This window comes from Monodelphis domestica, chromosome 7 (assembly GCF_027887165.1).
Source record: "Monodelphis domestica isolate mMonDom1 chromosome 7, mMonDom1.pri, whole genome shotgun sequence".
Taxonomy (NCBI): Eukaryota; Metazoa; Chordata; class Mammalia; order Didelphimorphia; family Didelphidae; genus Monodelphis; species Monodelphis domestica.
Window position 1 is genome coordinate 274,717,179 of NC_077233.1, and position 72,089 is coordinate 274,789,267.

The 72,089-nt window shown below is 40.6% G+C and overlaps 3 protein-coding genes across 3 annotated transcripts; all 3 read right to left on the bottom strand.

Moving 5' to 3' along the window:
* Nucleotides 1-910: 910 nt before the first annotated feature.
* On the bottom strand, nt 911-8,981 carry LOC100013113 (procathepsin L-like). The gene is made up of 8 exons (XM_001367465.5): nt 8,595-8,981; nt 4,842-4,976; nt 4,158-4,280; nt 3,919-4,074; nt 3,498-3,722; nt 2,237-2,402; nt 2,031-2,136; nt 911-1,242 (listed from the first exon to the last, which is right to left on the bottom strand). The coding sequence occupies exons 2-8, from the start codon at nt 4,965-4,967 to the stop codon at nt 1,143-1,145; spliced, it is 1,002 nt and encodes a 333-aa protein (XP_001367502.2). The 5' UTR covers nt 4,968-4,976; nt 8,595-8,981; the 3' UTR covers nt 911-1,142.
* Nucleotides 8,982-25,502: 16,521 nt separating this feature from the next.
* Nucleotides 25,503-50,294, bottom strand: LOC100013020 (death-associated protein kinase 1-like). The gene is given in 6 exon segments (XM_016423652.2): nt 25,503-26,943; nt 31,228-31,416; nt 33,991-34,111; nt 35,342-35,480; nt 39,521-39,718; nt 50,201-50,294. Coding segments are annotated over 6 exon segments (1,968 nt in total). The 3' UTR covers nt 25,503-25,716.
* A 1,368-nt stretch (nt 50,295-51,662) lies between these two features.
* On the bottom strand, nt 51,663-60,618 carry LOC100012978 (procathepsin L-like). Its single transcript, XM_001367328.4, has 8 exons — nt 60,486-60,618; nt 56,843-56,977; nt 56,293-56,415; nt 56,049-56,204; nt 55,623-55,847; nt 54,372-54,537; nt 54,161-54,272; nt 51,663-53,381 (listed from the first exon to the last, which is right to left on the bottom strand). Exons 2-8 carry the CDS (start codon nt 56,966-56,968, stop codon nt 53,282-53,284), a joined length of 1,008 nt encoding a protein of 335 aa, XP_001367365.2. The 5' UTR covers nt 56,969-56,977; nt 60,486-60,618; the 3' UTR covers nt 51,663-53,281.
* Between the last annotated feature and the right edge of the window lie 11,471 nt (nt 60,619-72,089).

Here is a 72,089-nt window from a genome sequence, read left to right on the forward strand (position 1 = left end):
GTACTTTCAGACTGACAGTTCAAGTCCTACCACAGATACTTATTAGTGAGGGATCTTAAGTCATGTGATTTATTTAACCTCTCTTGGCCTCAACTTCCCTCTGTAAAATGGGAACAATTATAGCACCTACCTCATAGAGACTATAAGGATTAGTTTCAGAGTTTTCTACTTTCTGCTACAGGTCCTCCCATCCCTTTATCAACTTATTTTTGTGTTGCCTTCATCAATTAGATTGTAAGCTCCTGGAATGCAGGGACTGCCTTTCTGCATCCCCAGCACTTTAAACACAGTTCCTGGCACATGGTAGATAATGAATGTTTCTTGATTGGCCATATATGAAGAGATTTGAAAACTTCTAAAAGGACTACATAAGTAAGCTATTATTGGGATTAGATTAAACTAGACAATGAAAGTTTGTCCCAATGCTAAAATAAAATATATCATTTTATTCAAAGACTTTAAGCTGGTGATAGAAAAAGATGCAAAGATAATAATTCTGTTTAACAGTAGCCCTTAGGCTATAGCAGCTCTCATTGTAGTATTATGGCTAGGTTGTCTAGAATAACCTATTAGAACTTAAAAAGATGGGATTGTCCTTGCTCCATGTAACTTTAGTAGGCCTATCTATATATTTCTAGTCACATAATTAACAGGAAAGGAGCCTATACATTAATAATGGCTCCTGAAAATTGGACGTGCAACTTCCTGTGTTGCTTTTCAAGGGATTCAAGTAATGCTAAAGCCAGTTGGAGTCATTGATCTGCCTTTTAATGGTGTAATGAGATTGGATTCAATTCCCAAAACTATTTGTAGTCACGGACTGATTCCCCATTCTAGGACAAAAAAAACCCCAGAAACCCAATTCTCTTCTCAATCCACTCTCCCAAAGTGCATATAAAACAAATTGAGGTTTATTTAAAAAGGTAAAGCTTTATATATACAATTTTAAAGTGAAAACTTATAAGTCTTTGAATTAAGCAATATTACAAGCATTGTAAAGTAGTATTTACATTTCACAAATGTAAAAATGTCACAAGGAACTCAAATTATAACTTGGATACTGGACGACATTCAAGTATTTTATTCCCAACGATACAGATCTTGGATCCTGTTTTCAAATATTTCTGAAGCCTTCGATCAAATCACACTTTAGGGTAGCTGGCTTCTGTTGCTATTCCACAGTGGTTATCCTTATCCTTGGCCATTAAAATGTACCCATTGTCGCCCCACGCCTCACCCCAGCTGCAGAGAAGATAAATTTCAAGCATCAGAGAAAGGATTGTCCAAAAGTAGACTTTTACTTTACGTACACAAAAGCAAGCGTTTTTACACCCGCTGTGACTTAAACTGGAAGTGAGCAGGACTTTCCAGGCAGCAATGAAAATGCCTGCTGGTGGCATGAATGACAGCTGCTCACACTCTAGGAGCCCTTTTAAGATTTTCTAAGTCCCAACAATAACAGTATTAGAACAGTCCAACACGCTGATCATTACCAACCAGAAATCTTTTGCACTATTTAGTCATCAGTGGTTAATGGAACCAATGAAGAACCATTGGAGAACTCTAAAATTACTCTGGATGCTAAAAATAAGTAAGGCAGCCCCTTGCAACCATAAGCATCCATCCTTTCCCCATTTCACAGAACTTTGCTGTTCAGTCATATCTGATTCTCTGTGATGCTATACTGGAATTTTCTTGGTAAAGACACTGCAATGGTCTGCCATTTCCTTTCCATATGAGAAAGGGAGGCAAAATGGGGTTAAAGTGATTTGACCAGGATCAAAAGACTAATTAAGTTCCATGTCTGAGATGGGATTTGAACTCATGAGGATTGAGTCTTCCACAGTTGAAGTTCAGTGCTCTATCCCTATCCACTGGTCCACCTAGCTGCCAGAAATTTTAGAGAATAAAAAGGGGACCACTATTTTTCCTCCTCCTCCCTCTTCCTTCAAAATGAAATAACCAACAATCTGGCAACAAGCAGATTAATGACCTTTCAGGTAAAAAAGTATTTTTAGGAGCTGATTTACCTGTTCTTGACAATCCAGTATTCATCTTTTCCTATTGAACCATAGCCCACAACCAGCACACCATGATCCAGTTGGGAACTGCTGCAGTCTGGTTCATAATAAACACCTAGGAGATTTAAGTGAAATGTTAACTTGAGAAATACTAAGGAATGGCAGTAATAGAGTGAAGTGTATGGTTATAGAAAGAATGAAGAACAAATGCTTACCGGACTGATAGAACTTGAAGGATGGATTTGCCGAATCAATACCAACAGAGATGGGACCCACAGTTGCTACAGCCTCCATGAGTGCTCTTTCATCCATAGATGGAATGTCTACAAATCCAGTTATGTTTGCACCAGAGCATTCTGGTTTGTATTTGCATTCTGTATCCTTTTTAAATGAAATAGAGAAATGGTCTTTAAATTTAAAATTTAAATTTAGTAGCTTTTATTGAAGTGGTTTAAATTTAATGAATTTAAAATTGATGATCACAAAATTAACAAATCTATGGGCAATGTTCTCCCAGTCAATTTATTAACAGCTCAAGAAAATAGCTGGATGTAGGTGGTTGAAGAGTGGTAAAGGGCCAGATACTGAGGGTTAAGTGACTTGATCAGGGTCACAAAGCTAGAAGTATCTGAGGTCATAATCTGAGATTTCCAGACTTCAGTTTTCCCACCTGTAAAATGAAGATGTTTGACTAGATAATATATAAAATGCTTTCTGACTCTTAACTATAGAGATAATCCAGTATACAAATTTTCCTCATGTGCCTTACATATAAATGTTTGCTGTTATTGATTAGTCATCTCAGTCCTGTGTCTGACCTTTTTGTAATTATCTTGGTAATATACTGACTTTCTCAAGCTCATTTTACAGATGAAGAAACTAAGGCAAACAGGGTTATATGACTTGCCTAGGGTCACACAAGGTTAGCAGGGTCTGAGGCCTGATTTAAACTCAGGAAGATGAGTCTTCATGATGCCAAGTCTAATGGTCTATCAATTGGTCTACCTGGCTACACATAACTGCTTATAATATTATTTTAACATATTTTAAAATTTAAATATTAAATTACAATTTTAACTTCATTTTAATTAAATGAAATATTTCATATTTTAAAATAATTTAATTTATCTAGCTAAATATATAGTGAAAGGCACTATTTTAATTACTGATATACTTTGAATTCAACTACTGATTCTGAGGTTTGATTAGGGAGGGAGGTATATAATTCTGCTGTCTTTAGAAGCCTCCTCGGTTCTCATTCCCTCAAACTGAGTCTCTCCATTCAAACTTAGCTAAACCAAAATGATGGTGTATCCAAGAACTCTGTTTACCCTTCCAATGAAGAAATGATTCCTCTTGGGTCAAAGCCTCCATTTTTCTTCACATTACTTGTTATAGGTCTCCCCAATTCCCATTTCCCCAAAATGAGGCTCTCCATTCAAATATAGCCTAAATGAAAATGATGGGGATGTTTACCTGGGCTACATAAGGATAGCACTCCTCTGTATCAATGCCACCATTGTCCTGCACATATTGGAAGGCGTTGTCCATGAAACCACCATCGCAGCCATTGTTGCCTTCAGGAATAGTGCAGTCAATCAAGTTCTGTATACTAAGTGAAACAAGTTTGCCTGTTTTGCGGAACCACTGACCTTCAATGGCGCCAACGGCACTAAATGACCAACAAGCTCCACAATCACCCTGAAAGTCAAAATGAGAGTTAGTTTATATGAAAATCTTTAAAAGCTTTTTAACACAGATCTGAACACTCTCAAAATAATGCAAGAGAACTCAAACACAGAACTTATCTGAAGTCCCATTATTTAATCGTTTCATCATAATCCTCAATGAGTTTTATCTGAGGTACCTATGGACAGAACTTGAACAAGTTTAATACCTGTTCCTTAACAGGAGTTACATAGCCTTTCTCTCTCCAATCTACAGATTCAGGGAGCTGTGCAAGGAGAGATTCACGATACAGAGATCCTTTGGTCCTCCTCTGTGATCCATTAGACTTATAGCCATTCATCACTTGTTTAAATTCTTCAGTGCTCTAAAATGAAAGAAAAGTGTCTTATAGTAAGTGTATCAAGTACAAAAAATAATCGACCACTCAGAATTAGCAGATACGCCCACCATGTCACCAAACTTGTTCATTCTCAGCTGGAAACTATGTTTGCCAGCACTGTACTCCTGATTGTGCCTTTCAATCATTTTCAAATTCTTCTCCCATGTTGCTCTCCTCAAACTATCTTCATTCTGAAAGAAAGTACAAAAAAAAAGTAAGGTTCAAAAAATCTTTTTTTTTTTTTTTAATTCTTACTTACCTTCTGTCTTAGAATCAAGACTATATATTGGTTCCAAGGCAAAAGAGCAGTAAGGGCAAGGCAATGAGGATTAAGTGACTTGCCCAAGGTTCCATAGTTAGGAAGTATCTGAGGCCAGATTTGAACCCATCAATAAAGTTTTGTATCATGCATGCAAGTGTGATAAAGGATGGAAAGGAAAATCTTTCCATCCTTTATCACAATTGTCAAACTTTCTTCAGACCAAATCCACCATCAATAAGCTGGTTAGCACAGTTGGGATGGTGACCACATCTAAATATGGTGTCACGTCCCACAAAATTCATTTCTCAGAAGGGGTTCCAAGCTGTGATGTTATAAGACATTCCTACCCCGACCTTATATGTGGGAAAAGCAGCAATCTTGAGCACATTCAGCTCTTGTGTGAATCATTGGCTTCTGGGGAAAGGTCATTTATTAGCCCTCCCGGGACATGGATGCACACAGCTGGGGTAAAAAGAAGATAAAAGATTACCGCTTCATAGGACTTCCCATGTTGTGCCTTCCATTGGTGCCACTGAGAATCTAAAGCCCTGTCAAATGGTGGAATGGCGGCCGCTAATCCCAAGCACAGGGAAGCTAAACACAGGTAGAAATTCATGTTTCCAACCTTAAAGGAAAACAACAAAGGAAGAGCAGAAATAAAATGGGTACAATTAAAATCAAACCAAACCAAAAGTTCAGGCTCTTTGGTTCTTTGGGAAACACACAATCCTCCCAGGGGAAGGACACCAAATATTCCTACAACATAAGAGTGTTAGTGTGCAGTGGGATGGAAGTGAGGGGAAACACAAGAGACATAATACTGATTTAGAGTTTTCAGGAATTTAGACATACAAAAAACATTAAAACCAAAGACAATGCATGACTTACTGTCAATATTGATAGTAGAGATAATGTTTTAAATCTTAAAATAATTTCAAGTAATTTTGAAAAATTTTAAATAACCACAAAGTGAAAAATTATTTCACTAATAATCTCTTCATTAGAACTTCTCCCATGTTCCCAACCTTCCCAAAACTAAAGGTGGCTAATAAAATTATATCAAGCAGAAGCCACTGGGAAAATGGGGGAAAGGTATGTGTGGGGGGGTTGTAGCTAGAGGAATGACCAATAAACATCTCTAATCTCTCCTCTTTTTATGTATGATGGGTCAAGTGAGTCCCCCGGATGCAGGTCTTGTGACATTATCTTGCTCCTTGAAGTCACCTTTTTCAAAATGTGATGACTATTGTATGAGAGGATACGGCTTAAAGAAATAGAGACCATGTAAGTGAACAGAAGCAAGGTTCAACCTTTCTCATGAGAAGGGGTCACACCCCAATCGTGATGTCCAACAAATGGGTGCAGATACCAGCATTTTATAGATTCCTGGCCCAAACTCCCACTCTCTCTGTTTCATACCTGTGGTCTGGGACAGAACTTACAATCTAGGCACCAAAGACTACCCAATCAGAAACCAAAGTTACATAGCATGAGCACCCCCCTCCCCAGCCACCCCTGACAGCATGAGTCCTATCATGAGTTCCACCAGGTGAGGGGAAAGTTATGAAGAGGTAGCTGTGAATTCTGGAGGGACTCTTCTGACTTCTAAAGATCAGAGGAGAGGAGGTAGGCAAGCCTAATAGTTTGCTTTCTCTGAGATAAGAGATGTCTCAACCTACTGGGACTATGGCAATATCAGAATGTCCTTGAGATGCTATTCTGAACTCCTAAAAAGGTTTCCCTTCTCTAATGGAATCTCACACTGAAAGGAACAAATTAAGTCTTTTCTTTTCACACAGCTATTATTGTCAAGGGTACCTTCATCCTTCCAGTCACCCCACATTCTCAATTTTCCTCTCCCTTCACCCTATATAGCTAATCAGTTGCCAAAGCATCTCTCATTTGTCTTCACAACACCTTATCACTTCACCACTGGACTATTGCAACCTCTTTTTTTTTTTTTAATTTAAACCTTTGCCTTCTGTTTTAGTATCAATTCTAAGACAGAAGAGTGACAAGGGCAAGGCAATAAGGCTTAAATGTCTAGCCCAGGGTCACACAGCATCTGAGGTCACATTTGAGCATAGACCTCTAGACTCTATGCCTGGAGTTCTATGCATTGTGCTACCTACCTGCTTCTTGCAATAGCTTTCTTATTGGTCTCTCCTTTGCCTCAAGACTTCCTCTACTCCATTCTATCCTCACACAGCAAAGTGATTTAAAAGCTCACATGACTATTTTGCTCTTACTCTTTCCAGGAATATTTCAGTGGCTCTATTGCCCACAGGATTTTATGTCATTTTAATCAGATACTTTCTTTTTAAAAAATCTTACCTTGCCTTTGAATCAATACTCTGTACTGCTTCCAAGGCAGAAGAGCAGTAAGGGCTAGGCAATGGGGTTTAAGGGTCCCACAGCTAGGAAGTATCTTTGAGGTCAAATTTGAACCCAGGACCTCCAGTCTCTAAACTTGGCTCTTAATCCACTGAGCCACCTAGCTGCTCCATTTGCTGAATACAATTATTAGCACAGTAGTACATGTAAAATGTATACAAGTAAATGTATGTAAATATTGATAAAAAAATTTTAAGCACTCTTGTCCTATATATATGTATATATTTTTGAGCACTCCTATATAGAACAAGAGTGTTAACATTTTCTTTTGTAATGGGGATGTGTTCTAGCAAGTATGCAAGACGACTGACTGCTTTACTAAGGGCAAAGACTGTCATTTGCCTCTTTATATCCCCCAGTGCTTAGCACAGTGCCTAGCACATAGTAGGTGCTAAATAAATGTTGATTGAATAAATGAAATTCTTCACTTCTAAGCCTAAAGCTAATCACCAAACGCACCTTTTTCTAGAACTCAAAACGACTCATTAAGCATGGCCAAGTGCCATAGAGTAGCGTGCAGGAGAGAAAGGGCTAGATTTGGGGACAAGATGCCTGGTTTCCATCATCACTTCTGCCACTTACTACCTTAGGTGCATATCACTTCACCTCAGGGCAGTTTCCCAAGGGTCCCTTCTAGCTACAAGTCTATGATCCCATAAAGCATAAAGGGTGGGTGCTGATGGAGGGAACGGGAGAGGCAATAGCCATCTCCAGACTCTTTAGATCTATAGAAAGACCCTGGAAGCCAAAAGCTGTCCCATTTAGAAACATGGAAAAGGAAGCGGCTGGCCCTGGTAGGGGCCGCCCAAGTTGCCAAAGGCTCCCAACCTCTGGGCATCTGAACCTCCTGCACCCAGAAACAAATTCTTCCCCACCCTCCCTCCTAGCATGCCCCTCCTCTCCAGGGAGAGAAAGGAGGTCACGTGGAGGCGCCCATTTCAGCCAGAACCCCCAACAACACCAACCAAGCAGAGGGGACTTGGTTCTGGCCACGCGCCACACCTCCTAGCGGGATAGGATCGCGACTGGGGGATGTGTAGGGGTGCGCTTTACGGGGCATCCTCCGGAGCCTTTCCAGCAGGCCAGGAAGGAGATCTTTCCCTCTTCTGGAGCGACAGAACCGGGTACACAAATTCGAGTCCCCCACCCCCAGCCTAGGGATGCCCGGCGAGGTTCGCGCCGTGAATAAATCTGAGAAAGTTAGTTTCCTCCCGTGGAGGCCACGCCCCATCCCGACATTCATCCAAACAGATAACCTTCCTCCATCTCTCCCTCCTCCAATCATCTCCTCCCCCATTAAGTAAGTGCTGGCCAAAAACACAAAAACATTGGGTCCGGGGTCCGAGAGCTTTGGTAATCATTGATAATGGAATTAAAACGAGGGCAAACATTCTTATAGCGCCTTTAAGGCTTGCGGAACGTTTTACAGCGTTTTACTCTTGCGTTTGGTAACAACCTTCCTGGAAAGTGTAGATGCTATTTATTTGTCCTATTTCGGGGAGGACACCGTCCTAAACTTAATCCTCCATCCCCCACTCCAGCCGAACCCACCACAGACACACGCCCTACAAACACACACACACACACACACACACACACACACACACACACACACACACACACAATCACCGCACACATGTGGACTTTTGCGCTCCGAAGAGCCAAGCTCACAGCGGCGGCATTAACAACCACAAACTCTTCCTAAGTCCAGGCTCGGCTGTGCCCTTTTGCTCTCTCCGGAGCTGTGCCGGGGTGCCACCAAGGAGTCAACGGACTTCGCTTCTTTCAGAGCCCCCAAATCCTCCCCCTCTGCCCGGGAACCGGCAACCACGACTCGCCCAGTCCTTACCTGAGTGTCAGCAGCAACCTGGGAAAAGCGGGACCTCTAAGGAAACTTAAGGGTCCCGATGGCAGAACACTGCACCTGGGATCCTGCTGCTCCTGCTTTATAGCAAAATCTCGGGCCGAGCCTGCGGGTCCCGCATCCCGGCATGGCCATTGCGTCAGTTGGGGGTTGCTGACTCTGTAGTGCGGGTCTCAACTTGTGTAGAGTTTTGCTATTGCCTTAGGGGTAGAGACGCAATAGAGGTCGGGGAGGGCAGTGGAGGGTAGGATCATCCCCGAGGCTGGTTTATTGTAGTTTGTTTGTGGAAAGGTGTGAGGGGTCAGGGCTTCCCCTTAACACCTCCCTGCAGCTGGGGATCGAAGTTGGGGAGTGAGAGGAGGAAGGAATAGCCCAGTCACCCAGCACTACTGAGAGAAGTGACTTGGCCGAGGTGGCCTGAAGAAGCCACTTGTATATTCACGATTTCAGTTTATCCTTTAGAGAATCATAGAGCTGAAAGTCCAGCCCCTGCATTTTATATGTGAAGAAACTGATGCTCAGGGTCAGTGTTAATAGAAAACAGCAATATAGTGATTCAAACCCAGATTTTTTCATTCCAAATCTTGAGATTTTCTGAGTCAGGAGATTGATAAAATATGGATCAGGGTCCCCAGGAAACGTGCTGTGGCAGTTGAGAGGATTTGTATTTTAGTAGACTGAATTATTTCCGGATCAGAGTTTTCATTTAGAAACTCTGATCAATTTCTTCTCCTCTGCACTCATTCCTTCAAATTAGTCAGTTTATTCGGTAAGACTACAATTAGAAGTGAACAGCTTTATAGAAACCAATCAGCGAATTTGTGTTTTATCACGTTTCAATTGTATAATGCATTTATTCCTAGGAGCTTCAAGGAATCCCCCACCCAACATATTTCTTCCATTGCAGAAGAGAGAGGAAAATGAAATTATGGGGGAGATTATGAGCTCTGTTGTGCTCAGTAAATAAGAACCACTTTAGCCCAGATGCACTTTGACAAGCAAAATTGAGTCCTTCAATTTCCCTTTAAGAAACATAAAGTAGGGAGGGGATAGCTTGGTGATTCAGTGGTAGGTCAGAGCTAGAAATTGGAGGTCCTGGGTTCAAATGTGACCTCAGACACTCCCTAATTGTGTGATCCTGGGCAAGTCACTTAGCCCCTACTGCTCTCCTACCTTGGAACCAATACACAGTATTGATTTGTCGACCCCTGCCCCTTGAGAACACACCCTGAAGATAGTACCAGGCACACCTGTTTTGAACTGAACAATAGCCTTGAAGTGTTTGATGACCCCAGTTTGGATGGGACTGGTAGATATAGTCAAATGTTGAGTACACTTTTTTTGTCTTGGTTTCACCCATCTATTAAAGTCTTCTCTGAGGAAGCCCAGATCTTGGTTTGACCCTTTCCTTTTGCATTCATTGTTCTTGACCTGACACCCCAGCTGTTGGCTGCAACCTCTTTGCAGCCTATCTATGCATGTTTGCTGTACCAAGTTCTCCAGACGGTATAAAAGACTCCCAGGTTCTGCTTCTCTTTGGAGAATGTTCTTGGGTGGTGATTCTCACAGCAATACTGTTCCCAGAGGCCCAGAGATCTTGGCTGTGTGTGGTTTTGCAAGAATGTAAGACCCCAAAGTTTAGCTTAAAAATAAAGAGAAATTTATTAATTTAGAAAGTAATGTTGAATCTGGCCAGGAGGATAGGATAGGTGGAACAGCAAGATGAAAGGCTGCTCCCAGAATCCATCAATTCTGGTGATTATATACTTTTTACAACAGTGGGGTCATGATGTCGTATCATGGGGAGAATAGCATTCTAGAGTGGTAAACACATAGGCATTCGTCTGGGGTGAGGTTTGGTCTGGGGTCTGTCTGAAGACCCTCATAGTTTAGGGGACAAATGGATGCCTGCGATACAACCAGATGGTATTGAGGTATATATACCTGGAGGTGCATCTATATGTCTATCTCAAATCTAAAGGATGGTCTAAGGATGATAATAATCTCAGGATCTTATAGAAGTTATCAGATGTTATTGGGTTAGGAGTCACAAGGAAAGAAGGGAGCAAAGGAATTTCCCTGCTTACAGTTTGCCTGAGTTTTGAGGTTACAATGCCCATGCCAACTTGATCTCTGCTAGCCATCATTCTCTATATCTCCTCTGCAACTGATGCCTCCACTTCCTTTCCTCTCAAATCATCTCTTTACAGCCTGGCCTCAAACCTCAGTATTTGACTGGAATTGTTCTTGCCAAAGTTACAATCATCTCTTCTTAATCTTGCCATATGTGATGTTCTTTTCTCAGTAATAACCCCGTGACCTCTCTTTGTAGCCTCAGTCACCCTCTTCTCCATATTTTCTAGGTTTTCAGGAGCCTGTTCTCTCCTGGATGTCTGCCTTCAGACTGCTCCTTGTCAGTCTCCGTTTCTTGTTCCCCTAGTACCATGTTATAAGACTGTTCTGATTCCTTTGTTTCCCTTAATACTCTTTCATTTGGTGATCTCATCAGCTGCCATGGTTTCAATATTTATTTTTATGCAGATGACTCTTCAATCCAATTGTCCAGCCCTAATCTTTCTCTTAACTTTCAGCCTTTCACTTCCAAGTGTCTTTTAGACATCTTGAACTGAATCCCATAAATATACTAAATTCGACAGGTCCAAAACTGAACATATTGCCTTGTTTCCAAACTTTCTTCTTACCCTCTTGCTAACTCCTCTATTACTGTCCAGGGTACCATTCTCCCATTCACCCAAGCTGGAAACCTCAATTCTGCCCTTTGACATAGCATATCCAATCAGTTGTCAAATCCTATCAATTCTGCCTTAATAACATCTCTTACATATGACCCCTTCTCTCTTCTGACACTGCCACTGTTCTGGTGTATATATAATATGCGATGGGTTCCCTACCCAACTCTCTCCCCACTCAAGTCCATCCTCAATTCAAGCTGTCAAATTGATTTTACTGAAATGTAGGTCTGATCATATTGCCTCACTATTTGATAAATCCTAGTGACTCCCTATGACCCACAGGATCAAATATAAAATCCTCTGTCTTTTAAAACTGATGTGGTGCTGTGTAACCCTGGGCAAGTCACTTGACCCCCATTGTCTAGCCCTTACCACTCTTCTGCCTTGGAGCCAATACATAGTATTGACTCCAAGACGGAAGGTAAGGGTTAAAAAAAAACTGATGTGGTGGGCTAGAGATTAACCCTCAGTCTGCCCTTTCAAGTATGACATACTCCAGTGGAAACACATTAAAGATAGAAATATTTATTTAGGTTGAATGATTGGGAGGCATCATGGAGGATCAACTGCCTCCCTGAACAGAGAAAAGTTCATCATTTTTATATCCTAAAGGGATGGGGTCTAAGTGACTTGGAAAGGAAGGATGGGGAGTAGGATGAGCAATGAGAACAAACAAGAGGGGCAATCAGGGGAGAATAGGAAACAGAATAGGTGCCTTTGGGTCTGGGGGCTTAAACAAGCACACATCGTTTATGACATCCTGATCCTAGAGGTGGGTCTGGGGGCATAGTACAAGTACATATCCTTTATGGCATGCTGATCGTGTCGCCCATCTTGAGAAACTTGGGGATGTTTGAGAAATACAAGGTACCCCTCATGCTTATCTTAATCCATCCAAAGCTGAGAGGTAGATGATCCTATGTTTGTTCAATTGCCAGCCTTGCAAGGTGAATTCCTCACATAATTTTTGACCTGTGGTGTCTGTAGGAATTTGGGGTGTACCAAGGGACCCCGGTACCCACCACAAAACCTTTCATGACCAGACCCTTTCCTACCCTTCCAGGCTTCTCACATCTGACTTTCTCCATGTATTTTGTGAACCAGTCAGTAACAGTAGCTTCCTTTATGTTCCTTAAGTTCAACACTCCATCTCCCAACTCCTTGCGTTTTCACTAGCTATCTTCCATGCCTATAACTCTCTTCCTCCTCATCTCTGATTCTTGACTTCTTTCAAGTTTCAGCTCGAGTCCCACCTTCTGCAAGGAGACTTCCTCTGTCTTCCTTAAACTCAATTCCTTCTCTTTGTGCTTATTTTCAGTTTATCCTGTATCCATCTTGTTTGTAGGACAACTAGGTGGAGCAGTGGATGGAGTGCCAGGCCTGGAGTCAGTGAGATTCATCTTTTTGAGTTCAAGTCTGACTTCAGATACTTACCAGCTGTGTGATCCTAGACTAATCACTTAATCCTCTTTGCCTCAGTTTCCTCATCTGTCAAACCATCTAGGGAAGGAAATGGCAAAACATACTAATATCTTTGCCAAGAAAATCCCAAATAGGGTCAAGAAGAATTGGACACAACTAAAAAAGACTTAACAACATTTTGTTTGTACATTGTTGTTGACATGCTATTATAATCTCTCCACACTCTTCTAAGACAGTGAGCGCCTTCAAAGTATAGATTTTTTTTCCCTTTTCTTTTAATCACTAGTACTTAGCACAGCACCTGACTTATGGTAGGTACTTATTAAATGCTGGTTGACTGAGTGGAACTATATTAGTTCCAATGAAGTTTAGAACATATGGATAGATGGACAAGATGAGAGAACCAGAACAGCAAGTGATAGTTGCTGATCCAATTCTGGAACTAGTTTATTCCCCTTCTATGAATGTATGAGTCCAGTCAAATTTCTATTGTGTGAGAAAACGATTCAATTGTGGAAATTGTCAGAACATTTGATGACATTCTAGAACCCAGTCCTTCATGGCTGGGAAGCTGAACCACTTCTACATATTGCTTGGAGATCCTTAACTAAGGCCCCTAAATTATGTTGGCCAGAAACCCAGTCAGATCTGAAGACAGATAAAGGAATTTTCCCACAAATGTACATCTTCAACAACCCAAGTTACTGTCCTGATCAATTAGTGATTCTTTCCATGTAGTTTTGATTGAATTTAGAAACCTTCGGGAAGTGGGACACCCCTTTTTTGATTTGAGGGATTTATGCCCATTCATTCTCCCCTCTCAACTTGGAAAGTCTCTAGTCTTTCCTCTAGTTAGAAATCAGATGACCCAACTTTGTATTCTGAATAATTGTTTTCTTTTAATTCATTGTTCTTGTTTAATTGTTTTATTGTACAAAATGCATAAAAATTTGTAAAAGTCTGTCCTCCCCTTTATTTGGGGTCCAGTGCCAAAACGGAGAGGCCAGAAACCAGTTGGCATACATTGCTTAATAAATCTTTCTGTCCAAAAGCTCAGATTAAAAAATTGGAGTGCCCATCAGATTATGGAGGGTCTTGAATGCCAGATGAAATGGGATCCAATTGAAAAAACAATGACTCAAGAATCAAGAAACCCAGCTAACTTGGCTCATGTAATGATAATATGACTTTAAAAGCAAAACACTTGCTCCTTCTAGAGAAGATAAGTTTAAAGGAGCAAGAATAGATAATCTTTAAGGTCTCTTTTAGGTTAAAAAAATTCTATTAGGAATTATATTTGGTATGTATTTGGGGATCACCAAAATTTAAGCCGAGAATGACATGACTCGAACATCAGGGAAATTATGTTATGACAATGGAACTATCAAGGAAGGAATGATGAAAGAAATATTGCAACGGTGCAGTTAACAGGATTAAGCCAACAAGATGTGGAAAGTAAGGGAGAGAGAAAAGTCAAAGATTGCATCTTTCATAGAGATTTTGAATATGAAATACTGAGTCAATGACAATGACAGAAATAACAGAAAGAAGAGGAAGAGAATTTTGAGGAAAAGACTTAAATGTGGGTTTGAAGTGGTTTTAAGTTCAATTAGAGATGTGGGTTCAGAGCTGAACTCTAACTGCCTCCTAATTTTACCTGCTTCCAATTTCTCTCATCTATTATTTTTTAATATCTGTTTTTATCTATTACTCTTTATCTTTACATATCTTCCACATAGCTGCCAATTTAATATTCCTAAAGCGTATATCCTAGCCCTTTCTCTCCCCTGAAGCTTCCATGCCTCCCTATTGCCAGTAAGATAAAATACTGGCATTTAAAGCCCTCCAACAATCTGGCCTCCTATTTTTCCAAACTGCTTGCTTGTCATTTATGTAAGCTATGTTCAGACCAAACTGACCATCTTGCTGTTCCCTGCATGAAAAATTATATCTTCTATCTCTATCTTCTATACCTTTGTACTGTGAAGATGGGATGAACTCTCTCCCCTGCTCATTTTTAGATTTAATCTCCAGAAGCATATACACCCCATTTATCCTAAGTATGGGGAGGTCTGTGACCCACGTGTGTGATAGTAGGCGACGAATCAGAATTGACTGACTGCCTCCTGCGCAGTCCTAAGCAAAGCTAAAAGCTGTAATTGATCCACATAAAGTAGAAAGTAGACACAGGAAGTGATGAAAGGAAGGGTCTTTAAAAGTGGCAAGAACTTCCTGTGACCAGGTCTTTCACCTTAAAACTTGACCCTGGAGGAGCTCTTGCTTGGGACCTTGGACTGCTCTTCAATATTCCTTAAGGACTACCATGTGGGTGAGTGAAAAGGGCTGACTCCCTTTCCTGGTTTTTCTGGAGTTATTAGCCTCCAGAGAGGCCCCTCATCTTGGAGGAGGCCTTGTGGCTAAAACCCTTTTATTTTTACCCCTTACAGTAAAGACTGCCCTTCATGCCTGGAATGTCTCCTCACCTCTGCTCTTTAGAAAACTTACTTCCTTTCAGTTCTGAGCTCACTTGCCGTCCTGCCCTGATCTCCCCAGGTGTTAGAATTCTCCATACGCCCAGATTATTTCAAAATTGCTTTGTATGCATTTACTTTGTAAGTGTTTTGAACATATCTTCATGCCCGTCCATGTCTCTACCTCAGACCCCATTCCATTCAATGTCACATCCTTGAGGAAAGGGACCACCTCATTTATCTTTCAATCTCCAACACCTGATACAGGGACGTTAGTCATAGGTTTCCCAATCTTTCTTAATGCTAGTGCCTGCCCTTTAGTGATTATCTCTAATCTCTCCAGCATGTTGAACTAGGTATATGCTCCTGGGTAGCTAAGTGGCACAGTGAATAGAGCACTAGGTTAAACTCCTACCTGAGTTCAAATCCAGCCCCAGACACTTAATGGCTATGTGATCCTCTGCAAGTCACTTAACCCTGTTAATCTCAGTTTCCTCATCTGTAAAATGAGTTACAGAAGGAAATGGGCAAACAACTCCAGTATCTTTGCCAAGGAAAACCCAAATGGTCTCACAAAGAGTTGGACATGACTGAAAAATGACTGAACAACAATAGTTGAACATAGTTGTTTGGATGTCCTATCCCCCGTTTAGAGAATAAACTCCTTGAAAGCACAGACTGTTTTTCAACTGTCTTTCTATCCTTGGCCCTTGGTTGTCTCCAAATTAACTAATTAACTCTTACTTACTAAATTTAACAGTTTTTCTCAGTTCTCCTCCTTCTCCTTGATCTCTCTGCAGCCTTGACATTCTGTTGGTCACTGGGCTCCCTCTATCATGGTCTATGGGTCTATGGGTCACGGTGGTAGTGGTGGTGGTGGTGGTGGTGGTGGTATTTTAATTTACCTAGCACCGTTGGCCCCATATCTTTCCTCCAGGGCACTTTATTGCCTCTTCCAGGCTGGCTTGCCTGCTCTGTGTGTAGCAATTATTTGGCATCTGGTGGGGATAGCTCCCCTTCTCTTCAGGAATTGCTTACCCAGATGATGACTAGAGGGTTCAGCTAAAAACAGGACCAATGATCTGAGAAGTGCTGCCACTCAAAGAATTGGAAACTGAGTTGTAGTCCATCTCTTGGGGAACAGAGGAACAAGTTGTAGTATATGGTTGTAATGGAATACTATTGCACCATAAGGAACATTAACAGGATGAGTTAAAGAACCTGGAAAGACTCATATGAACTGATACAAAGTGAAATGAGCAGAACCAGGGGAACAATGTATATATAGTAACAAATATTATATAATGGTCAACTGTGAAGGACTAAACCATTATCAATAAAAAAGTCTGCAAGATATAATTTTGGGACTCATGATGAAAATGTTATCCACACTCAAAGGAGGAATTCTTGGAGTCTGAGTGAAAGTCAATACATGCCGTTTTCCACTATATTTCCTTCCCTTTTCTCCAAGAAGGCAAGTATTATGATATATGTATATATATATACATATATTATCATATAATATAACAAATATTTCCCTGTTCTTCATGTTGTGAAACAAGACACATATTGCTTACACCAAATAAAAATTCATGGAAGAAATAAAATGAATAACTATGTTTCAAGCTGCATTCAGACATCCTTAGCTCCCTTTATTGTGAGTGGATATCTTTTTTCATCACGAGTCCCTTGGAATAGCTCTGGATCCTTTCCTTATTGATAATTGTTAAGTTATTCACAGTTGGTCATCATATTATTTTTGTTGTTATTGTGTACAATGTTCTCCTAGTTCTTCTTACTTCACTTAACAACATTTCACATAAGTCTTTCCAGGTTTTTTTTTTGTGATCATCTTGTTTGTTATTTCTTATGGCACAAGAGAATCCCATTACAACCATGTACCACAACTTATTCAGTCATTGTCTAATTGATGGACATCCCTTCTATTTCCAGTTCTGTGGCACCACAAAAAGAGTTGCTATAAATATCTGAGAACATATAATTTATTTTCCTTTTTCCTTGATCACCTTAGGAAATAAACCTAATAGTGGTAATACTGGGTCAAAAGGTATACACAGAGGGGGCAGCTGGGTAGCTCAGTGGATTGAGAGCCAGGCCTAGAGATGGGAGGTCCTAGGTTCAAATCTGGCCTCAGACACTTCCCAGCTGGATGACCTTGGGCAAGTCACTTGACCCCCATTGCCTAGCCCTTACCATTCTTCTGCCTTGGAACCAATACACAGTATTAATTCCAAGATGGAAGGTAAGGGTTTTTAAAAAAAGGTATACACAGCTTTATAACTCTTTAAGTATAATTCCAGATTACTCTCCAACATGGTTGAATCAGTTCACAATTCCACTAACAAAGTATTAGTGTCCCCATTTTCCCACATTCCTTCCAAAATTTGTCATTTTGCCCTTTTATTATCTTAGCCAATCTGATGGATATAAGATGATATCTCAGAGTTTTTTATTTGTATTTCTCTAATCAATAATTATTCAGAGCATTGATTTTCAAATTTCTCCTAGAGAGCAGTCTCATTTTTGCCTTTCTTTATATCCCAAGTGCTTATAACAGGGTTTGGCATAAAGTAAGTGTGAAAGAAATGATTATTGAGGATTCCTTTACTCAGCTTCAAGAGCTAAATCAACAGATGGATTATGCATGTGAGGGAGCTCCCCATACATGAGAAATCACAGATCAAGCAAACCCCAGTGCTCAGTGTAGGACTTTGTATAAATAGTGCTTTCCTACATATGCCACAGAAATAATATCTGCAGATACCCCATTCAGCCTAGGTTAGTTTTTCTTAAAAGGTTTCGAAATGGACACCTACATAGTGAGGGCTTATAATCCTGTTCTATCAATAGCAAGGTGGCACAATGCATAAAGCTCTGCACTTTAGGAAATCAGGAAGACCTGAGTTCATAATCTGCCTGAAGATGCTTAATATATAGTATGGCTATGGGCAATTAACTAACCTATGTCTACCTCAGTTTCCTCACCTACAAAATGGAGTATTATAATAGCACCTACCTCCCAGAGTAATTTTAAGGATCAAATGAGATATTTGCCAGTGCCTGGCACATGTTATTGTTGAGTTTTTTCCATTGTGTCCTCATTTGGGGTTGTTGATTCATTTTTCAATCATGACCCCATTTAGGGTTTTCTTGGCAAAGGTAATTTGCCACCAAAAAGTAGTTTGACATCATACATACACGTAGGGAGTACTTTAAACTGCTAACACTTCAGAGCTATCCTTATGTTCTGGTGAGAACCACATGCTGGTATTGCTTCCAATGGGCCCTTGGCTCTGCCCCTGACTTTCCCTCTGCCTATTCCTTATGTCTTTTTATTCTTCCTGTCCTTCTCTTCTTCTTCTTTTTCACTCTTTGCTCCTTCTTCCTCTCTCCTTCCCTCTTCTCTCCTCATTTCTTACTACTTCCCCATCTCCCCATGCTATTGTTGCTTTTGCCACCCAATGGCCTTCAGCTGTAGCGATTAGTTGAGTGAAACCTATCTTTTACCTATGAGAGGAGAAAGAACTGGTTCTCCCAATTTTCTTCTCTCTGCTTACAGGTCTTTTAGTGAAATGGGGTTCATGCCTGATTATGCCCACCATACAGAAAATTCCAAGATGATGTTGTTTCTATTACTTCTATCATTAGTCACAATTAAGTCTAAAGTCATTCTCTTCATTGTTTGCTCTATCTTTTGAGAAATGAAATGATTAGTAAGGCACATTAAGGATTTATTAGTTACATTTTTCTCAACAAAATTAGGCTTCCGGCAGATCTCTGGCTATTAGCACTCTCCCATGGTTATAGGCCAGTTCTATTAACTGCATTTCAAAAATATTTTCTGTCTTCTCTTTGACCTGTGTGAAGATTGGCTTTAGCTCTCCCCTGATTGTAACAATGAAGGTATGGAAGATTGAATTGTAATCTCCAATCTATTTTTAGATTTTAATCCCCCAAAAGTGTTAACTCAGTATTTAAAGTCGATCTACGAATTTTAACTACAAAAGGTATGAGCTAACCAAAAAAGTTGTGAACACCCATTTCATGCATTGAGTGGGAGGTCTGTGACCCACTTGTGAAAGAGTTGGCAGTCCTGGAGAGGAGTGTCTTCTGTGATTGGTAGATGTGAAATTTAGGGGAGGTGACACAAGAGAAAAGATCTTTAAATACAGGACCACAGAGGCCAGAAGATTAAATCGAGAGATCCTCTGACTGAGTTGGACTGGAAAAAGAGTCACTTGGAGGAGAGACTGGAAGACAGACACTCAGACTTGGCTGTGGAACTCAACCCTAGAGGAGCTCAAACTGCTTTCTTTGGTGAGTGAAAGACTGACTTAGTTTCCTTGCCTTTCTGAAGGTGTGTCCCTCTGTAAAAGGTCCATCATCTTGAGATTCCTTTCCCTGATTAGGGCCTTAAAATTTCTATCTGGTTCAGAGGAAGCTAGGGTTTTCTCTTTCTCTCTCAGTCTTTAATATCTCCCCTCTATTGTAAATAAACTAGTATAAATTCCATTCCACTTTAGTAATTCATTTTGGGATTTAGAAATTAAACCCCTAGTGATCACCAATTAAATATTGAGTCCAACCATAATAAATTTTAACACCTGGTAGACTATAAACCAATTTCATGCCTCTTCCATTTCTTCATTTGAGAACAGTTTTTCTAGGAGATGGCACTAGTTGACTCTGATATGTGGAAAAAAGTTCTCTGAACAGTGTCTCAACTGCTTTATAAGAGTTATTGTTTGTCCTTCATTTACAAACAGGACAATGACATCACTGTCTTGACTTGTGCATGAATTGGATTTAAGTGAGGCAGAGTTGAACAAAGTTGTCAGCCTCACTCTCTCCTCCAGTCACTGAAGTCCAGTAGCAAGACAAAAGTCAGGACCAATGATCACCCTCTGGATGACCTTAGTAGCTTCCACATCTGACCAAGCTCTAAACTTTCCACAGCATCTGCTTCATCTGCCTTCATGACCTTTGTAACAAATTGTTCTCATCTGTCCATTGTACCAAGGGAAGTCTTCCCATACTTGGGGTAGACAGCCCCTACTAGGTACCCTCCACCTAGTTTAGCCAGTCTGCCAAGATGGTTTACTGAGGAGTGGCTGCTATATGCTCTTGTTTTTTGGAGCTACAGGTGAGAGTTGGGTGAAAGATGATCACCAAAGGTAGATAAGCAGTCCTGAAAAGGGCTCATCAAGCCCTCACATCAGATCACATCAGAAACATGTCATATATTGCACTTATAGGAGTAATCTAATACTGGATCAAGTTCTGGGAGCTACATTTTAAGGATGTGCTCAGACTTCAGCATGCTTCGAAAAGGAAGGTGATGAACTCCAGAAACCATGACATACCAGGTTGTGTTGAAAGAAGTAAGAATGTTTATTAACCTTAGGAAGGTAGGTCTTAGTGGAGAACATGCCATCCATGTTCAAATTTTAAATATTGAAATGTTTCAAAAGTCATCATGTGGACAAGAATTGGGCTTCTGTGTAGCTCTATGAGGCAGAAGACAAATTTACATGGGAAGATTATTGGGAAACATAGAAATAAAATGGGGGCAGTTGGGTAGCTCAGTGGATTGAGAGCCAGGCCTGGAGAGGGGAGGTCCTAGGTTCAGATCTGACCTCAGACACTTCCCAGCTGTGTGACCCTGGGCAAGTCACTTGACCCCCATTGCCGAGCCATTACCACTCTTCTGCTTTAGAGCCAATACACAGTATTGATTCCAAGATGGAAGGTAAGGGCTTAAAATTTTTTTTTTTAATTTAAAAAATAAACTGATTCAAAAATAAAATGGACTGTCTTTGTTAAGGGAAATGTCTGAGAACAGTGTAGGTGATCAGATACCAGAATCCAGTACCTGGCTCATTGTAATAAACTAACTAACTAACATTACCAAATGTTAGCTAACTGAATGACTGCTATTGTCGAGGAGATGTCCATACTAAGTGAGTGACTGAACTTGATGGGCTCTATGGATCCAGTCAATTCTAATTCAGTAGGGGAGGGAGTGGGGAGAGGTGAATAAGGACACCCCCTTATCTGCTTTGACTAGAGCATAGAACATGGAATGCTAGGCCTTTGCCTTGGCTACTTCTAAGCTGGCTCCACACTGGCAGACTTGCCATTTTGAGATGATGCAACAAACCCTAGGTGGTTCCTTGGTCTTCTCCCTTCTCCCTTACCTCCTCCCCTGTTACATGAGGGGACTTCATTAAAGAGGATTTTCCACTGAGTCAGAAGGAGTGGCCCTGAAAGAAAGGACCACTATATTCTCTTTTTACACCTGGTCTGGGCTTATGGGTAGGAGTGGGGGCCCCATTCCTCCTCACACCATTGTGGCTCCATGATCTTCCTGGTTCATTGGCCAAGCCACTCTGAATTGAGCTGAATCCTTGGCCCCTCTTCACCTCCATACTGCCACGTTAGCTAAGGTATATTCCCAACCCTGGCTTTTGCTTTTGCTTCTTCTGTGTTTGTTGTTTCAAGTTCAGAGGCAAGCAAATATCCTGAAGTGCACATATCCAAATGGAAGCAGCCTTATGATCCCCAGGTATTTGGCGGTTCTGGGGTCAATGAGAGCAATGGTTGGTTAACCAAATTAAAACTAATTATATGAAACAATAGCTAGAAACAAATCTAAAGACCTGAGTTTAGCATCTAAAGCTCCCAAGAATGGTCTCTTCTTAAGTTTCCCAAACTGTCATGCTTTCCTTTCCACTGCAAAATTCTACAATCCAGCTATACGTCGGTCAATTTGTCTTCCTGCAACACAAAACTCCTATTTCCCACCACTGTATCTTTGCACTAGCAGTGCCCTGGGCTTGGAATGCTTTTCTTCCTCATCTCTGGTTTCCTTCAATACTCAGTCAAACCTTTTGCAGGAAGCCCTTCCCAGTTCTCTCTGGGATCTATCTTGTACCTACCCTGCCTGTAGTGTAAACAATGAATCCTGTGAAGTGGTCTGGTTAAATTGATTAAAATGATCAGTACTTGAAATAATTGGGTAATACATAGTAATTGGTTCTGGCCAGATGGAGACAAGGGAAATATGGCGTGTGAATTTGAATATTGCATTAGGGAAACAAATCTGGACATCGTTATATTTACGTGTGGTCTCCCCCACTGGCATTTGAGTTCCTTGAAAGAATTGTCCTTGTGTTTACATCCTTGAGCTTATTACAGAGCCTGGCACATGTTGTTCAGTTGTCTTCAGTTTGTCCAATTTGGAGTTTTCTTAGCAAAGATAGTGGAGAGGTTTGCCATTTCCTTCTCCAGCTCGTTTTACAGATGAGAAAATAAAGACAAATAGGATTAAATGACTTGTCCAGAGTCACACGGCTAATACATGTCTGATGCTAGATTTGAACTCAAGCAGAGGAATCTTCCTGACTCTAGACCAGGAACTCTATATACTAGCCGCCAAGCTTGGCACAAAGCAAACACTTAATAAATGTTTATTTAAATGATACATGTATGACTCAGTGGAATTGCTGGTCAGCTCTGGGAGCAGGGAGGGAAGAGGGGTAGAAAACAATCACAAATCATGAAACAATGGAAAAATATTCTAAGTAAAATTTAAAAATACGTGTTTGTTGACTGCCAGATGATGAAATAATTTTTCCTTCATCTTTTTTTTTGGGGGGGGGGTAATACTTCATAGATCGTCAGGATTGGAAGGGATCTTGGAGCATCTCAATTTTACAAATAAGGAAACCAGAGCTGGAGAACTTCATATCAATGAGTAGGTAGAGAAGACCACAGATTTAAAGCTGAAAGACACCTTAGTGACCTTTTAGTGCAGTTCCTTCATTTTGTAGAGAAGAAAACTAAGGCTGAGAAAGGTAGGATAATTTCCTCCTGACACACAAGAAGGAGATCCTGGAATTAAATAATGCAACTTTCCATTGCACTGGGATTTTGAAAGGCTGCAAATTGGGACAGCTAGGTAGCAGAGGAGATAGAATGCCAGGCATAGAGTTGGGAGGTCCTGGGTTCAAATGTGACCTCAGATACTTTCTAGCTATGTGACTCTGGGAAAGTCACTTAGCCTCAATTGCTTAGTCCTTATCACTAAGAATAAATATGGGCACACTTCCCAGCTGTGTGACCCTGGGCAAGTCACTTGACCCCCATTGCCTAGCCCTTACCACTCTTCTGCCTTGGAGCCAATACACAGTATTGACTCCAAGACGGAAGGTAAGGGTTTATTAAAAAAAAAAAAAAAGAATAAATATGGGGATGCATTTATTTGAGGAAACAATCTCTTACATATATAAGTACACGGAAGAGAAGGATGTGAAGATACTGCAAAGGAATAATTTTTTTTTTGTAGTTTCATACATGTTTAAAGAATTTTTCAAAAATTGTCATCCTATTTTTGTCATATAAAATTTCTTGTTTTTATTGTAGTTTATGCACTGATTTGTGGGGGAGGAAACAGAGATCTTTTAAACATACTTAAACTAAAGGTTCCACTTGTACAGAGTTTTACCCTTTAAGGTTTTTTTTTTTTAAACCCTTACTTTCCATCTTAGAATTAATACTGTGTATCATTTCTAAGGAGGAAGAGTCCTAAGGGCTAGGCAATGGGGGTTAAGTGACTTGCCCAGGGTCACACAGCAAGGAAATGTCTGAGGCCAGATTTGAACCCAGTACGTCCCATCTCTAAGCACTGAGCCCTGCTCCCCTGACCTTTAAGTTCTTTTTTGGTTTTTTTTAACCCTTACCTTCCATCTTGGAGTCAATACTGTGTATTGGCTCCAAGGCAGAAGAGTGGTAAGGGTAGGCAATGGGGGTCAAGTGACTTGCCCAGGGTCACACAGCTAGGAAGTGTCTGAGGCCAGATTTGAACCTAGAACCTCCCGTCATGACCTTTAAGTTCTGATCATTTTCTTATGGCAGAAGGTAAAGGTTTAAAAAAATGGAAAGAAAGGCATGCTCTAGGATAGTAAGTTGATTTTAAAGGAACATCTCACTTAGCACACTAGCAGAGAGCCTGGTCAGATGAGTCGGTCAGGAAGCCCTGCATGTTTCTTATAACCTGCCAAGGGTAAGGAGAATGCACCATTGCCAACAAAGACCCTGATTTGTCTCTCCCCTCCCCCGCATCCACTATCAGTCACATGATTTAAATAAAGCAGCTTCACTCCAATGTCTGTCTTGTGACTGTGATTCACCCCTTGGGAGGTTGCTGAATGAATGTAAACATCATATCGCCTATGAAGCAACACCAGATTTTTGCACAACTCTTCTTCTGCTAGAGTTCAGGAGAGAGGAAAAGGAGCACATGACCAGACCAGTGGCAATCCTCTATTTGCTTATGGGAAATGAGAAGTCCTGTCTAAGTCAGCAAGGATCAATGACTCAAATTAGAGAAACTTATCTTTTACTGAGAGAAAATGGATTTTGCTTTTAAAAATTATTATATTCATAAAATTTTAATTAGATTTAATTCTGCCAAAGTCTATTGAACATAGCAAAGGGGCAACATTTTAAACCCAAATCCCTGTTTGTTTGTTTTTTTCAATCCTTACCTTCCATCTTAGTATCAATACTGTATTATTGGTTCCAAGGCAGAAGAGAGGTAAGGGCTAGGCAATGAGGGTCAAGGGACTTGCCCAGGCTCATGAAGCTAGGAAGTGTCTGAAGTTAAATTTGAACCCAGGATCTCCCATCTCTGAGCCCCCAGCTACCTCTCCCTAGGTTTTAATAAGCGGAACCAAATAAATTAATGGAGAATTCTTTTTTGTTTATTTACTTTTTAAAGCTACTTTGAGGGATAGTGAGTTTGTGCCACCTTCTCAGGTACACAGTTTGTAAATCCTCTAGCCAAAGTATGACTTTTCATATTCCATGGATTCAATAAATATTATGGATGGATACTGTTTTCTACCACTTATAGACATATTTTTATGTCTTCGTTTGTTGTGTGTTCTCACCCAAGTTGCCAACTTTCTTTTTAAACCCTTAACTTTTGTCTTAGAATCAATACTGTATATTGCTTTTAAGGCAGAAGAGTGGTAAGGGCTAGGCAATGGGGGTTAAGTGACTTGTCCTGGGTCACATAGCTGGGAAGTGTCTGAGGTCAGATTTGAACCCAGGTTTTCCCGACCCCAGGCTACCTAGCTGCCCCATATTTGTATTACTTTTTAAAAAATCTTTACCCTCCATCTTATCAATACTAAGCATTACTTCCAAGGCACAAGAGCCAAAGTAAAAGCAACGATTTGCTCTCCAGGTAGAGAGCTTCTTCACATAAAACAATGTATGGCGAGAGGGAGGCAGTGGAAGAGGCAAAGGAGAAGGGAGACATGGGGATAAGATGGTGTGTAAGCATATAAATGAAGACATCCAGAATCCATTGTGGTACTGTGCTTCTCCCTCTTCTGGAGCTGGAAGAGATCCTACCTATACCTACGACTGTCCTCATCGTGACACAACCGAGCTAATTGAATTATAAGATGTTCCACTATTACAGCTTGAGGCATAGGCTTCTTGGCCATTGGCATCTAGGTTGATTTTGAACACAGAGGATGCCCTCAGTAAAAAGTCGGCTGCATCCCGGCGGCCCAGTTCTCTCAGTTTGGACATTAAGACCCCAACGGTGCTCTCAGGGTAGTGGCACCATTCCTGGAGGAGAGCATGGACTGGGCTTGGGAGGAAGTCCTTATGAGTTCCATTATTATACTTTGCCACGAGTTCAGGGAGGCCCAGGTTCATGGCAAGAAGGCACCAGTCCTTCCCCATAGGATCGGGTGGGTCTAACAGGCGGCTCAGTTTCCTCCGAGTCAGGAGGTTCAGGTCTGAAGCGTGAATGTCCATCCCGAGGCTACCCTGAGAGTAGACATCGAGACACCCAAAGCACATAATGCTACTGAAACTTTCCTTATAGCCCCCCATGGTGTTAGTCAATGAGGTCTCTTTCAGAGTCTGTGCTCGGAAGAAGTCCCGGGGCTGGTAGATCATGACAGGTTCGTGATGCTCCCTCAGCTGCTGGGGGCTCAGGTAATGTTTCACTGTCAATAGCCCAGGTAAGGTGGTGGTCATGACATTCTCAATGGTGCTACACACAGAATCCAGAAGGAGGCAACATTTGATCTTTTCAGTTTCCAGCCCCCTGACCTGAACCTCAATGCCCTGCCCATGGTTGACCAGTAGAACAAGCAACTCTGCCCCTCTGTGGGCGATTTTGGAGCCATTCACCCACAGTCGGATATCTGCATCCCCTTCAGTGCTCTGCTGGTGAATCCACCGACAGAGATTCACTTGTACCTTGTGAAAGATCCCACAGGGGAAGGGGGTGAGGTGCTCCACGGGGACAATTCGCACCCCTCCGTATATCATCACTTCATCTTCTTCATCAGTCCAGGACCGGTGCAAGTTGTCAGTCTTGATGAGAGCAGGGATATCCACCATCGTCCCACTGCTCAGGTCACGGGCACAGATGTCCATGGCATCCAGGATCTGGATTAACTCTTCTACATCACTCTCTGGGACCAGACGCTGAATGTCCTCCATGGTGTACCGTCCCCTGTAATGGTGGAGGGCTTTGGGAGTCTCCACAGAAAGGAGCTTTCCCAGAACATTGGTGCAGAGCCATCGTGGATCCAGGAGGATGACATCTTGTACGGTTTCACTCTGCATTATATTAATCTGCCAGAGGGAACAAGGAGCAGTCACTTATTGGGAGATAAACATGTCAATGGTAGGTTTTTCCTTAGTACATTGAACTGTTTGCCTCAGTGAGAAAAAGAAAATCGTCTTGCCCTTTGCTATGAAACAGAACAAATTCCATTAACTACTGCCCTGGGTCTTTAACAGGTTATCAGATTACCCCTTGCCACTCACCCGGGGAACACAGATTTTGTTCTCTTTCTTATATTCATTAGGGATTGCCTTTCAGGGACTCGGCTGTGTGAGTACTTTGCCTTTCTGGAGAAAAATGGATAAATCCAACAATGGGATGTTTCTCCAGCAGCTTGCATGTGATGCTCAAGTCCATTTTGCTATCTCTTTCTGACCTAAGTTCCTGCTGAGAATTTTTATTCCTGCTGCTTAATGCAAGTGAATAATAGTTTCTTGAATGTCTCCCAAGACCATTGAGGTACAGGCACTGGGATGTTTTGTAGACACGGACTCAATCAGGAAACAAATGTTGAATAATGTACCTATTTGTCACTTACCAGCTCATCTATGGAAATTATGTTTGCTTTGTACACGCTGTACTGCTTCGTCTGTTTATCATGAATCAATTGGGCCGAGCTTAGATGATACCATTTTGGAGCATGGCGCCAGCATTTGTGTAGTTTTTCAAATCATACTTGGAAGGGCTACCTGAAGTTTAGCCCTTAAAAACAAATATTTCCTAATGTTTCTTTTTTCCTACTTGATTGATGTTATCAGTAAAAATGAGGGAAGATTTGTGAATTAATACGCTTTGAAACACAGCCAATTTTCAATCATTATCAGCATGTGGAGAGTAATGCTTTATCCTAAAAAATTCAAAGTATATTTTGAACTCGAGCTCCTTTCTAAATATTTTTCTTTTTTTATATCAGAGGTAACAAAATAAACTTATTTGTCAAATCCTCTAGCTCTAAATTAAGCATCTGAAACTTGGGGAACTTTTCTTGAATACTTCCCACTTAAAATCATGCAGCTCAATTTTCCCTGAGCCTAGGAATAGAGTTGAGAAATCAGCCAAACGACTGTGACTACTTGGGTCATAATACAGGGCTGTGATATGAAGCAATCTCAATTCACAAGACATTATTTGTTAGGGGATGCCAATATGACATCAGTGCTAATGCCAGTAGCTATCTGGCTCTTTCTAAGCCTAGAAATACTTGGCCAGAGAATGGATTGGCTTAGCACAAGTGTAGAAATTGTTTCTTTCATGAATATAGAGGGAAAATACAACCCTCAGTCAGACCTTTTTTAAAATTTTATCTTAAACCCTTACCTTATATCTTGGAAGCAATACTGTGTATTGGTTCCCAGGCAGAAGAGCAGTAAGGGCTAGGCAACGGGGGTCAAGTGACTTGCCCAGGGTCACACAGCTGGGAAGTGTCTGAGGTCACATTTGAACTCAGGACCTCCCATCTCTAGACCTGGCTCTCAATCTAGTGAACTACCCAGCTTCCCCCCGCCCCCCTAATCAGATTTCTTTTAAAAAAAACTCCTAATTTCTCTCTTAGTAACAACCCTAAGATAAAAGGGCAACGGCTAGGCAAGTTATAGCAAAACTTTTAGAGTCTGTATGCCATGCCCTACCATCCCTCCCTCTCCCAAAGACCTAGTGGGAAGAGAAAGGGAAGGGAGTGGCTCAACTGTTCCCATTGGGCTGCTGGGCAGAGGGACAGGTGATGAGAGGTGTGTGTGGAGAAGAGGAGGGGAGCAGTTCTGCCCAAGTCCCTCTGCCTTTTTAGTAACTAACTCTGGCAGGTGATGGCATGTGTGCCCACAGAGAAGTCTCTATGTGCCATAGGTTTGCCATCAAAGGGCTAGGCAATTGGGGTTAAGTGGCTTGCCCACAGTCACACTTTTTGGAAGTGTCTGAGGTCAGATTTGAACCCAGGTCTTCCTGACTCCACATCTAGCACTCTATCCACTGTGCCCACTAAGCTGCCCTCAGTCAGGACTTCTTCATCTGTGTTCCATTAATTACAAAGTCATTTTTCCATAACTGAATACGAATAATGAGTTCCTTTGTAATCCTCTACATTTCATTTTATATATTTGAAAACATTATTCTGAGAAGGGGTCCATGGATTTTAGCAGACTACAAAAGGAGTTTACAATACAAAAAAGATTAAGAATCCCTAGTCTACAGGGGGGACTTGTTAGCTCCCTGACATGTACAAAGGCAAACTTGAATGAAGTCTCCTGTTATTGGACTGAAGATTTCCTCACCTTCCTCTGTGATGACTATTTGCCCAGTGCAGTCATAAGGATGAGAGGGAGATGTCAAGCCAGCTGAGCTATATTCTGAATTAGAATTCTTTAATTTATCTTTGTATATATTTGTTCATAATTAAAATTGTGTACAACCCTCAGAATTTACATTTTTATATGGAAATTTCATGAGTTAAAACTCAAGAAGGAAATTACAAAAGAGAAATGGCATAAAGGATGTCATCAAAGAAATATACCCAAGAAAAAAAAGATGGGATGATAATGTGGTGAGAGATAAGACTGACCAAATCACAGCTCATCTACTTCAATGGCAGCCTTGTGATGCCAAAAGAAAGCAAGGAAGACTCTTGGGACACTGGAGGAACAGCCTGTGCCAAACTTAGAATTAGAGAGTGGCTGGGCACTGGAGGGTAGCATGTAGGAAAACCTTTATTGGTGTGGTGTAATGGAAAGAAAACTGAACCTAGAGGGAAACTGGAACTCAAGTCCGGTCTCAGTCCCTAGCGGTGTGGCCATCACTAATCTTCTCTCTCATTCTTATATTTTTTATATTCTTATATAATTATCAAATATCCTAACCAGAGTTTCCTTGTGTTAAGAAGGGGATCAAATACCATAAAAAAAGATATGAAGGTGTCTGCAAACCTGAAAGCATTATACAAACATCTGTAATGATTAGTTGTAGTGGGACCCCAAGAACTAATCATGGCACCTGTGTCATCCTTACTGCCTCTCCTATTCATAAGTATAGGTCAGTGGCTTTGGGGAGTGGGTGGGAACAGAGCAATGATGCAACCAGAGCTGGACCATCCAAGTTACAGCCATCACATACTTAAAGCCCCAAGTAACTTGGCTTTTCACTGAATTTCTGGAGAAGTTGTAGCTGCCACGGGTCAAGCTGGTTTAAGAGTTTTAGCGCTTCACTGTATAGAATTATCACTGTAGTTCACTGCTTTCTTATCTTACAGTTTTTGGCCAAGGCATGCGACCACCTTTCAGCTTTGGGCTCAGTTGTGAGCTCTGGGGATCTGGTCAAAGTGATAACATTTCATCTAAGGTAGGTATCAGCCCTTTCAGTGGCTCAGGGAAGTACAAGGTTCCTGGAGAATGAAGCGAAAGCAGGCGCCTTCAAACACCCAACTACTGACTCTACAACAGGGGGGCAAAAGTACATAGAAAAAGCCAATAGTATACAGTATGGCTTTGTGGGTGAGAGGGCAAGAGGCGAGTTCATAACCAGGTGATCATGCAGGTCAGTAACCACTGAAGTTCTTCTGTACTATAGCCAAAGGGCAAAAGGAATTGCTTTTTATCACCCAAACAGGCACTTTTATGTTCTAAAGAATTTGTTTAACGTAAAAAGAAAGCAGTTAAGTATATGCTGTGTCTGATGAGATAGAATACCAGCAAAGTTCCAGGAAACTGAAGCCACTGGAGCAGTGCACCTAAGGAAAATTCCTTTGGGTTTGCTACATATATTTCCAAATCAATTTTTGTTTTTAAATCTAAAAGATTTTTATTTTCATTTATTTTTATAATAATTTATTTGCCAAATAATTTTTAATATTGAACAGCCACTAAACATTTAAATAAAACTATTATATAAATAATATTTATGTTACATGAATATTAAATAATAAGAATATATTCAAGCATCAATTATTTATACATTATATGTAAATATATAAAATATATGTTTTAAGTCTTTCTATCTCTCTCTTTGCTACACACGGTCATCACTCCACATCCAAGAGTTTTTAATTTTATTTTTATTATTATATTTTCTGTCTTAGTAAGTGACTTGCCCAGGATCACCCAGCTAGGAAATCTGAAGCCAGATCTGAAGTCAGGTCCTCCCTTTAGCCACTGGGCCACCTAGCTGCCCCCTTTATCCAGAAGCTTTAAAAACCAGTGAATGGATTGTCCCCTTTCCACACCTGCAAGTACTGACTTTTCAAGAAAAGCAAATGAACATATCACAGCAGAGAGAGGCTTCTTTAGCACCCATTGTGGACTACTTACTTCTCCTGTGCTGTGCAGCTGCTGAGCGATATGTCTTAGATCCTCCTCATTTGCAAGGGGGTTCAATTGGTCTTGCACATCAAATACAAACTGTTGAAGAGACATCAGCTGGTTGGGCCCATTCAATTTCCTCCAGGAAGGCAGAGTAGAGATGATTTTCTCACACAGGTGGGTCATTGGAGGGCAAACCTAATGAACATTCTTTATGTGATTAATTGTTGTCTACACATGGGAGATATGCTTCCTTTTATTTAAAAGGTTTTAAAAGTGATCTTTTGTTTTTACCCGGTTGAATTTCTCCCTTCCCTCCTCCCAGAGAACCATTCCTTACATCTGAGAATTTTTTAAAGGAAAAAGATGAGGAGAAAAAGAGAGGAAATACCAGCAGAATTAATTAGAATACTCAAAAAATCTGACAGACTATGTAATACTTCACACAGTGAGCCTCTCACCCTTGCAAAGGAGTCTGGGAAGGTGTAGAAGATAAACTTTCTATGATAATTATGATTATCCAACATTATATATATATATTTTTTTGCAAAGAACATAGTGCTTTTTTAAGTGAGTACTGCAGTTTTCAATAACAAGTTTAAACAGAACCCAACCACTATCTTTTTATAAATCTAACAAAAATTCTGCCTAGAATGTTCACTTCTCCTATTTAACATAAAGGAAGAGCAGTTTCCTGCATGTCTACTAAGAGCTTTCAGGTAGAAATGCACAAAAATGTGGGCTTATTCATATAATAAATGTTGAGTGAGTGGATATATTTCAGTCATTTGCTCACGGACAGAAATAATGATGTTTATCGGCAAAGCAGCAGGAAATGTGGGTGGGAAAAGTATGGTTCTCCAAACAATAATACTAAGTTTCTGCCCAACCAAAACCAGCCCTGTTTGTAGGATGGTATTTTCAGTTATATCTAACTCAAAATGCTTAGCATGCATTGTTCAATCATCTACGGGAAAACAGAACTTGTAGAGTTTCTAACATACAACCACATTGAAAAAAATAAGCAACTTAATGCATTAGGAATGGAACAATCTTCCTTCATCTATTCCCTATGATGGTTTTTTTAAACACCTTATCTTCTGTCGTAGACTCAATACTGTGTTTTGATTCCAAATCAGAGGAGTGGTAAGGCCTAGGGAATTGGGGTTAAGTGACTTGCCCAAGGTCACACAGCTTGGAAGTGTCTGAGACTATATTTAAACTCAGGATCTTCCATCTCTAGTTTTGGCTCTCAATCCACCTTGCTGCCCCCATAATCTCTTTCATATTGTTGCCAAAATAATCTTACACAGAGATATGGTCATGTCACTCTCTTGCCTCCCGAGTTCCCTTTCTCAACATTCATGATCTCCTATAATCTTGTGCCACTTTGGATTCAGCCAAAAGGTCTTTCTATCAAACACAATTACTCTTCTCCCTGTTGCCTCTCTGGGTCAGGTATACTCTCTTTGTTTCTTCTACAACAGCTGAATTCACTGTTATCTGTTAAATATGAACTAAAATGCCACATCTTGCAAGAATGTGCCCTCAGGTCTCATGTAGCATTTTGACTTACAACTTACTAATGCCCTTGGCATGCTATTCTGTGTATTGCAGCTACTTTGACTTCTCATTCCCACAATGCTCCAGGAGATCAGGAGCCTTTTAACTTTGAAATCTTTCATCTCCCCCAGTGTTTAAGCAAATATTCTGTATACATAGGCACCTAGTGTTTATAGAATGCATATGGGGAGAGGAATTCTTCTTTTCCTTCTTCTAGTCTGATGTTTCAGGATTTACTAAGATACATTTCTTACAAAATACAATACTGTATTCATTTGTTTTTTTAAAAAAAAAAACCCTTACCTTCTGTCTTCGAATCAATACTGTATATTGGTTATAAGGCAGAACAATAGTAAGGGCTAGGCAAAGGGAATTAAGTGACTTGCCCAGGGTCACACACCTAGAAAGTATCTGAATTCAAATTTGAACCCAGGATCTCCCATCTCTGGGCCTGACTCTCAATCCACTGAGTCACTTAACTGCCCCTCAAATACAACATTTTTTAAAAATTAAGCAAACAAAATAAAATTATTGGAAAGTTTATCAATTCATTTTGTTGGAGTTTGCAGAGGCTAAATTGCTCTTCTCACCTATATGGCCAGAAGGAGGCTTTATGAACAGTAGAGGGAGACTAGCATTGAATGGTTTCCCCTTATTCCAGTCTGGGCTGGGGTGCTCAGTGGATGAGCAATGGGTTCTTAGGTATAAGGGTTGGGTTGAGTGGGTCACTCCATCAAACCACCCACCTTCACATAGAATAAGGATCAATATGAAGTGTCCTGAAACCTTAACGAGGTAAGAACATTTCTCTATTGAATCAAAGGCTTTAGACTAAGTGTGAAAAACTCCTTTATTGATTTTAGATAGCTTTGGAACCTATCTGTTGAATGTAAGTGATAGTGAACAGGAAGGATGTTTGGATTGATTAAAGAAATCTGAGTTATCAATCAAATGATAAGTCAACAGAGATTCAAGAGTCTGGTACTAAGTAAATGCTTGATGACTTGATTTTGCATAGAGTAGATTCTTAATACGCATTTATTTACTTGCCCTTTTAAATTAAAATCAAGAAAGAGTAAAAAAAGGGGACTCACATTTCAGTAGCGTCATGTGTCAAGGTACTAAGTTGTTTTCCATCATTAAATATCCCCTCAGAAATCTGAGCTCTAACCAAAAGAAGCTAAAGGCTTCCCCGGAGGTCATACTCACTGAAACCATCTGACTTCTTATATCTTGCAAATGATTTCGTAGTAGTTTCATGTCTTTTGATCCAGAAGCACCAGCATCCAGAACAAATAGTTTGTCAGAAATCTAAAGATCATTCCCAAACCTAAGAGAAAGGAGTAGTGGACAAATGTATAGGAAATCCATTTTTACAAAAATGGGCATTTCCTAGTTGTGTGACCCTGGGCAAGTCACTTAATCCCCAATGCCTCGCCTTTATACTCTTCTGCTTTAGAATGAATACACAGTCTTAAAAAAAAATGAATACACATTCTAAGACAGAAATCAAGGTTTAAAAAAAAAAGATTTGGGCACTTCCTAACTTTGTGACCTGGGCAAATCACTTAACTCCAACTGCCTAGCCCTTACTACTCTTCTGTCTTGGGACCAATACTTAGACCTGATTCTAATACAGAAGGTAAGAGTTTAATAAAAAAAAGATTGGGCATCATTTTGTTCAAGATGCTTTAAAGTGAAGCACTGCATAGTTGAATTAACAAAGGGGGATGAATTGGATGAGACCTGCAGGCTCCTTTTATCACTGAATTTTGGCAAGAATTTTCTCCTTTTTTAAAAAATAACCCTTACTTTCTTTCTTATTATTGATACTGTGTACTGGTTCCAAGGCAGAAGAGCAGTAAGGTATTGGTAACAGGGGTGAAGTGACTTATCCAGGGTCACATCGTTAGGAAGTGTCTATGGCCATAGTTGAACCTGGGACCTCCTGCCTTTAGGTCTGGTTTTCTATAGCCACCCAGCTGCCTCTAAGATCCTCCTTTTTTAACCTCAGAGCCAAAGGGTGCTCAAGAAAGTAATTTCTCAGAATGAATCTCTCATACCTAAGTTCTAGGAGGGGAAATATCTCCACCCACTTTGTACTCTACCCAAGAAACAGTGTAGCTAAAAGGAGATGAGAGGACTTACAGTGGTAGGATACAAATGTTTTCCCTGCAACTGGGGGAGGCCGAGTCTGGTGTTTCCTTTGAGTTTAGGAATTCTGAAACTGCTGTGTGCTGAGCCAATTGGGTATCTACACTCTGTCTGGCAAGAATATGATGAGCCCTCGACAGCAGAGACTACTAGGCTGCCTGAGGAGGGACAAATCCATGCGGGTCAAAAAACAGAGCAGGTAATCCTGTGCCAGTCGGTGGTAGGATTGAGCTGGCATGTGGTCAATGCATGTCCGGCCTGGGTGAGCTTCCGAGAAAAGTCCCAGAAAAAGGAAAATAAAGGGTTCTTTCAGGGGGTGTTTTTTGGTTTGTTTCTCACGTAAACAATGTTTGCTTTAGAGCAAGCACACTTTTGAGTGTGTCTTGAAACCATGGCCCCATCTTACCTGTTCCTAATTTCTTTCAGCAATGACATATCTTTATCATAGCCAAACTCGCCTCCAGCAGGTCGGGGAACATTCATGATGTCAGCATGGGTGGCCACCAGAACTACTCGAAGTGGGTTTTTTAGCCTGCCGCCAAAGGCTGGTGGAGGGAAAAAATGAACAACTTTAGGAAGGAGACACTTCTTCCTCTCTCTCTCTCTCTCTCCGTCCCTCCCTCCCTCTCTCTCTCTCTCTGTCTCTCTGTCTCTCTCTGTCTCTCCATTCAGCTAAACCAGAATTCATTTTATCCATTGATAATACTCCAGATTTTCCCATGCGTACAACAACATTTATAATTATATCTGTGGACCTCAAAGATGGCAAACGGACTTCCTAATATTACCTCGAGAACCCTTTTCAGAACTTTGGCATCACCCTGGACATGGTAGCAACATGGATGGATCTAATTCTAATAACCACTCATTCCCACAGATAATCCAATAGGAAGGCTTTGTTTCAAGAAATGCTGCCCTTTAGGATACTGGATAAAGGAAAAGGCACATCCTAACAAATCACTGACTGGCTTTTGGGAGGAGATGTAACCACCAGTGATGACTCCTTTTAAACGATCTATGAAAAGTTCTTGGGTACCCCATAATACTAGAGAAATGACAATGATGATAAATGGTCCACAACATTCATACTTTTGTAGGGTAGTAGTCTCTAGGTAACCAAGAATGATGATTGTCTTTGTGCGTTTTGCACAAAGACACTTGTGCATGAAAGAGATTTAAGTGGAAGAGTCAATGCACAGAGACAGTCCCACTCTCTCAGAGTTGGAAGCCTGGGTCCAGTGGCACGAAAAATCGTTACACCTGGAGACTTCCTCAGCTACATTGGATGGCCGTGTTGTGTTGTCCTTTGTGCTTCAACACGCCCTAAGCACACCACAGTGCTTTGCTGCGTCGCCATCTCAGCCGTTGAAACTTCTTGTTGGTTTCTTCTGTCTGTTCAGCCAAAGCAGTCTTCACATGCTGGGTGAGCAAAGCCCTAGTTCACCAGGGGTCTATGACCCAATGGCTACCCTCACAAGGTTTAGCTGGCCTGTCGAAGCTGTTGCCCAGGGTGTGGCCGCTGCTGCATGCTAGCAGCTACTGGGAGCCACAAGTGAGAGCTGGGTGTCAGGTAGGGGTCAGTGGCTGGAGAGCTGCCCTAGGAGGGCACGACAAGCCCTCCATACCAGAGATACTACCCCTCTCTGAACACCCCATACACCCCACTTTTGTATGAATGTAACTGTATAATACTTACATAAACAATGAACTCTGTAAAGATTAAATTAAATTTCCCCTGATTGTGAAAAAGAAATTAACTCTCCCCTGATTTGTGAAGATTAAATTAACTCCCCTGCCCATTTTTTAGATTTAATCACCAAAAGTGTAAACATTCCACTTAATCATTTAGTGGGAGATGTCTGTGACCTATGTGTGCAATAGTAGGTGATGAATCAGAATCAAACTGACCGCCCCCTGGGCAGTCCTAAGCAAAGCTTTAGCCGTAATTGGTAGACTTAAAAATGGAAGAAGGCACAGAAAGTGATGCCAAAAAAAGTGTCTTTAAAAGGGAGTTATAACTTCGTGTTCAACTTCTTCTGGAGTTCTGAGTTTGAGTTGTAGGTTGGTGAAGAATCTGCTTATTGTACTTGAGATCTTTCCTAGAGACACTGTCATTGAAACTCGCCCTTTGGACTGACACATGATGAGTGAAAAGAGTTGACTCCTTTCCTGGATTTCCTGAAGAGACTAGCCTCAGGAGAGACCTATCCTCTTCAGAGAGACTCCCTGCATCCCCAGGTTCTCGGCTTTGCCAAGGCCTCTCTGGCTAAGGACTAACTCTCCCTGCCTGGGTTGAGCTAGGGGCTGGGAGCAATTACTTAGTGATTAGCCTAGATATCTTCCCCTCTTCTCTCTCTGATTTTCTTACTTTACTCTTACTATATTTTATAAATAAATTGTAAATAAATCTCTTTGGAACTTCATAAATTCCAGGAAACCCTACTCTTGAATAATTCAGTCCAACCTTTTATTTAAAAACCCCTTTTCTCCTCCTTACAACTGTCACTTATGGGAAAGGTAAAGTAGGAAAGCTTGGAAGATACCATGGTCAAGAATGAGAAAGAGAAAGACACAATATGGCAATATGAATCAGATCATAATACTAAACATACACTTAAAAATTTAAACCTATTGTAGCTCTTTAAACTTACAGGTTTTCTTACTATTTTCTTGCATGAATGGGATTTGACATATATTAGACTGGTAAGCAATGGTTCTCCAGTGCAATGAAGAAATCAAGGGAATTTTTATTCCAATTCATCTCTTCGGTGACAAAATTGAGACAATGTATTTTGTTGAATTGATCGCTACTCTCAAACTTGTTTGCTTTTTATTTTTCTATGATGAAATTGAAGGGAAAAAATCACTTTTAGAATTTTGATTTCATTAGATAAGTTAGAAAATGTGGCAATCCTTAGCTCTTACTTGGACTATAATTTAATTCTATTTAATCATTGAGATAAAGACCAAAGAAATAATATAAAATTCTAAAAGAAAACACTGAAAACCTTAAGACTCAATGAATACGTAGATTGTTAAAAAACATGAAGTATGCAAGGAAAAGCCTTTAGAGGTAATATCCTAAGTAGCCATAAGATGGAGGTGTTGCTCTACAAAATTTTCTCTTCTTCATCTAGTTGTTTCTTTTTCCAAGTTATGTCTCCATATGTGTATCTCTATTTGTCTTTCTGTTATTTTTGTATTTCTTTGTCCATTTCCTTTTGCTCCTCTTCTTTCCCTTTCACTTCTATCCATATAATAAAAGTGATATTCATCTTTTATTATTCATTATATTCCCCACATGGAGTTTTCTGACCTCGGATCTAAATTTGTAAAGAGGATGCGGAAAAATGAAATAAAATAGATTTTAAAAATGTATGTAGCCCCTTTTCCCAATTGGTCAGTAGACCTTGACAGATGATTCCTTACCCTTACTTGAAAGCATAACTAGGTCAACACATGGCACATGTACCACAGATTTCAATCTGTTTTGCAGAAGAGAAATTCTGGAATGGAGCATTGCCTCCTGGTGGTAGAAAATCCAAGTCCTTTGGCTCACACATTAGGGGCCTGATACTGGCAGCAAGGGTAGCTGGGGCAGGGGAGAAAGTCCTGGGTCTGAAGTCAGAAAGACTCATCTGTAGAAGATCAAATCTGGTCTCTTAACCCTGTTTGCCTTGGTTTCCTCATATATGAAATGAGCTAGAGAAGGAAATGGCAAACCACTCTGACACCTTTGCCATGAAAACTCCAAATGGGATCACAAGAAATTGGACACGACTGAAAGACAAAAATTTGGCAGCAAGGATTACTTTTAATATTGCTGCCTGGGCTTCCAATGGTTTCAGTGGATTTTCTACTTTGAGAAAAATTAAAGTGGGTCCCAAAGTAGACCTTTTGGACTTCTACAAAACAGAAACAGTAACTTCAAGCTTACAAAAGTCCACCACCTAATTTGATTCAAGTGACAGTGAGAAACAGCCGGGTGTTAAATTAGTGTTTAAAAGAGGAACTGAGAAGTGGTTTTAAAAATGTACAAAAAATAAATTCCACAAGTCTATTGCTTTTTATTTTTTTCCCCTAAAACCCTTACCTTATGTCTTGGAATCGATAGTGTGTATTTGTTCTAATGCAGAAGAGTGGTAAAGGCTAAGCAATGGAGGTTAAGTGACTTGCCCAGGATCACACAGCTGGGAAGTGTCTGAGGTCAGATTTGAACCCAGGACCTCTTGTCTCTGGGCCTGGCTCTCAATCCACTGAGTTACCCAGCTGCATTCTCTATTGCTTTTTAACAATTAGAAGAATGAAACAGTTTTATCAGATAATCAGCACAAAGTATACATGGGTTTAGAAAGGTTGAACATAGAGAGAGATGCAGAAATGTACAACTGTCAGCTCAAGCTCCTGATGAGACTCATGAAATGCTTCCTGAAAATACGAGTATGCTAAATGCCTTCGGAAATCATGAAGAGTAGGAGACACATGAGGAGAGAAAAAACAAAACTCAACATCAAAGAGGAAACCACAACATCCCCATCGTCTGTCAAAGAAACATTCACATGCACGTGCATTATCTATGGCTTACCTATGGGTTCTTCCACAGGGACAAGTGACTTTAGGAAACTTAGCCAGAAAATCATTTGACTTAACTGGATCTCATAAGGTTCTTCAAGGCTGAAAAGTGCTACGTGAATTGAAGTGGGATCATTTGCTGCAAAATAATCATAAGAGCAGAAATAAACAGAATTCCCAGAGAACTCCCACACACTGAAATCACCAACTCCTGCAGAGAGAGAAATAAAAATTATTGTGTCTTCAAATAGCAAAAGGCTAAACTTTCCCTAGCTTTTCCCAAAATCATCTAGGAGGGGGGACAGAGTCAAGATGGCAGCATAGAGGCAGCAAAAGTTCAGACCTCTGAAAACCCTTCCTTACCGATTACAAACTAAATGTTCCTAGGGGACTGAAAATCAAACCTAACAACAGAGTAGAGCCAAGGAACCCTCCTGCTGGGCTCAACTTAAAAGGTACATTCCCCAAAAGCCTGAATTCAAGTTATTTCTTGTTTAAGGGTTTAAGGGGAAGGAAGAAGGAAGGTCCCAGGACCCCTCCCCCACCTAGAACACTAAGCCTTCAGTGGTGGCTAAAACCTCTGGGTGGGCAAGGGTGGTGGTCTGGAGGGAGTACCTCCAAGAAAAAAGAAATTATAATTGACAGCTTCTATCCAGGCAATGAACAAAGAGCAAATTGAACAGAGAAGGAACAACAAACAAAAAAACAGAAACTCCAGTGAATTGGATACAGGGTTTGGAAGAACTCAAAATACAATTCAAAACACAATTAAGAGAGGCTGAAGACAACTGGGAAAAGAACTTAAAAAGGAAGCTAAGTCATCTAGGAACAGAAAACAGTGTCTTGAAAGCCAAAATTAATTAGCTTAAAAATGAGGCAAAGGAGATGAAAGATCAGAAGGAGAAGAATGACCAGAAAGCCAGGGATGAAATCCAATCTTGAAAAACCAGAAGACAATTAGAAGCAAGTGACTTCACAAGGCAGCAGGACACTATAAAACAAAATCAAAAGAATGAAAAAACTGAAGCAAATATGAAGCTGAAGCACCTCATTCCAAAATGATCTAGGAGACTAGAGCCTGAGGCAGCATTTATTTTGTATATACCTTGAGAGTTATTCCAATATTAAATCACAGAAATTATTCACATGAATAAATCTTAATACCAGATCACTGATGGAGATATATATATTTTTTGTAAATTATATGCCTAAAAAAGCAATTTAAAAATCACAATGAGGTTCATTTTGATGACCTATTATGGAATAGAAGAGAACTACTTTCAAGAGGTTGGGGGTAATAAAGCACAACCCCAGGCCCTTTCTTTCAAGCAGGAAAGGTTTTAAATATGAATCTGTTGATGGACAGCATGTGTGCAGACCAAGGGTAAAGCCTAATTAACTTTGGAGCAAGTCATCCCCAGAGGATGGGTCATAGAATGATTGCTTTTTTGGCCATACAAATTCCTGAAACAATCTATTAAACCTGGAGAAGGCACTGAGGAGAAAAGGAGGTGCCATCTTGGATTTACAACTGGGAGAAAAGGTGGTTAGGAGGGAAGCTGAAGACAAAAGCTAAAGGATATCTACCTTCCCAAGCCAAGGTTGTCTAAAAGATTGCCTAGAATATACCTTTGGGTCTCTTGACAGACCACCAGCAACTTTCCCCACTCTCACTCAGTTTTCTCTTAGGGTATGTCTTACTCCCCACCACATACTCTTTGATCCAGTGACACAGTCCCTGACTTTCATAAACAAGCCACCATCTCTCCACCCTGGGCACTTTCCTTAGTTGCCCTCCATGACCGAAACTCTTTCCCTCCTAACTCCATCCAATGACTTCCATGGCTTCCTTTAAATTGCAACTAAACTCCAGTTTTATAGAGAGTCTTTCCCAACAGCTCCTAATCCTAGTGCCTCCCCTCTATTAGTTATTTCTTTTTTGCCCTGTATATGTCTTGTTTTATATATATTTGTATGCTGTCTTGCCCATTAGGTTGTAAGCTCCTCATTGGCAGGAACTGGCTTTTGCCTTTTCTTGTATCCCTGGAATTTAGTAAGGTGCCTAGCACAAAGTAGGTGCTTAATAAATGTTTAATGATGGATGGATTATCTCTGCTGCTAGAACCAGCATGGACCTTTATGATAGGACCTAAGATGGTTTGCTCTGAAGGCCCACTTCCCTTGAATATTGCTCCTCTCATCTGCCTCAGTTAAGATGAATTGCTTAAGATTTCAAAGGCTTTTCTAGTATTTCCTATTTAAATGTAAACAAGCCTTACCTTTAACGACTAATAGTTTACAGTTGAGGATAAGTCATCTGGCATTTGTCTACCAGAAAGCTGAAAACAAAGTCCCATGGATATGGAGCCAGAATGACCACTTTGAAAGGGAAGAGAGTGGGATGTGAGTAAAAGAGAGAGAGGCTTCACAAAGCAAATGGGATGGGGCAGCAGGTTAGCAAAGTGGATAGAACTCCAGGCCTGGAGTGAGGAAGACCTGCATTCAAATCTAGCTTCAGATATTTTCTAGCTATTGTAAGATTAAAATTAATATCTAATAACTCAAAGTATTATATTTTATAATATTTATTAATAATCACTTGAAGTAGAGGAACAACATAGCCTGCGTAAAGACAAGTTTACCAGACCTCCAAAGTTAGAGAAGAGAGAGAGGGGAGGGCAGAGCTACCCAAAAACTTATCTCCTAAATATAAGGATGTAATGTGAGGACAAAAGTGGGATGCTGGGAAATGTAGTACTGGGGTACAAAATTCTAATTCCACAATCCCCCTGTGATTCCCATGGAAAATGAACGTGTAGAAATATCCCAGATTTAAACGCCTAGTTTCCCCATGGAATCAGATCACATAATAAACTTATAACTCTAAAGATTTCTAATTAAAGGTATATACAACATTGCAGTTTCTAAGGGGAAATTACAATAATTTGTAAAAAAAAATTAAATCTTTAAACAAACAACTAGCAAATATAATAAGCATGATAGGAGGATATAATCACTCATTATATATAGAAGGTGCTCTCTTTAATATGTGAGCAATGGATCCAATAGTCCTTTTCTCTAATTTTGATAGCTGTTGGAGTGGTTAACAGGACTTTAAATGGACTTTCCCACGCAGGCTGAGTTGTCCCAGTGTGCTGGAAGTTCTTTATGTACACCTTTCACCTGGGTGCAAGTCATGGAACAAGAAATCTATAGTTCCTGCTTGTACTGTAAAGGTTAAAATTAATGGTGGATACCAAAGGTGGATGACTAGCCCTGAAAAGAGTTTGGCAGGCATTTAGAGTGGCTAGTTCTCCCTAAAACTCCCATATACCTCAGATCATTATAGAGATTAAAGAGTCAGTGGTACATAGTGCTTGAAGCTTGACCACAGAGTAAGTAGAAGAGAGTAAAGTATAAGAATGGAAAGATAGGAAGTGGCCAGGTTATAAAAAGCTTAAGATGTCAAACACAGGACTGGAGTTCATTGAGTACGATGAGAATGAGGTGATGTTGTAAAACCTGTGCTTTAGGAAGATCAGTTGGTCAGATGAATAAAGGATGCATTGGAATAGGGGAAAGTCAAGAAGGATGATGTTTGAGAAAAGGCCATTAGGTTTGGCAATTAAGATATCAGTGGTTAAATTTGGAAAGATCTGTTTCAGTAAACTAGGGTCAGGAGCCAGATAGCAGAGTATAACAGGAGAAAAAGTGGAAGCGCCCCATGTTCTCTCTCAAGAAGCTAATCAATAGTCCATCAACTGGGGAATGCCTGAACAAGCTGTGGTATATGCTTATAATGGAATACTATTGTGCCATAAGAAATAACAAGATGATCACAAAAACCAGACAAGACTTAGGTGTAGTGATAAAAAGTGAAGTGAGCAGAACAAGGAAAACATTGTACACAGTAACAACAAAAATGTGTAAGGATCAATGGTAAAGGACAACTATTATAAGCCAGGTAAGGATCCAGGATGACTCTAGGGGACTTGACAAAAAAGGATATCCGCCGCCATAGAAGAAGCAAATGGAGTCCAAATGCAGGCTGAAACATAACATTCTTTACTTTATTTCCTCCATGAACTTTTCTCTATTGTAAGCAATTGGTCTTGTTTCATAACATGACGATGGAAATATGTATTATATGATAATATCTGTATAACCTATATCATATGTCTCTCCTTCTTGGGGGGTGGGGCTAAGAGCAAGGGAAGAGAGTGAACAGGAAGTATAAAATGTCAGAAAGTGAATATTAGGAATTATATTTATATGTAATATGGAAAAAATTTAAAAACGTTAAAAGATGGTTATTCATTAAGGAGAAAAGAAATATTGGGCAAAAAATGGTATAGATGATAGGATCAAGTGAAGGTTGTTTTTCGCTTGATTCTGTTTTTTTCTTTTAGTAATGGGTAGGAGCACTAGGGGAGGAGCCAGTAGATGGAGGAGAGACTGAAGATAACATAGATAATAGGGATAATAGTGGGCACAATCTGTTGGAAAAGATACAGGCAGAAGGGACCAAGGTTTTGCCTTAGCAAAGAGAAGAGTCATTTCTTCATCAGACACAGGAGAGATGACAGAGATAGACAGACAGATACAGAGACAGATGGACAGTAAGAGACAGAGAGACAGATAGAAGAGATTGTGAGGATAGTGAGTGAAATGAGATGAGGAGGAGGGAAGACCGGGGAAGCTTTCAACAAATGGCTTCAGGGTCTTTTTGTGAAGTGTGAGCTGAGGTTCCTGATGACAGGGTATGATGGAAAACTTGAAAAGGGATGAAAAGGTCTGGATTAGCCACTTTCGGCATGTGAGATAGTCAACTAATTGGGGAGATGTAAAGGAATTATTGCCTCACTAGCCTGGGTGAAATCATATAACAAATCTGTAGTGGACTAATCAGTATCATAATCAAGCTCCATTCAGAAGGCTGTAAATAGGAGGAGCAAAGGAATTCAGAGTTGGGGTCTGACAAATCATGACTAGTGGCAGGACAAGAACTTCAGGAATTTATGTACACTGGATTGAAAGTAGAACAAATTAACCTTTAGGGTTAGTGGAGAGTGATAGAAATAAAGTCAGAAGGTAAGGTAAGAACCTGAAATGCCACTGTGAAATAAATGCACTGGACGTCTTGATGAGGGTGAAAAATGGTTTCAGGAGGGAGTGAGGCATAGGGAGATACGGAATTATAGGAAATCATGATCAAGTAGAGCAAAGACAGCATTTTTAAGAAAATGGAATATATGTGAAATGGTGAGATCCAGTGTATAACTATCCTTATGTGTGGCTGAGGTGGAGTAAGGAGTAAGTCATGGGAACTGTATTTGTAGGTTTGGTAGGCACAATAAGATGAGGGACCAACTGAGTATTTGGACCAGTACTAGGGTTTTCCTATTGTGGGTTGAAGGTGCCCTAACAGTTAGCACCAAGCTGGCTAGAGACAGATCTGGGTCCAGAACACAGGTTACTTAGTTACAGAATGGTACAAAGTCAAAGAAAGATTGGATTTCTTTCCACAGCGAGGTTTGCAGGGAAAGGAGATTTCCTGTAAAACTAGTTCCTAATAACTAATTAACACCAAACCTAATTCTTCACAAGAAGAGCCTTCAGAGATCTGGCTGTTCTATACTTTTCACCCTATCCTCTCTAACCTGGAACCCAGACCCTATTCTGACTAACCTGCACTATCCAAACCTCTCTTGAATATTAATAGAGGTGCTGGTCTAGGTCCCAGATCCAACTGGACCCAGATCTCTGCTTACAGACAGTGCAGATAGCTGGGTACTGGTTCAATCAGAATCTTCTTCCAGGCCACATCAACAAGGACAGAATTAGAAACCTAAAGTCTTCACCAGGTACTTAGCAACACTCCCTCCAGGTCTGCATACAGTCAGCAACCCCAGAGAGAGAGAGAGAGAGAGAGAGAGAGCTAACAGCCTCTCAGCTCCAGCTTAACTCTTCGTTCCAGCATTCCAGAATCTTCCATCTTCAGGTCTCATGCATCTGTCCTCTGCAAACTAGCATCTCTCTAAATATAATTTTCTGTTCCTCATAACAGAACTGAGTAAAATGAGCCATCTGAGATTGGGGATGAATAGAATATAAGTGTTTTAAATATATACATATATATATTTAAAAAAGGAAGGGATGTAGTCTAGAGAGGAGGCTTGGACCTTTTGTTATGGAGAGGGGGAAGGAGAGGAGAACTCCCTTCCTTCCCCAAAATGTGGGGTTCAGGGGGAGACAGTAGATGTAACAGGTTAGCTCAGAGAGAGGAGAGGAGATTTGAAGATTTCCCCCCTTCTGCCTTCCCTTCTTAGCTAAAGCTGATCTCCCCAATTTGCTCTTGTCCCTCTTGTCCCCCCTCCACTACTCAAGACCCAAAAGGGTCTCCCCTTGATTCTGTTCACTCTCACTCAGCTCAGGGAACAGTCAACTTTTAATGTTAACTCAATCAGATAATACAAAGGAATAATGGGCAGGGAGGAATGGGAAAAGGAAAGTGAGAAAAAGGGGTCCCTGTCTCTATCTAAACCCTTTTCCTCCCTCCTTGAGTTGGGGGGGAACTCAGGCCTTGGCAGCCTGAGCCCCTTGAGAGAAAGTCAGGTTGACTCACCCCTGGGCAACAGGAGCTGAGGTAAAGTCTACTCAGGTTTCTCTTAAGAAAGTCCCTTCAATTGGGAAGTGTTGGGGGAAAAGATTTCCAGTCACCAGCAGGAAAAGTGGGTAACCCTCAGGAGAAAGTCTTTATCCACCTTCTCTCTCAAGATGAGAGACCCTCCCTGCTCTCCTCATCAGAGTCTTCTCTCCTCAGGATTCTACTCCTGAGACCCCTTCTCCGTCGAGGTGATCAATTTCATATACTCTTCAGTCTGGCACTTTTTCTTTAGTGCCAGCCTCTATCACAATAAGTAAAAGCTCAATATCCCTAGAAAGTGTGGTCAGGGTTGTAGTGTCATCAGCAAGGGGCCAGATTTCAGTGACCACTAGAAGATGGAAGGAATAAGAAAGGGGAAGGTTTAGGATGAAAGGAAGTAAGTTAATTATGGATCTGGCATTCCAGAACACACAGTGATAAGTGATTGGAAGATCTGAAGTGAGATGAGGAAAAAAAAGCCTTGAAAGCTTTTAAATAATTTAACTGCAGTTTAAAATTACAAATACTCTGTCTTTCTATGCACCCTATCCTTATGTGAAAAGAAAAAAATAATCAATAAAAGAGTAAGAAGTAGAAATTTAAAGAGTAGCTAGATAAAATTATCCATGGATTAACTGTAAGAGAGGAAAAGGTGGAGAAAGTTTCTCAGGAAGGCTATTTGTTCCTAAGTATTCAAGACATCTTGGGGGTGGCATGGGCATTGTACCCCTAGAAACTCAGGCAAACTATTATCAGGGGCATTCCTTTGCTCCCTTACACCCCCAGACTCTCAACCCAAAAAATCTGACCCTGAGAGGATTATCTTTCTTTGATTGTTCCATTGATTTGAGATGGACAAAGAGACACACCTCATCCATCTGTCCCCCAAGTCACTAGAACCACCCCCATGTCATCAGGCAAACCTCCTTCCCCAAACCCTGTCCTCACTGCTGTAAAAGAATATAAAACCCCCAGAACTGAGGCATTCTGGGAGCAACCCTCCAGGTTGCTCCACTCATGCTGACTTGCTGTCCTCCTGAGGAACAGCTCTTCCACCCATGCTGTTCCACCTAGGAGGCAGGCTTCCACCTATGCTGCCTCCTGGTCAGATTCAACATTACTTTCCAAATTAATAAATCTCTTTTTTTAAGCCAAGTTTCAGAGTCTTGCATTCTTGTAAAAGGTATCCTTTCCCAGGGGTTCACCTCTGAACCCCACAAGAGGAGAAATCACTTAGTTTACTATACAGATTATCTTAAAAGAATTTAGATACCATTAAATTTCATGACCTGGTGTATTTAAACACCTCCTGAGAGGCCTCTACCTTCTGTGGTGCTCACTGATAAACTAGCACTTCTGAGCCATATTCTGTAAAGAACCTATTTGAAGGGCATCATGTCAGGCAGACAACTCAAATGAGAAGGCACCAGGGGCTAATGAAGTTGTTCTGAGGAGGAATGGGGGGAGGAGAGCAATGCAGATCTACATTTCTGCATACCCCAACCCTAAGGCCCCACCTTAGCTATTGAGTTCTGGCTGGCTCAGAGATCTCAGATCTGATACATCTTCAGTCATAAGAGGGCACAAGGAACAGAGCCATCTGAGCATATTTCAACAACTGGGATCAAGATTGTACTTTCAGACTGACAGCTCAAGTCCTACCACAGATACTTATTAGTGAGGGATCTTAAGTCATGTGATTTATTCAACCGCTCTTGACCTCAATTTCCCTCTGTAAAATGGGAATAATGATAGCACCTACCTCATAGGGACTGTAAGGATTCCTTTCTGACTTTTCTACCTTCTCTGCCCTCCTACCCCCTTATCAGCTTATTTTTGTGTTGCCTTCCCCAATTAGATTGTAAACTCCTTGAATTCAGGGACTGCCTTTTTCTCATACGTGTATCCTGTAAAAATAAGGTTGATACTCTACTAGGTGTTCACTGAGCATCTCCAGTTCTTCTCATTGAGGTGAAGCTCAACTGTGAACTTCCCCAATTTCAGCTCAGCAAAAAAACTTCTCTGGAGACACTTGCACACAAAAATATAACTATTTATATAAGCTTTAAGTTATAAAAATATATAAAAATGATGCCTTAAGGTGTCTAAGGAAAGCTAACTCTCCACCCACCTTTCTTTTACCACAAGGTGAAATTCTTCTGGTTTTGGGAATTCATTCAAGCTGCTCTGTCACTCCTTAATACTCTCTAAAAACCCCGAAAATACTAATTAAATAAGCTAACTAAATCCTTATATAAGCTTATATTTCTATTTCTTAAAGGTTGTCTCCAAATTTATAAACAATATTAAGGTCAAATGGTTGAGGCTCAGTGAAGGTGAGTTGGGACTCTGAGGTTTTAAGCTCAGGTTAGAAAACATGCCTTCCTGTTAGTTACAATTGATCTATTACAGTTAGTAAAAATGTAATGATTTATGAATAATTGGATTAACTGTTTAAGATGCTAATGTGAATATATTAGAATTGAAAGACTTCCAGTTCAAGTGGTTAGGATAAATTGTTGAGAAAATATCTAGATTGCTTTTTATACATCAACATGTCAGTTTTTTCTGTAAATGCTTCTGAGTGAACCATAATACATTCATGATATAAATTGACGATCACCTTTTGAGAAGTTAAGTATATTAACCCCTGAAAGGAATTGTTTAGAATTGCTGGGATACAAACTTGATGACTCATTCTGAGTCCTCGCTACCCCTCCCTTCTTTCTCTCCACAGCTAGAGTGAAGTAATCATACACTAGCTGGCAAACAGAAGCAGTTTTTGATTACAAATAATTTCATTGGTTATTGGAAAAGGGATTCCAGTATCCACCTACATGTTTGGGAATCCCACATCTAATTCTGAAAACAATGATCCTTTGACTTTAAAATAATACTATTAAAGATTTTATTTTAATTTTTGAGTAAACCTGTTTCATCACACTCACCTCTTAGAGAGAACACCAAAAAGTTCTATCATACTAATTTTAAATAGACTTCAAAATAGGATAGGATAGTTTCTCAACATTTACATAAATAAAGCTTCTATGCAGCAAAGTTAGTGAGAACCTTACACCTAGTTGAGGTAAATATTTTAACAATTACTAGATTATGTAAACACACAAGCAACCTGTTTCCAAATTATGATAATGATTGGAATTGGAATATTATTGATTATGGGTAGAATTTTTGTTCTTTAAGAAAAAAAACCCACATCCATTATACTTTGCTTTTATTGATTTTACTGCTTAGTCTATGCATGTATATTTTTAAACAAAATCTTTTCCCTTGCATTATTGAGATTCTGATTGGCTTACAATTGTGTCACAAATAATTTAGTTATTTGTAAGGGAAATATAATAAAATTTTTAAATAAAAGGTGAAGACCTCAGGAATTTCTATATCTCCTGAAGTAGAAGAATTTATTTCACAATATGTTAGTTCCACCCAAATTTTTCTTAATAAAGGATATATCCAAGGGAACATGGACCACATAGATCAGAGTCCAGACAAACAAGATCCATGAAGATGAAAAGAAAATTCAGCTAAAGTTTCATCAATATTACTAATTGCTATTTGGAATACATGTTAAATCTTGCCCATCTGTGTATCCTTGGATACCTTTTCTAATCTAAATTTTTACTTCTACCCATACTACTGAAGCAGTATGCATGCTCTCTACATCTCCCAAACCTTCAAAACAGATAATGGCCCAACACATACATCCAAACCTCTTGCTAATTTCAAATTAATCTTTAAAAAAAAGACAAAAGGTCAATTGGAAAAGTATCATTATTAATCATTGGTAGCCCCAACCCTCTTTTGAGGGCAAGGATCTGTTTATGTTTCCCCCTAGGTACTCCCATACACATTTGGATTCCAGAAAGATCCACTCATCCCTGCCATGACTCCCATCCCAACAACAAGCCTGGGAGAATGTGGATATAGAGACTGTGTTAAAACAACAAGATGCTCTACCAACTTGGGGACATATTGGGACACTTGCAGCCCAAGCAAAACAAAGAATGGGCAAGCAGCAATTTATACCGCCTGATTGCACTGCCACCTTAATTCTTTCCATGTTAGCCATTTTATCTCTACCCCCTGGTATTTCTGCCATTGAAAGCCCCTCATCTCCCATTACTCATTTTTCTTTGTGGAGATTCATTGCTTCTCTCCCCCTCCCCCCCCCCCCCCCCGCTGTATTACTGCGCTCTAGTGACAAGAAAAGTTCCAAATCCATTCAAGCCTATACATTGATTGTACACTGTGTTTGCCCCATGACTTATATAAATTTTTGCTATGTATTTTAACAAATTGTCTTAATCCCTCTATTCCTGCTATCATTGTATTTGTTGCTAAATAACCACCCTTTATTATGCTTCCTGTTAATATGACTATTGATTGGTATGATGGTCCAGGCATTTATGTCCTACAATTAATTTCCAACAGTTTAAACTGTCCTAACCCCTTCATTGCAGCCCTCATTTTGGGTATCATTGTACTCACTGCATGCATCACTAGCAACCTTCCCTACAAGACTACACTACACATGAATCATGAATATCAGTCATTCTGGTACCTCCCTTTATTCAGCCTCATCCATTACTAATTCTTTTTATGACAGCATCTCTTCCTTTATCTCCAACAATGATTTGTCCCATACATATATTGCTTGTGGGTTTGCTCTTATCTTATTATTTCCTATTCTTTTTTGCTTTCCAGTTCTCATCCGATACTTAAAGTTCACTAGTCGATAAGTCCAAATGGAACTGAAGTCACTTCAGCTCAAAAATTTAAAAGGGGGGAGATATTCTGGGAGCCATTAGGCCACGACACCTTGACAAAGTCAAGAGTGATAGCTAAGGAGGCCACAGAGTGGCCCTTGGCAAGATGACTGCCTACTCTATCCCCTTTGCATAACCTCTCTCATCAATATCCCTTACCTATGGAATTGACATGATTAGTATTGCCCCTAGTCTCAGATGGAATAAGAGCAAAATACCTGTACTCTAATTCCCCAAAAACATAATCAAAAGGTCAGACCCTCAAACCCAACCCCAAAAGACTATCATGGGTTAACTTTTACTTAGACACATAATCCTCAGTAAAACCACAGCTACAGGTCAAGCCCAGAACTTTCCCACTCACAGAAACTTATTCTCATGAAGCCAGCACACAAATCAATCATAAAGGCCCATAAATACGTGCAGGTACACTATAGGTACACTAAGCTCCAACATGCCTCAATGACTTGATTTCACAAACCAGTAACTCAGAGACTCCCTAGTAAAATCTGAAAAATGATCAGTCTAATATTAAATCTGAATTGTGTTCCCTGTACTCCTTAACCTCAATGATATGATTGTTGAATTGTCTTTTAAGAACTCTTGATTATTTCCTTTTATTAAAAGCAAGAAGTCATTTTCCTTGATTGTTTGTAAGTTCAAAAACTCAAAGGATAATGAGAAAATTAAGCCACCTGAGATGAAATCATTCATCTTGAGTGAAACCTTTATTCTGTCAAGAAACTGTAACCACAATACAAGAATATAGAATATTTATCAAGTGATTTGTTAAAAGTTAATGTATCATTTTTCCAATTATCTTCATGTAGACATGTGTGTTAGGTAATGTATCTATGTGCCAAGAAAATGGGTGTGAAAATAAACATCAAGCCTGGGGATGGTGGAGCAGCTATCAGATGCAAAGCATTTCCATGACCATAAAGATACAGCTGTCTTCCATTTGTTATTTTCTTGACTGATCATTTGCCACCTGTCGGGAACCCCTGGAGTCGAGAGTGAGGCTGAACCTTGCCTGTGGCATTCCTGTGTTTTGCTTTTCAAGGGACGGAAATAATGTCAAAGCCATTTGGAGTCATTGATTGGCCTTTAATGTTGTAATGAGGTAAAGTACAAAATTTTGGATTCAATTCCAAACATTATTTGTAGCCACTGACATTCCCCATTCTAGGACAAAAAAAACTAGAAACCCAATTCTCTTCTCAATCAGTTCTCCCAAAGTGCACATACAATGAATTGATGAGGTTCATTTAAAAAGGTAAAGCTTTATACATACTGCAATTTTGAGGGTCTCTTACTCCTTATATGGAGAAATAAGGGTTGATGGCAGTGAGGAAAGGGTCGATGAAAATGGCTTCCTTCACAACTCCCTCCCAGAGTCCCTGAATTACTTGAGGGAGACAAAATAGAGATCTCCCCTTGGTGAAAGTTTGCCCTTTAATAGCAGTGCCAGCCTTCAAGGGCGGTGGGGAAGTCTTCTCTACAAGGAGAGCTATGAGGGACCTCAATCCTGATATGTTCTAGTTTGGGGCTCTCACAAGCCTCCCCCACATGTCTTCTTGAAAACTGGCAACAAGATGGAGTCTGCCAATGGGTTTACTCTCTAGATGTAAATAAACGAGATTGAATTTGCTATCTGACTGCTTATTTGATTTAATTGTTGATTTGGGGCAAAGGGTAGAGGTTAGAGGGGTTGTGGGTCTCACTAACTCTCTAAATAAAACTAATTACTGAAGTACTAGGTTTTCTTGTAAGCAGGGGAGAGGTAAAAAAAAGAGAAGAGAGTCCAGTATCTCAAAAGTTCATGGAATAAAAGTCTTTGTACAAATTAGGTTTCTTGACAGGAACCAGTGATGTTTCTAAACAGGAACCAGCGATGTTAAGATTTCTGTCAGTGTTAGAAATCCTCATAGGTGTCTTGAATGGCCCCGAACCAGCTCCTCCTTCCAATTCCTTCTGTGTCTCAGCACTCAAGCTACTCTCCTCAGGAGAATTTTCCAGAAGTCATTGTCCATTTTCCAACTGCCGTTTCTTGCCTCATGTAACTGTAGAGCTCTCAACATTTCCATTCCCCCCCACCCAAGGTTCTTTTTTCTACACTCCATCATTACAATACAATTTTAAAATGAAAAATTTTAAGTCTCTGAATTAGGCAATATAACAAGCTATAACAAAGTAATATTTACATTTCCAAAATGTAAAAATGTCACAACAAAATCAAATTACAACTTGGATCCTGGGCTACATTCAAGTGTTTTATTCTGAACGATGCATGTTGGATCCTGTTTTCAAGTCTTTCTGAAATGATTCCCCTTTGATCAAATCACACTTCAGGGTAGCTGGCTTCTGTTGCTATTCCACAGTGGTTATCCTCATCCTTGGCCATTAAAATGTACCCATTGTTGCCCCACAACTCACCCCAGCTGCAAGGAAAATTAATTTCAAGCATCAGAGAAAGGACCATCAAAAAGTAAATTTTTATTTTATGGACACAAAGCAAGCATTCTGACACCCAATGTGAATGAAACTGGAAGTGAGCTGGACTTTCCAGACAGCAATGAAAATGCCTGCTGGTGGCATGAATGACAGCTGCTCACACTCTAGGAGCCCTTTTAAGATTTTCTAAGTCCCAACAATAACAGTATTAGAACAGTCCAACACGCTGATCATTACCAACCAGAAATCTTTTGCACTATCTAGTCATCAGTGGTTAATTAAGAACCATTGGAGAACTCCAAAGTTACTCTGGATGCTAAAAATAAGTAAGGCAGCCCCTTGCAACCATAAGCATCCATCCTTTCCCCATCTCACAGAACTTTGCTGTTCAGTCATATCTGATTCTCTGTGATGCTGTACTGGAATTTTCTTGGTAAAGACACTGCAATGGTCTGCCATTTCCTTTCTAGATGAGGAAGTGAGGCAAAATGGGGTTAAAGTGATTTGACCAGGATCAAAAGACTAATTAAGTTCCATGTCTGAGATGGGATTTGAACTCATGAGGATTGCGTCTTCCAGTTTCGAAGCCCAGTGCTCTATCCCTATCCACTGGGCCACCTAGCTGCCAAGAATTTTAGAGAATGAAAAAGGGGACCACTATTTTTCCTCCTCCTCCCTCTTCCTTCAAAATGAAATAACCAGCAATCTGGCAACAAGCAGATTAAAGACCTTTCAGGTAAAAAAGAATTTTTAGGAGTTGATTTACCTGTTCTTGACAATCCAGTATTTCCTTCCATCTATTCCTTCTGAACCATAGCCTACAACCAGCCCAGCATGATTCAGTTGTGAACTGCTGCACTGAGGATCATAATAAACACCTAGGACATTTAAGTGAAATGTTAACTTGAGAAATACTAAGGAATGGCAGTCATATGGTGAAGTGTACGTTATAGAAATAATGAAGAACAAATGCTTACCAGACTCATAGAACTTGAAGGATGGATTTCCTCCATCAATAGCAACTGAGATGGGACCCACAGTTGCTACAGCCTCCATGAGTGCTCTTTCATCCATAGATGGAATGTCTACAAATCCAACGACATTAGCACCAGAGCATTCTGGTTGGTATTTGCATTCGTTAACCTTTTTAAATGAAATAGAGAAATTTAAATTTAAAATTTAAATTTAGCAACTTTTATTTAAGTGGTTTAAGTTTAATGAATTTAAAATTGATGGTTACAAAATTAACAAATTCATGGGCAATGTTCTCCCAGTCAATTTATTAAAGGCTCAAGAAAATAACTGGATGTGGGTGGTTGAAGAGTGGTAAAGGGGCAGACAATGGGAGTTAAGTGACTTGACCAGAGTCACACAACTAGAAGTGTCTGAGGCTCTATGATTTCCAGACCTCAATTTTCGCACCTATAAAATGTTTGACTAGATAATATATAAAATGCTTTCTGACTCTTCACTATAGAGATAATCCAGTATACACATTTTTCTCATGTGCCTTACATATAAATGCTTATTGTTGTTAATTAGTCATCTCAGTCCCATGTCTGACTCTTTTTGGATTTGTTATGGTATTATACTGACTTTCTCAAGCTCTTTTTACAGATGAAGAAACTAAGGCAAATAGGGGTATATGACTTGCCTACGGTCACACAAGGTTAGCAGGGTCTGAGGCCTGATTTAAACTCACGAAGATGAGACTCAAGGAAGATGAGTCTTCATGATTCTAAGTCTAATGGTTTATCTACTGGTCTACCTGGATACTCATAACTGCTTATAATATTTTAAAATATTTAAAAATTTAAATATTAAATTAAAATTTTAATTTAATTAAATATTTGCTATTTTAAAATAATTTAATATCTCTTGCTAAATACCTAGTGAAAGGCACTAATTTTAATTGCAGATATATTTTGGATTCAGCTATTGATTCTGAGGTTTGATTAGGGAGGTGGGCATTTAAGTCTGCTGTCTTTAGAAATCTCCTCAGTTCTCATTCCCTCAAAGTGAGTCTCTCCATCCAAACTTAGCTAAACCAGAATGATGGTGTATCCAAGAACTCTATATTTACCCTTCCAATGAAGAAATGATTCCTCTTGAGTCAAAGCCTCCATTTTTCTTCACATTACTTGTTATAGGTCTCCCCAATTCCCATTTCCCCAAAATGAGGCTCTCCATTCAAATATAGCCTAAATGAAAATGATGGGGATGTTTACCTCTCCAACATAAGGATAGCACTCCTCTGTATCAATGCCGCCATTGTCCTGCACATATTGGAAGGCTCTGTCCATGAAACCACCATGGCAGCTACTGATGCTATCAGAAGTAGTGCAGTCAACCAAGTTCTGTATACTAAGTGAAACAAGTTCGCCTGTTTTACGGAACCACTGACCTTCAATGGCGCCAACAGCGCTAAACGCCCAACAAGACAAACACTGACCCTGAAAAAGTCAAAATGAAGGTGAGTTAGTTTATATGAAAATCTTTAAAAGCTTTTTAAGGCAGATCTGAACAGTCTCAAAACAATGCAAGAGAACTCAACCACAGATCTTATCTGGAGTCCATTATTTAAATGTTTTGTCATAATCCTCACTGAGTTTTATCTGAGGTACCTTTGGACAGAACTTGAACAAGTTTAATACCTGATTCTTAACAGGAGTTACATAGCCTTCCTCTCTCCAATCTACAGATTCAGGGAGCTGTGCAAGGAGAGGTTCACGATGCAGATATCTTTTGGTCCTCCTCTGTGATGCACTAGAGTTATAGAAATTTATCGCTTCTTGGAATTCTTCAGTGGTCTAAAATGAAAGAAAGGTGTCTTATATATAGTAAGTATATCTAAGTACAAAAAATAATCGACCACTCAGAATTAGCAGATACACCCACCATGTCGCCAAACTTGTTCATTCCCAGCTGGAAACTCTGTTTGCCAGCTCTGTACTCCTGATTGTGCCTTTCAATCATTTTCAAATTCTTCTCCCATATTGCTCTCCTCAAACTATCTTCATTCTGAAAGAAAGTAAAAGTTTGGTTTTTTAAACTCTCACTTACCTTCTGTCTTAGAATCAAGACTATATATTGATACCAAGGCAAAATACCAATAAGGGCAAGGCAATGGGGATTAAGTGACTTGCCCAGGGTCACATAGTTAGAAAGTATCTGAGGCCAGATTTGAACCTATCAATAAGCTTCTGTATCATGCATACAAGTCAAACTTTCTTCAGACCAAATCCACCATCAACAAGCAGGTTAGCACAGTTGGGATGGTGACCACATCTAAATATGGTGTCACGTCCCACAAAATTCATTTCTCAGAAGGGGTTCCAAGCTGTGATGTTATAAGACATTCCTACCCCGACCTTATAATGTCGTTTTATTAGCCCTCCCGGGACATGGATGCACACACAGCTGGGGTAAAAAGTAGATAAAAGATTACCGCTTCATAGGACTTCCCATGTTGTGCCTTCCATTGGTGCCACTGAGAATCTAAAGCCCTGTCAAATGGTGGAATGGCGGCCGCTAGTCCCAAGCACAGGGAAGCTAAACACAGGTAGAAATTCATGTTTCCAACCTTAAAGGAAAAACAACAAAGGAAGAACAGAAATAAAATGGGTACGATTAAAATCAAACCAAACCAAAAGTTCAGGCTCTTTGGTTCTTTGGGAAACACACAATCCTCCCAGGGGAAGGACACCAAATATTCCTACAACATAAGTGTTAGTGTGCAGTGGGATGGAAGTGAGGGGAAACACAAGAGACATAATACTGATTTAGAGTTTTCAGGAATTTAGACATACAAAAAACATTAAAACCAAAGACAATGTATGACTTAGTGCCAATATTAATAGTACAGGTAATTAAAAATTTTTTAAATACTTTCAAGTAACTTTGAAATATTTTAAATAATCCTAAAGCCCTGGCTTTTATAATTATTTATTAATTATTCAGAGAGAGGGTAAGGTTGGTTTACATCCCGTTCACTGGACTGTCAATCTAGAGAGCTTGTCTCTAATACAATTATACTAATTATTACACTAATAAAATCAGACTCAGAACTTCTCTCCTGCTCCCAAACCTCACCAAAACTAAAGGTGGCTGATAAAACTCTATCAAGCAGAAGCCATTGGGAAAATGGGGGAAAGGTGTGTGGGGTTGTAGCTAGAGGAATGACCAATAAACATCTCCAATCTCTCCTCTTTTTATGCATGATGGGTCAAGTGAGTCCCCCGGATGCAGGTCTTGTGACATTATCTTGCACCTTGAAGTCACCTTTTCCAAAATGTGATGACTATTGTATGAGAGGATACGGCTTAAAGAAATAGAGACCATGTAAGTGCACAGAAGCAAGGGTCAACCTTTCTCCTGAGGAGTCACACCCTAATGGTGATGCCCAACATGCAGGTGCAGATACCAGCATTTTATAGATTCCTGGCCCAAACCCCCACTTTCTCTGTTTGATACCCGTGATCTGGGACAGAACTTACAATCTGGGTACCAAAGACTACCCAATCAGAAACCAAAGTTACATAGCATGAGCACCCCCCCACCCCCCAGCCACTACTGACAACATGAGTCCTATCATGATTTCCACCAGGTGAGGGGAAAGTTATGAAGAGGTAGCTATGAATTCTGGAGGGACTCTTCTGACTTCTAAAGATCAGAGGAGAGGAGGTAGGCAGCCTAATAGTTTGCTTTCTCTGAGATAAGAGAGAACAAAATGTCCTTGAGATGCTATTCTGAACTCCTAAACAGGTTTCCCTTCTCTAATGGAATCTCACACTGAAAGGAACAAAGTCTTTTCTTTTCGCACAGCTATTATTGTCAAGGGCACCTTCATCCTTCCAGTCACCCCACACTCTCAATATTCTGCTCCCCTCACCCTATATAGCTAATCAGTTGCCAAAGCATCTCTCATTTGTCTTCACAACACCTTATCACTTCACCACTGGACTTTTGTAACCTCTTTTTTTTTTAAATTTAAACCTTTGCCTTCTGTTTTAGTATCAATTCTAAGACAGAAGAGTGTCAAGGGCAAGGCAATAAGGCTTAAATGACTAGCCCAGGGTCACACAGCATCTGAGGCCACATTTGAAGCTAGACCTCTAGACTCTATGCCTGGAGTTCTATTCACTATGCTACCTACCTGCTTCTTACAATAGCTTTCTTATTGGTCTCTCCTTTGCCTCAAGACTTCCTCCACTCTATCCCATCTTCACACAGCAACCAAAGTGATTTAAAAGCTCACATGACTATTTTGCTCTTACTCTTTCCAGGAATATTTCAGTGGCTCTAATGCCCCCAGAATCTTATGTCATTTTAATCTGATATTTTATTTTTAAAAAATCTTTAACTTGCCTTTGAATCAATACTCTGTACTGGTTCCAAGGCAGAAGAGCAGTAAGGGCTAGGCAATGGGGGTTAAGTGACTTGCCCTACAGCTAGAAGTATCTGAGGCCACATCTGAACTGAGGACCTCAAGGCTCTAAAGTTGGCTCTCAATCCACTGAGCCACCCAGCAGTTCCATTTGCTGAATACAATTATTAGCACAGTAGTACATGCATAATTTATGTCAGTAAATGTATGTATATATTGATAAAAAAAATTCGAGCACTCTTTTCTTATATATATACATATTTTTGAGCACTCCTATATAGGACAAGAGTGTTAACATTTTCTTCTGTAATGGGGATGTGTTCTAGCAAGTATGCAAGACGACTGCTTTACTAGGGCACAGACTGTCATTTGCCTCTTTATATCCCCAGTGCTTAGCACAGTGCCTAGCACATAGTAGGTGCTAAATAAATGTTGATTGAATAAATGAAATTCTTCACTTCTAAGCCTAAAGCTAATCACCAAATGCACCTTTTTCTAGAACTCAAAACGACTCATTAAGCATGGCCAAGTGCTATAGAGTAGCGCGCAGAGGAAAGAAAGGGCTAGATTTGGGGACAAGATGCCTGCTTTCCACCATCACTTCTGCCATTTACCACCTTAGGTGCATATCACTTCACCTCTGGGCAGTTTCCCAAGGCTCTCTTCTAGCTCGAGTCTCTGATCCCATAGAGGATAAAGGGTGCTGATGGAGGGAACGGCAGAGGCGATAGCCATCTCCAGACTCTTAGATCTATACAAAGCCAAAAGCTGTCCCATTTAGAAACATGGAAAAGGAAGCGGCTGGCCCTGGTAGGGGCCGCCCAGGTTGCCAAAGGCTCCCAACCTCTGGGCATCTGAACCTCCTGCACCCAGAAATAAATTCTTCCCCACCCTCCCTTCTAGCATGTCCCTCCTCTCCAAGGAGGGAAACGAGGTCACGTGGAGGCGCCCATGTGAGCCAAGACCCCCAACAACACCAACCAAGCAGAAGGGACTTGGTCCTGGGCCACGCACCACAACTCCCAGCAGGATCCGATCCCCAGCCCCCAGCCCCGGGTCTCTTCTGGGGAATGTGTAGGGGTACACTTTGCGGAGCATCCTCTAGAGCCTTTCCAGCAGGCCAGGAAGGAGTTCTTTCCCTCTTCTGGAGCGACAGAACCGGGTACACAAACCCCGGCTAATTAAGGAATTGCTGGCCAAGAACACAGCCCGGGGTCCGAGAGCTTTGGTAATCATTAATAATGGAATTAAAACGAGGGCAAACATTCTTATAGCGCCTTTAAGGCTTGCGGAACGTTTTACAGCGTTTTACTCTTGCGTTTGGTAACAACCTTCCTGGAAAGTGTAGATGCTATTTATTTGTCCCGTTTCAGGGAGGACACCGTCCTAAACTTAATCCCCCATCCCCCACTCCAGCCGAACCCCCCACAGACGCCGCACACATCTGGACTTCTGCGCTCCGAAGAGCCAGGCTCTGCCCCGCGAAGCACCTGCAAGTCTGCAGAAGGTTGCACAATCAGCAGCAACAGCGGCTGCGTTAACAACCACAAACTCTTCCTAAGTGCAGGCTCGGCTGTGCCCTTTTGCTCTCTCCCGAGCTGTGCCGGGGTGCCACCAAGGAGTCAACGGACTTCGCTTCTTTCAGAGCCCCCAAATCCTCCCCCTCTGCCCGGGAACCGGCAACCACGACTCGCCCAGTCCTTACCTGAGTGTCAGCAGCAACCTGGGAAAAGCGGGACCTCTAAGGAAACTTAAGAGTCCCGATGGCAGAACACTGCACCCGGGATCCTACTGCTCCTCTTTTATAGCAAAGTCCCGGGTCGAGCCTGCGTGGCCATTGGGTCCATAGGGGTTAGCTGATTCTGTAGTGCTGTTCTCAACCAGTAGAGTTTTGCTATTGCCTTAGGGGTAGACAAAATAGGGTTAGGGGAGGGTAAAAGAGGGATTGGACCATCCCTGAGGCTGGTTTATCAATTTTGCTTGTGGAAAAGTGTAAGAGGTCAGGGCTTCCCCTTAACACCACCCTGCAGCTGGGGATCGAAGTTGGGAAGTGAGTGAGAGGAGGAATAGCCCAGTCCCCCAGCATTACTGAGATAAGTGACTTGGCCGAGGGGACCTGAAGAAGCCACTTGTATATTCACGAATTCAGTTTATCCTTTAGAGATCCTAGAGCTGGAAGGCATTTTCCAACTCCTGGGTTTTATTAGGGAAGAAACTGAGGCTCTGGGTCAATAGCAAATGACAATACAGTGATTCAAACCCAGATTTTTTTTCATTCCAATTCCTGAGATTTTCTGAGCCAGAAGGTTTATAAGATATAGATTATGGTCCCCAGGAAACTTATTTGGACTGATCAATAGCCTTGAAGTGTTTGATGACCCCAGTTTGGGGGGGGGGGGGACTGGTAGATATAGTCAAATGTTGAGTACACTTATTTGTCTTAGTAGCTTATCCCCCTTATTAAAGTCCTCTCTCAGGAAGCCCAGCTCTTGGTTGGACTCTTTCCTTTTGTATCCATTGTCCTTGACCACTTCCTGATACCCCAGCTGTGGGCTACAACCTCTTTGCAGCCTATCTATGCATGTTTGCTGTCCCAAGTTCCCCAGAGGGTATGAAGGACCCCCAAGTTCTGCCACTCTTTGGAGAATCTTCTTGGGGGGTGATTCTCACACAGATACTGTTCCCAGAGGCCCAGAGCCCTTGGCTGGGTGGTTTTTAGGCACTTGACTCTGTGTGGTGGTTGAATATTGAACACTACCTCTTTCCTGATTAAAGATTTGTTTTTTACTGACTATGTTAGTGGTTCTGTGTTATTTCCAAGTTAACAGATTCTAAAATGGAAAGTAAGGGCTAAAAAGAAAAAAGGAAACATGAATGGGGCAGCTAGGTAGCAAAGCTGCTAGTGTGTCAGCGGGTTTCACTTGGCAGTGTGGTAGGCACAGCATTCTAGGCATAAGAAAAGGTGGGCAAAAGCTGGAGGTGGGCAAGCCACCCTCTTGCACCCGTAGCTGTCTTCTCCAGCACATCTCTCTCCTCTCATTAATCTTCAGTTGCTCCCTGTCCATTGGTTGCTTCTCTACTGACTACAAAAGTGTCTCTTTCTCCCTTCTCCTCAAAGAAAACTCTACACTTAATCTCTGCTAGCTATCATTCCTTCCCTCTCCTCTGCAACTGATGCTTCCACTTTCTTTCCTCTCAATTGATCTCTTCACAGCCTGGCCTCAAACCTCAGTATTTGACTGGAATTGTTCTTGCCAAAGTTACAAGCATCTCTTCTTAATCTTGCCATATTTGATGTTCTTTTCTCAGTCATCATCCATGACCTCTCTTTGTAGCCTCAGTCACCCTCTTCTCCATATTTTCTAGGTTTTCAGGAGCCTGTTCTCTCCTGGATCCCTGCCTTCAGACTGTTTCTTGTCATATTCCTTTACCTGTTGCCCTATTACCATTAGTCTGCTCTGATTCCTTTGTTTCCCTTTAAACTCTTTCATTTGGTGATCTTATCAGCTGCCATGGTTTCAATCATTATCTCTATGCATATGACTCTCCAATCCAATTGTCCAGCCCCAATCTTTCCCTTAACTTCCAGCCTTTCACTTCCAAGTGTCTTTTAGACATCTTGAAGTGGATCCCATATATAAAAAAGGTAATATGTTCTATATTAACTTTTTTTCTGAACTTTCTTCTTCCCTTCTTACTAACTCCTCTATTACTGTCTTTATTTTTTTTCTATTTGAATAAGTTTATTTAGTCAATTTAGAACATTATTCCTTGGTTGCAATAATCAGATTAACCCCTTCACCCCCCCCTTCCTGCAGCCCATGTTAATTTCATTGGGTATTACTTGTGTCCTTAATCAGAACCTATCTCCATGTTGTTGATGTTTACACTAGGATGTTCATTTTGAGTCTACATCCCAAACCATATCCCTTCAACCCACGTATTCAAGCAGTTATTTTTCTCCCACTGATGTGGATAGTGGTTTTTCTCATAAATCCCTCTGAGTTGTTCAGGATCACTGCATTGCCACTAATGGAGAAGTCCATTACATTTGATTGTACCACAGTGTATCAGTCTCTGTGTACAGTGTTCTTTTGTTTCTGCTCCTCTCACTCTGCATTAATTCCTGGAGGTCTTTCCAAAGTTCACATGTTCATTATTCATTTTAGCACAATAGTATTCCATCACCAACATATACCACAATTTGTTTACCTATTCCCCAATCGAAGGGCATCCCCTCATTTTCAAATTTTTTGTAATTTGACCTTTGTCAGAGGTTCTTGTTATAACAATTTTTCCCAATTTGTTTCTTCCTTTCTAATTTTGCTTTCATTCATTTTGTTTGTATTAAACCTTTTTAGTTTAATATAATCAAAATTATCAATTTTCCTTTTTGTAGTATTCTGTCTCTTGCTTGCTCTTAAAATCCTTCCTTTCCAGGGGGCAGCTGGGTAACTCTGTGGACTGAGAACAAGGCCTAGAGATGGGAGGTCCTAGGTTCAAATCCGGCCTCAGCCACTTCCTAGCTGTGTGACCCTGGGCAAGTCACTTGACCTCCGTTGCCTAGCCCTTACCACTCTTCTGCCTTGGAGCCAATAAATGGTATTGACTCCTGTAAGCAGCCCCTTCTCTTATACCCTAGCCTCTAGCTAGGATTCTTTTCCCAAGCTTGACTGTATCCTGTCAGTGTAGTTTGAACACTCCCATTTTCCTTGTAGCTATAGTGATGTCAATCATCTTTCCCTGTCCCTGGACTCCCCAAATGGTATGTAGGTTCTCCAAATTGTTTTGTTCCTTGGAGTCCATCCTGAGTTGGTGGCACTCCCAGGGGCTAGTGACCAGGGCGTCCATACTCTGTGCAGTCTCGGGAAGAAGCTCTGTTGTCGTATTAGTAGCGCTAACCCCTTTTCCCTTGATTAAAGAGTGATTTTGACTATTTAATAGTTCTGCGTTTTTTCTAGTTGACATTACTGGAGGTCCCACCGAGATCTGAAGTCCCAGCTGCCTGAGCCCTCCTGCTAATGAGGACCCCTAGACTTGAGGTACTTCACACAACCTGTTTAATGTTGGGTCAGGAGTCTGGTTAGCAAGGGCCAGGTTAAGTGGTAGGTAGGACTTGCATCTCGTGTTTGGGAGTGACTCGCTCTTTAATCAAGGGATTCTTAGTTGGGAGTCTGTGGGGTACACAGCCACATTGTCCATAGCCACCCGGGCGCTATTGGACATGGGTCCAATAGCTTGTCTGTTGTAGCTTGTCTGTTGTTCAAAAAAAAAAAAAGGTGGGGGCAGTCAGCAGCCCAAAGAACCACTTAATGATATGGCCATTTTAAGGTTTGAGAAGATGGTGGGCGGTGGCAGAGTCTGGCCCCAATGCATATTGGACAACATGGAGTTCAACCTGGCTTCAATGTCTTGAGTTTAATTAGATTTTGGGTGTGTGTGTTGGTGCCTGTGTGAGTGCAACAGTGTCTATGCTAGAGGTGAGGGCAAGGAGAACAGTTCAGAAGCATGAATGGTTGGCTGAAAGCTTTGAATGGGAAACTGGAGTTGGAGTGTGAGAGCCTGAGTGTTCAATTGAGAGTCTGAGTAAGTTGACTAAAATAGAGAAAGTTTCTTCATGAATTGAGATGCCGCGGTTTAAGGTTTAAATGGTTATAAAGTTTTGAGAAAAAGCTTCTCGTAGAAGCTTAAGAACTTCAGTTCTGGATTTCTTCTCAAATTTTTTCTGTGGGCTTTTGCTTGTATTATATGTCTAATGGATTTCTTAGGCAGAGACTTCGCTAATAACTTCAACTGCTTGTGATTTAAAGGTTAGCAAATAATGTCTGAAAGTTGGGTTAACAACGAATTCCTCCCAAAAGTTGAAGAGGTGAGACTGGAGCTGGCGATCTGGAGATGGGAATATCCAGCAGGAGGCAAAAGGAGGTCCAGATTTTCCTGCAGCCTAGAATCTGAAGGATTCCTGAAGAAGACATTTACGGGAAATCCGAAGGAGCCCCAAGATGCTGAATCCGGATAAGTCTTGTTTCTCATCATTTTCATTGACTAGAAATGTTTCTGTAGCAGACATAAAACTGGCCACTTTATTTCCCCTGAGAATTCTATTTCCCCTGAGCAAAGTCCCTTTAAGTAGAGAACCTAGAAAGGACAGAGCTGGGAAAGTCTAAATAGGAGCATTTTACCTGGTTAAGAGGTTTGAAAGTAACATCTGTTCATTGGAGAAGTTGCAGCAAAGATTCCAGAGTGCTAGTTTGTCTCAAAGTAGTATCAGAAGAAGTTAGGAAGAAATGATGGAGCCTGGAAATGATTGTTAGTGTCAACTAGAAAAAACACAGAACTATTAAATAGTCAAAATCACCCTTTAATCAAGGGAAAAGGGGTTCAGTGCTACTAATACGACAACAGAGCTGCTTCCCATGACTGCACAGAGTCAAGACGCCCTGGTCGTGCCCCCGACTCAGGATGGACTCCAGGGAACAAAAGAGCTTGAGGAGCCTATATACCCTTTGGAAATCCAGGGGCAGGGAAAGATGGTTGACATCACTATGGCTACAAGGAAAATGGGAGTGTTCAAACTACACTGACAAGATACAATCATAGCTAGAGGCTAGGGTGCAAGAGAAGGGGCTGCTTACAATGGTTACTAAAGGATGGTTCATGCCCAGGTCTGACCTTCCTGAGAAAGGTTCTAATACAATAGGGGACTCTACCTAAAACAAAGAAAGTCCTTAGCATATGCTTATCTCACCCAACCAGGATTCTCATTTCCCTTCAGGGTAGATTCCATGGGAACAGGGAACAAGGACAAGCTTTTGGGGTCTCCAGTCTACAAGCTAAATCTAAAATTGGGGTTCATCAGATCCCACCAGGCCGCAAGTTTGGGATTCCTTGATTCCGTGTTGACCTTAGTAATAGAAGATAAACATTTTAAATCTGGAGCATGGTTAGAGAGAATTACCATCTAATAGTTAATTGTATGGGAAGATAATTGGGAAAAAGAAAAGCTATGGAGGAAACTGGTTATTGATACAGTCACAAGGGTGACTACAGGTGACTGCTGATCATTGCCAATTTACGAATGGCATTAATATTCCAAATTACAGGAGCTTTTCTCCCTCATTTGAAGTGACTTCCCATTTTTCTTCGGTTAATAGCAAATTTTCTATATGGTGAAAGGAGCCTCAGGAAGGCAAGGCGTAGACTATGGAAATTGTGGAGGCAGATGGAAATTTTTAGCCATTATGACTAAGTAAGCAAATTCAAAGAGGTCCCTTTTCTTAAAAAGAAGAGTTTAGGTCATGAGGAAAACCTGGCAAAATATCAGTGCCAAAAGGGGGGAGGCCTTGCACATAAATAGTAGATTCTAAGCAGCAGTTTTAATAAACAAGGTTCTGATAGAACACTGAATTGCTCCCTAGTACCAGTAAAGTTTATACATTTTGAAGCCTCAAGGCAGGAAACAGGGAGATAAGAAGAGAACCTTTGTGACTAGGAAAGCTAATCCATTCACCTATAGATTTAGGCAGAAGTTCAATGGTAAATGAGTCCTTATTGCCAATGAATAAATACTCAGGAAAATGAAATGTGTACCCCAAACTAATTTAAGGCTACAAATCAGGAAAATTATTTTAACAAATTTTTATCTACAGACTTTAACATTAGCTGACTCAGTTGCAATGTTATTTTTTTCATACTCAATAATAGAAGTAAAAGGCCTAAGCTATTTAAGCAGGGTTATGGTTGTTAAGTAGTTAAAGGTGAATGAAAACAGTTTCAAAATCCCTAGCATCTCAACCTCCCCAAAGGAGGGGTGTGTGAGTTGTGTGTATGAGATTTTAAAATTAAGGAAAATTAGAAGCATTTGTAATCGTGAGAATTTTTGGAGTTTATTTCAATATTGAAACTTAAATTTGACTTTAAAAATAGTTTTGAAGCTGAAGTTGCCATGCAGTCATTCTAATGTGGTTTTGGATTTTGGGGTTATAGAATATCTAGTTAGAATATTACTTGGTGGTAGACAAAATATTAATTTTTGGGCACAAACAGGAGGTAGAGTCACTTCCAGATTTACAAAGTCTTGAATAAACTGTGATGTGGATTTTGTTTCTGCTTTTATACTTCTATAGTTTGTAGGGTTTTTATATTTTGGTAAACTAAGGCACTCTTTCTGATTAAGCATGTAAATTACCTAATTTTATAATTTGTGTGGAAAAGACATTGCTAGAATATAAAGAGATGGGATGGCAGATTTAAGGTTAGCAGCATGGATAATCTTTGTAATGAGTGAGCATATAGGGAGTTGATCAAGTCCTGTTGTTATGGGTGGGAAAGGATACCTTTGGGGTTCCGGAAGGACACCTTTGCAAGAATGCAAGACTCCAAAACTTGGCTTAAAAACAAAAAGAGAAATTTATTAATTTAGAAAGTAATGTTGAGAGTGGCCAGGAGGATAGCAAGATGGAACAGCAAGATGGGGAGCAGTTCCTTGGGAGGACAGCATGAATAGAAGGGCTGTTCCTCCATGGGGAGAGCAGGGATGGAAAGGCTGTCCCCCAGATGACATCAGTTCTGGGGCTTTTATCCTCTTTACAACAGATGGTATGTCTCAGTGGTGTGGACTTGACCTATAGAGTGTTAGTCCCTCAGGCGTTTGGTGGGGAGAGGTGGTCATCTGACTGGGGCCTGCCTGGAGGCATAAAGATTCATCTCTTTGTCCACCTTAACTCTAGAGGACTATTAAAGAGGATAAACATCTCAGGACCCTGGGTGGGGTCATTGAGTGTTTCTAGGTTCAGAGTCACAAGGATGCAAAGGCAAGGGAGTTTCCCTGATAATAGTTCCCCTGGGTTCCTGGGGGTACAGTGCCCATGTCACTGTTACAGAATATGTTTATAGATTTCTCTTAGTTTTCTCTTGCAGCAGCAAGGAAGCTGGCTGACACCAAAGGAGGAGCAAGTTTGCAAGAGAGGAGGCTGAAGGCATCATCAGGACCCACCAGATGTGAAAGACTTAAGACTTTGGGGAAATGGGGTAGTGCTTTGATTGTTAGGGGTTTTTTTTTGACAAAGGCAGACTGCCTGCCTTTCTGGCTCAAATGTCAATGCATCGGAGGCATTGGGGAATGCCCCCAAATGCCAATTGCCCAAACTGGTATCCCTGAGTTTTCCCACCATTAGGGATGGAGTCCAATCTGATATAGCATTACCCATTTGTCCATTTGTTTGGTCAACAGGTTCAGTCTTGACCAAAAAGGTTGTGTGTCAATATGGAATCTAGGAATCCCAAACTTGCTACCCAGTGAGATCTGATGAACCCTAATTTTCAGGACTAGCTTGTAGATTGGAGACCCCAAAGCTTGTACTTGTTCCCTGTTCCCATGGGAATCTACCCTGAAGGGAATCCCAAGTTAGAAGTTTCAGACTGAGTGGGGGACCCTCAGGGAAATGAGAATCCTGGTTGGGTGAGATAAGCCTATGCTAAGGACCCTCTTTGTTTTAGGTAGTGTCCCCTATTGTATTAGAACCTTTCCCAGGAAGATCCACACCTGAGCAGGAACCATCCTTTAGTATCCAGTGTAAGCAGCCCCTTCTCTTATACCCTAGCCTCTAGCTAGGATTCTTTTCCCAAGCTTCATTGTATCCTGTCAGTGTAGTTTGAACACTCCCATTTTCCTTGTAGCTATAGTGATGTCAATCATCTTTCCCTGTCCCTGGACTCCCCAAATGGTATGTAGGTTCCCCAAATTGTTTTGTTCCTTGGAGTCCATCCTGAGTTGGTGGCACTCCCTGGGGCTAGTGACCAGAGCGTCCAGACTCTGTGCAGTCTCGGGAAGAAGCTCTGTTGTCGTAGTAGTAGCGCTGAACCCCTTTTCCCTTGATTAAAGAGTGATTTTGACTATTTAATAGTTCTGCATTTTTTCTAGTTGACACAGGGGTTCAGTTATCAGGATTAAACCAACAAGATGTGGAAGGTAAGAGAGAGAAAAATCAAAGATTACATCTTACACAGAGATTTTTAATATGAAATCCTGAGCGAATGACAGTGACAGAAATAAGAGGAACAGAATTTTGAGGAAACATCTTAAATGTGGTTTTGAAGTGGTTTTAAATACAATTAGAGATGTGGGTTCAGAGCTGAATTATAACTTCTTCCTATTTGATATACCTGTTTCCAATTGCTCTCATCTATTATTTGTTAATATCTGATTTTTTCCCCTTTATACTTTATCTTTACATATCTTGTCTCTCTTCTGAAGCTTCCATGCCTCCCTATTACCAATAAGATAAAATACTGGCATTTAAAGCCCTCCAACAATCTGGTCTCAACTATTTTTCTACACTGCTTACTTGTTATTTATGTGTGCTATGTTCAGACCAAACTGACCTTCTTACTGACTCTTTAGAAAACTTACTTCCTTTCAGATCTGAACTCACTTACCATCATTCCCTGATCACCCCAGTTGTAAGATTTCTTCATACTCCCAGACTCTCAAAATTGCTTTGTATACAAAATTCCTTTGTAAGTATTCTGAACTTTTCTTCATGCCTGTCCATATCTCCACCTCAGACCGCATTCCATTCAATGTCATATCCTGGAGGAAAGGGGCAGCCTCATTTATTTTTCAATCCCCAGCACCTGATACAGGGACATTAGTCATAGATTTCCCAATCTTTAATTATTATCTCCAACTTATCCTAGCATGTTGAGCTAGGTATATGTTCCTGGGCAGCTAAGTGGCACACTGGATAGAGCACTAGGCTTAAACTCCTCCCTGAGTTCTAATCCAGGCTCAGGCACTTAATGGCCATGTGATATTAGGCAAGTCACTTAATCTTGTTTGCCTCAGTTTCCTCATCTGTAATATCATTGCCAAGAAAAACCCAAATGGGGTTACAAAGAGGGCCAAGCTCAAGGATGCTAAAAAGACTCGTATTAGAAAAAATATTTTTTGAAATACATAAAAATAAAAAAGGATTTCTAATTCAAAGGGATTCTAAATCCACCCAAATAAACTCCCTGGTTCCACAAGGAACCATTTCTCCTGTGTTTCACAGGCTACACTAATCCTCCATGATCTTACTAACCCAAATTTATACTATCTAAATAAAAACTACCACTATTGTCCTTCTAATTTTTAACTTTGCCTTCAAATTATAAAATAGCAAAGGCTAGCTGGTTGAGTCTCAACAAGAATCAAGATCCTCATTTGGTCTTCTCAGATATAAACCAATCTATAAAAACCACAATAGATAGTCACTAGTCTTTCCCAAATTGGGAAAGGAAAACACTAAGCTCCTTCAGGTCTTTCCCTCAGACAGAGAGAGAGGCAAAGATGTTACTTCCTCCAGCCCTGAGAGAGAGTCCCTGAGAGTGTGTCTCTGCCAACTGCCAAAGATCAACTCCAAAATGCCAGAGAGTGTAATTGACACAGAAAAATAGTTATAACTCTCAGCATCTGCCATTAACATGCTCTCTTAGCTCTACTTCGAACTCAAATTCTTTTTTCAAGCCAGCCACTTCTTATCTCTAAACTAATAAAAAATACTTATTTTCTAATATCATCCTTATAGCATTCTATCACCTGAGTTTAAGTTATGAAGTGAGAAATCTATGGGGCTTGCCTGAGCAACAGCTCCAGAATTGTGGAGTTCTCACAATTTCATTGTAATTGTCTGATATATGTGGCATTGGTTGTATCCTCTTCTAACAATGACATATAGGTGGGGGTAAATGGTTGTGCCTGAATAGGTGGATGTCCAAATAGCATCTCAAATGGTGAGATGTATAAAATCACCTCTGGGTCTGTTTTTGAGATAAAATAGGGCCAGAGGTAGAATTTCAGGCCTTTTGAAATGAGTCTCCATACACAATATGGCAATCATAGTTTTAGGTTCTTTATCTATCCTTTCAACTTGGCCAGAGCTCTGGGGATGATATGGTGTTGGAAATTTAGGAGTTCTCCCCAAATATGAATAAATTTATGATAAGATCAAATCAGTAAAATGAGTTCGTTTATCTGAATCAATACTTGCTGGCAGGCCAAAATGAGGAATAATTTCTTTCAAAAAGACTTTGGCAACAAAAGCTGCCGTGACCTGAGCAGTAGGAAACTCTTCAGGCCACCTGGTCAGCTGATCAAATATGACCAGACAAAATTTATACTATCCAGCTTTTCACATAGAGATAAAATAAATTTGTAAATGCTCAAATGGTGTGTAAGTGAGAGGACATCCAGCAAAGGATTTTACACAAAAAGCATGCTGATTAAAGGCCTGGCAGGTAGGACAAGCTATACAGACTTTGGAGGCAATTGATGTTATTACAGGTGCTATCCATACTCTTTTAACAGAATCTACAATGCCTTCGGTGCTGAAATGACCATGTTTATGAATAGAGTGACAGATTTGGTTATAGAAAGTTCTAGGGAGCAGGGGTTTGCCATCTGATGATATCCATACTCTATTAATTTGTTTGGCTTTAAATTTTTTCTTCCATTGTCCCATTTCCTTGTCATTATAGGAAAGGGATAGATCCAAATCAACAGTAATTGTTAGTGGCAAAACTAATTCAGGTCCTTTCAAGGCCACTAGTTTGGCTGTAATATCTGCTTGGTTATTCCCCCTGGAGACAAGGTCAGTGCCACCTGTGTGTGCAGAACAGTGAACAACAGCTATGGCTTCAGGGAGCTGGATGGCAGAAAGAAGTTCCGTAATAAGTTCTGCATTGGCAATACATTTTCCAACTGATTTTAAGAATCTCCTCTGACACCATAGCATGTCGACAGCATGACGTATGCTGAATGCATAACAGGAGTCCATGTAAATCGTGGCCCTCTTATCCGTTGCAATGATACAGCTGTGTATCAAAGCTATGAGTTCTATACCCTGTGAGTTTATATTTGAGGGCAAGTAAGCTGACCACAGAGTATCAAATTCAGTAACTACTGGAGCTCCTGTATAGCGCACACCATCCGTCATAAATGAAAAACCATCTGCAAATAATATTAAGTTTGAATCATCCAAAGGGGTGTCCAATAAATCATTATGAGGTTTATCAACAGTGGATATTAAAGATGTACAACCGTGTAAAGGTCCTCTGAAAACTGGCAAATCAGGGTGCAAGGTTGCAGGATTAAGAACTCAACAGCATTTTAGTGTGATATGTTCATTATTTAATAGGGTTTTCTCATACCTAGTAATCCTTTGGTTAGTAAATGCCTGTGTCCTATGTCTTAATAACAATGCTTCAACCTCATGTGGGCACATTATGCTAAGAGGTCATCCCAATACCATATCAGCAAATTTTGTTT

Coding starts and splice junctions, on each gene's coding strand:
- LOC100013113 (XM_001367465.5), bottom strand. CDS start 4,967: ATGAATTTCTACCTGTGTTTAGCTTCCCTGTGCTTGGGATTAGCGGCC. Junction 4,281..4,841: donor ATGGGAAGTCCTATGAAGCG/GTAATCTTTTAT, acceptor ACTTTCTTTCAG/AATGAAGATAGTTTGAGGAG. Junction 2,403..3,497: donor GCTATCCTTATGTAGCCCAG/GTAAACATCCCC, acceptor TCATTTAAAAAG/GATACAGAATGCAAATACAA.
- LOC100012978 (XM_001367328.4), bottom strand. CDS start 56,968: ATGAATTTCTACCTGTGTTTAGCTTCCCTGTGCTTGGGACTAGCGGCC. Junction 55,848..56,048: donor TAACTCCTGTTAAGAATCAG/GTATTAAACTTG, acceptor TGACTTTTTCAG/GGTCAGTGTTTGTCTTGTTG. Junction 54,538..55,622: donor GCTATCCTTATGTTGGAGAG/GTAAACATCCCC, acceptor TCATTTAAAAAG/GTTAACGAATGCAAATACCA.